General features: G+C 38.0%; 8 protein-coding genes and 2 non-coding genes across 11 annotated transcripts in view; 5 read left to right on the top strand and 5 right to left on the bottom strand.

Annotated features, from left to right (window-relative positions):
* Positions 1–23397: 23397 nt before the first annotated feature.
* On the top strand, positions 23398–23504 carry LOC144999213 (small nucleolar RNA R71). The gene has a single exon (XR_013660733.1). It is a non-coding gene; the product is annotated as a small nucleolar RNA R71 (small nucleolar RNA).
* A 6618-nt stretch (positions 23505–30122) lies between these two features.
* On the top strand, positions 30123–32529 carry PTAC16 (plastid transcriptionally active 16). Its single transcript, XM_078996661.1, has 5 exons — positions 30123–30676; positions 30915–31367; positions 31523–31591; positions 31670–31728; positions 31813–32529. The coding sequence occupies exons 1-5, from the start codon at positions 30278–30280 to the stop codon at positions 32321–32323; spliced, it is 1491 nt and encodes a 496-aa protein (XP_078852787.1). The 5' UTR covers positions 30123–30277; the 3' UTR covers positions 32324–32529.
* A 3312-nt stretch (positions 32530–35841) lies between these two features.
* On the top strand, positions 35842–37548 carry LOC145048222 (uncharacterized). The gene is made up of 3 exons (XM_078996658.1): positions 35842–36605; positions 36725–37273; positions 37380–37548. The coding sequence occupies exons 1-3, from the start codon at positions 35847–35849 to the stop codon at positions 37479–37481; spliced, it is 1410 nt and encodes a 469-aa protein (XP_078852784.1). The 5' UTR covers positions 35842–35846; the 3' UTR covers positions 37482–37548.
* Positions 37549–37716: 168 nt separating this feature from the next.
* LOC145048223 (methylsterol monooxygenase 2-2-like) lies at positions 37717–40816 on the bottom strand. Its single transcript, XM_078996659.1, has 7 exons — positions 40650–40816; positions 39161–39298; positions 38869–39014; positions 38579–38698; positions 38213–38425; positions 38060–38140; positions 37717–37971 (listed from the first exon to the last, which is right to left on the bottom strand). Exons 1-7 carry the CDS (start codon positions 40677–40679, stop codon positions 37890–37892), a joined length of 810 nt encoding a protein of 269 aa, XP_078852785.1. The 5' UTR covers positions 40680–40816; the 3' UTR covers positions 37717–37889.
* A 1204-nt stretch (positions 40817–42020) lies between these two features.
* On the bottom strand, positions 42021–42094 carry TRNAV-CAC (transfer RNA valine (anticodon CAC)). Its single transcript has one exon. It is a non-coding gene; the product is annotated as a tRNA-Val (tRNA).
* A 20-nt stretch (positions 42095–42114) lies between these two features.
* Positions 42115–45549, top strand: LOC145048219 (myosin heavy chain-like protein). Its single transcript, XM_078996655.1, has 15 exons — positions 42115–42246; positions 42327–42414; positions 42522–42568; positions 42763–42852; positions 42949–43002; positions 43322–43399; positions 43477–43545; positions 43862–44008; positions 44095–44242; positions 44342–44373; positions 44515–44604; positions 44670–44774; positions 44856–45017; positions 45132–45241; positions 45355–45549. Exons 1-15 carry the CDS (start codon positions 42211–42213, stop codon positions 45428–45430), a joined length of 1332 nt encoding a protein of 443 aa, XP_078852781.1. The 5' UTR covers positions 42115–42210; the 3' UTR covers positions 45431–45549.
* CRR2 (Tetratricopeptide repeat (TPR)-like superfamily protein) lies at positions 45500–47655 on the bottom strand. Its single transcript, XM_078996654.1, has one exon. The coding sequence runs from the start codon at positions 47519–47521 to the stop codon at positions 45572–45574; it is 1950 nt and encodes a 649-aa protein (XP_078852780.1). The 5' UTR covers positions 47522–47655; the 3' UTR covers positions 45500–45571.
* A 1626-nt stretch (positions 47656–49281) lies between these two features.
* Positions 49282–51825, bottom strand: LOC145048220 (serine/threonine-protein phosphatase PP1 isozyme 2). 2 transcript variants are annotated; one of them, XM_078996657.1, is made up of 4 exons: positions 51176–51825; positions 50373–50932; positions 50080–50282; positions 49282–49522 (listed from the first exon to the last, which is right to left on the bottom strand). In XM_078996657.1, the coding sequence occupies exons 1-3, from the start codon at positions 51372–51374 to the stop codon at positions 50109–50111; spliced, it is 933 nt and encodes a 310-aa protein (XP_078852783.1). In that variant the 5' UTR covers positions 51375–51825; the 3' UTR covers positions 49282–49522; positions 50080–50108. The 2 variants fall into 2 exon arrangements, with proteins under 2 accessions (XP_078852783.1, XP_078852782.1); XM_078996656.1 differs by having other exon boundaries at positions 49282–49590; positions 51176–51824.
* A 2506-nt stretch (positions 51826–54331) lies between these two features.
* Positions 54332–56678, top strand: LOC145048217 (uncharacterized). The gene is made up of 4 exons (XM_078996653.1): positions 54332–55251; positions 55332–55581; positions 55675–56222; positions 56310–56678. Exons 1-4 carry the CDS (start codon positions 54397–54399, stop codon positions 56478–56480), a joined length of 1824 nt encoding a protein of 607 aa, XP_078852779.1. The 5' UTR covers positions 54332–54396; the 3' UTR covers positions 56481–56678.
* A 13306-nt stretch (positions 56679–69984) lies between these two features.
* LOC145046874 (uncharacterized) overlaps positions 69985–70645 on the bottom strand; it is a 2078-nt gene continuing 1417 nt past the window's right edge. The window contains exons 5-7 of the mRNA XM_078995132.1: positions 70576–70645; positions 70075–70145; positions 69985–69993 (exon numbers count right to left, since the gene is read on the bottom strand). The exon at positions 70576–70645 is cut by the window's right edge and continues 143 nt beyond it. Of these exons, the coding sequence (XP_078851258.1) occupies positions 69985–69993; positions 70075–70145; positions 70576–70645 (150 nt within the window). The remainder of the gene's footprint in view (positions 69994–70074; positions 70146–70575) is intronic.

The raw sequence follows: 70645 nt of genomic DNA, 5'->3' as shown, positions 1-70645 counted from the left end.
AATGCGTTTTCATGCAATTAATGTATAACCAACTCATAGTCAACAACTCATATCTCTAGGTTTGAAGAATGTAAGATATTATCGTCTCATGATCACTCGTGATAAAATCCATGAAATTATTCAAATGAGCGTAGGTTGAATCCAATACTCAAAACTTATGAGCACTCATGAATGTTGTAGCAACTCTCGCTATGTCCAACATCTTAGACATCTACAAACCAACTTCATGACAGTCTTGCCTTAATACTTACTTCCAACGTATTATTGGTTGTGGATGGTTTCAATAACTTAGTCATTCGAAATAATGACCTAGTTATTCTGGAAGTCAAAACATGCAAAGTGAAACACAAGAATAATCTAATCTAATATGGTCTCAGAGCTTATGAATATAAATAGAACATCTTTTATTTATCGCCATATTGATTACACACTATTCATCGTATAATGTTTCAATTAATCAACTTTATACTTGAATTAAAACAATAGTTGACCCATGCTCCAAGCATGTACACTATGTTTTCTAAACACTAGTCATGCCATACACCAAGTATGCACACTATGTTTGTCTATGATCTTTACTTTGTGAAATAGATCCATTGAACATAATTCCAATGATTCTCATTTCACAATCCCAAATCCTTATCGTAAATATAAGAATTCCAAATTCCTACCATTTACGGAAATCTGTTATATTTTAAACTTATATGCATTGATCCTCTTGTAATGATTATGCACAAAGTCACAAAAACTTGTCAACAGTCATTACAAAGTATTCCATTGGAGATCAAATCTATGGAAACGAAGTCTCATATTCAAATTACATTGCTTTGAACATTCTTCTTGCATTAAGTTTTTTAATCTTACACAGATTGAATAACTTCCATCTATTGAGACATTTCTATATTTCCTATTTTGACTATCACTTCTGAACAAGAGTTGCATCTTTTCAGAATATGTCAATATGTTTCTTCCAAAATTAACAATATACTTCCAACTGTCCCTGAGAAACCAATCTTTGGTAAACCTTAGATTGTCCTTGATAATTACTTAATCATTTTAGTCATATCCAATTCTAGACCTTTTCCCTTCTTAATGCCCTCATGCATTTGGAAAATTTAGAAAGGATAAATATTATAACACGTGCAACCGATCCTATACCCGAGGCAAATGGGACACAATTCATGATGTCTCACATAAAGACATGATTCTAGACCAGTCTTTTGCTACAATATTTTTATTTGCCATGTTTTCATAATTTGACTATGAAGATGGATGTCCGTAATCATAATCAAATTTTGAGAATGCAATATATATAGAATTTCCTTAAGTTGAGCCATTCCAACATAAAATTCATATATATATATATATATATATATATATATATATATCACTGACTAAAGATGATTAAAATCTCAATCTAAGCTTTTCATAATTAAAATGAAGTACAATTCCTCTCCCTTAATTATAGAAAAACAACTTTTCCTAATTGAAACTTTTGTTTTCTATAATTAACATTGCTAAATTGCATCACTTATCATAATTATCATGCTCCCACTAACATGATGATTATTAGCATAACAGTTATCCTCCCACTAGCTTTGACATGTATCCAGAAATTAGATGGACTTCTAGAAATCAATACTTTATTGACTTCGTTACCAAAGTTCAGATTTCGGATACGAGATGTTTTGATAAAAAAAACTTTATCCAAATCATACACCTTTCCTTAGATAGCACACATGTGTGTCTAAAAAGTTTTAGAACTATGAAAAGGGATGTCGTAATCATAGTCTCAATTTTTTAGATTTTTGCCATTCCTCACAAGCCCATGTTAGTGTGCCGGTTAACCACACACGCTCCATTAATGACTTTGAGAATGCAAATATCACAATTACTATCTACTTAAAATCTACGTAGTGAAAGCATTTCCTCACCATCATTTTCATGAATCGGAGAGAAACCTTATGACACTTGGTTTTTATGGTGTATATGTTCTTATCCATGTGAATTTGACAAACCCAAACTCATATGAACCAAACTTGTGCAACCTTAACTTATTGCCACCTGGCAATACAAGGGTCTGCCATTGCTTCCAAGTAGTTATGCAAACAACTGAGAACTTTCAGAACTAATATGCAAAGACAACTTTAACTGGAATGGGCACAAAAATAGGAATATGTCAACACGATAGGTTATAAACCTCAAGTCGTGCGCTAGTGATAAGCTACAAGTTTTTTTTTTTTTTTTTTATTCTTGATAGGTTCTGGAAACTCTTTCAAGATCTTTTAGAATCCCACTATCCTATTGACATATATGACTCTCTTGCCAAGACCCATTCCTTGACAAAAAAAAATATTCAAGAGATAGTGCGGATTCTTATCAAGACAAACACTTCACACAATTGGCCTTAGTTGGTCTTTATTTTATCCAAAACATCACAGCTCACCAATTTCAAATGTACAAGAGTAGAAAGAATTTTACTCTTACATTTTACAAGTGTTATAAACCTTCTTTAAGATGTGTCACTCAAGTTACAATATATGAGTATTACTCCAAGACTTGTTTTGGAACGAAGTATGAATCATCTTCTTGATTTAACCATTTCAACACATCACGACTCCTCTTATTAGCCATAAGAATGCACTAATGTGTCCCTTGAGGATTAATTGTGATATGGTTTCATAAACATTACTCTGATCATAAAACATGATACTAAAGTACTCTCCCATCTTTTCATATTTGAGAAACTTGTATCTTTCTACCTAATCTGATTCTTCTTATTCGTTCTGCCATTAATTGAAACTTTTTCAATGTTTCAGAATTATACTAATCCTGAAATTATAACCATATTTACTAAACTTTAGTAAATCATGATGAATAGTCTTATCGATCTTTTTTTGGTGGACTTGACCAGTACACAAGAATGTGTACTCGATCCATTAGTCCTTCACTTAACTCACATATACATGTGAACAAGGAATTAGTCTTAATTTTCCAAAAATGAAAATTCTCATTCATCATACTATACAACTTGCATGAGCCCAAGTTTTGGTCCAATTGAAACTTGGGTGATGAGAATCTTTCATTATTTGGAAAATTTAGACACTACCACAAATGAAAGAATCAAATCCATATTTCCATCGTTGCTAGAAACATGCAAACATCAATTTTCCATAAATTCCATTGCAAGGAAATATAAAATAAAGTAATACAAAAATTTTATTTATTTATAAAATGCAAAAAAACTTTTCCTTACAATGCAACTTTAAATGAAAACTATGTTATTACATATTTCCTAGCAATCTATCATAACTCTTAATTAGTATCCTAAGAATCCGATCTTCAAACCATGCGATTAAAATTCATCTTTGCGATCAAATTCAACATACTCTTCTTTTAATCTTCCTTCCCTTTGCTTGATCCTGTCACATCATGTACCAAGAATCAACAATTAGGAACTTAACAGAGTTAGATAGTGGGTTTTACCCGAAGTAGAGTCAAACTTTTTAACTTTGCCATCCTTATGATCGTTTAGGTAAATTTGGCAGCTTCGCAACCAATGCCCTTTCTTTTTGCAATAGAAACATACGGACCATTCGGGAATGGTACACAAGACAATCTCAGACTAAGCCTTTCTCTTTACCATTTGGTCAACCGAGTTGACTATGGCCGATCCCTTTCCATTGGGAAGAGAAAGCTTTTCTGGATTTCCAGTGTTACCAATGTCAATGTCCATGGAAGTTTGAGAAGTCGATCTTCTAACCAAATTTGCTTTACCAGTGCTCTAAATCATTTCTGTTTCAGAAGCATCAATAAAATAGGTAAGATCATTAAGAGTCATGTCATAGTCTGTTACATAGTAGTCCTTAAAGAACTCACTATGTGACTTAGAAAGTGATTGATGAACCTGGTCAACAACCAACTTCCTCAAGACTATGACACCCAACTCTCATGGCTTGTCAATATGTGACTTCATCTTCAAGATGTGAGTATACATAGACTTTGCTTGCCAATAGGGCTTGAGTGACCGTGAACTATTCAAGAACTTGTGGGTTAGGAGAATAATTGGAAGAGGTGGAGGAAGAGAAGTAAATTTCCATGAACCAATCGCGGGAAGTCATCTTCATTAGGAAAGCTTGTTCCAAGAGATTTGGGAAGATCATAGTTGTCTGAACCAGACATCTACAATGTGAACTATTCAAATTAGTGGGGGCTTATTTAAAGTCGATTTGAAAGGAGTGGTTATTTAAAGTTAACGTGCACCCTATAAAAGGAGTGGTTATTTAAAGGCGAACGGCCTTCTCGTAGCACATAATATCAACACGGTGGGGGTTTAACCAGTCTATGCAGATAATCACATCAAAACTCCTTATGGTAACCGACATTAAGTCGATTTGAAAGGAGTGGTTATTTAAAGTTAACGTGCACCCTATAAATACGTCGTTTGTTGTTTCTGTTTTCCCGTTAGCCATTTCCATAGTAAATATTCTGTTTAATGTTTGAGGACTATGGTTGAGCAAGGGTTTAAACTTATAACTCACAAAGCTTCTTTCTGCCCCACTATCAAATAAAATGCATGCTTAAGTGTTGTTGAGGAGAAATGTACCAGTGACTACTGCGGGATCCTTCACTGCCTCCTTATGTCCTATTGCTAGGACTCTTCTTGTTCCCCTTGTGTTCTTGTTGTTGGCTTTGGGTAGTTTCTTTTGTAGTGACCCGTTTATCCACACCCGTAACATGCTTGACTCACCCCAACATTTTAGGTTGGTTGGTCTGTTGCGTTGGGGTTCTGCAGTATTGGGCAGTGTGCCCTTTCTTGTTGTAGTTTGTGCACTGCATCTCTTTGCAGGCTCCATGCTAGTGGAAGGGGCATTTGTTGCACTTTGACAGATTATCAACGTAATTCTTTGTGGGTGTGGATGTGGCATGACTAGTAGCAGCGTGAACCACCAATATCTGTTGCTTTTTGGAGGGTTCTTGGGTTGGTTGTCATTTCTTATTGTTTCCAAACTTCCTCTTGTTCTTATTTCCCTTTTTTCGTTATGTTTCAAGAGTCATTGTGCCCTTTTGTACCCATGGTCAATAAGTTTTTGAGCAAGGCGCTTGGCACTGTCGAGATTTATGGGGTTTGCTGCAATCACATTCCCTTGAATCAAGGGATATAGTCGCCAAATGAAACGTTCAACTTTCTTGCTTTCCAATGTGATCATTCTGGGGCACAAGATCGACACGTCGCTAAATCTGGCGGTGTATGCTTCAATGTTGGAGCCCTTCATTGTGGGATTCCAAAGCTTCTGCTCTAATTTCTGGACCTCACCCCTGGGGCGGTACTCGTCGAACATCAAAATCTTGAGGTCCTCCCAACTCATTGAATTTGCCATTGGGAGAGTCAAGCCTTTGACATGGCCATTCCACCATATAAGAGCCATATCCGTAAAACTGTAAGCTGCAAATTTTACCTTTCTCTCATCGGGGAAAGTGCATATTTCAAACACCGATTCAATTTTCTCAAACCACCACGTTCTGCTTCCATTGAAGGGCTTGGGCTTGCAGTTGGCAAAATCTTTGTAAGTGCATTCCTTTGGGTGACCATGGTTATCCCCCTGATTGGAGATGACTATACCATTCTCGCTCTCGTTTCCATTGGCATCATTTTTGATTAATTACGCCATAGAAGCAGTCACTGCGGCGGTTACTGCCACTTGAAACATAGCCGAATCCACTTGTGGCGGAGGTGGTGGTGGTGGTGTTGCTTTGGTGTTCTTGCGCTTATTGTACTTTCGGGGCGACATTTTACTCACACGGATGGAAATGACGATAAGTCTTTTGTAACGCCCATTTCCCTGATACATATTTAATTTAATTATTTATTTATTTTGAGAGAAGGACTCGATGAGTTGGTAGCCCTAACTCATCAAGTACAAGGCAAACTATGTATGGGGTTTAAGTTATCTACTCGGCGAGTAAAGTACCTGACTCAGCGAGTAGCTCAGTCAGGGTGAAACCCTAATTTCGGGGTTTTGCACCCTATTAAACACCTTAATCCCCACCCCGTAGTCTCATTTGCAGCCTCCTTGTCCCAAACCCTCAACTACGAAACCTTAGAGTGATTTTTGAGTGTGTGAGCCACTTTTAAGTGTTATTTGTGCCTTTTGAAGCTTGTGGAAGAAGAATAAGTTAGAGGACTCAAGAGAGAAATAGTAGATCTAGAAGTTTCATCCCTTTAGCTGCATTTTCTGGTAATAAAGCCTCAAACTTAATCATTCTATTCTTAGATCTATTTATGACCTCTTTGTGGGTTTTTGGTCCAAGATTTGCTAACTTGTGGGTAAGGATCGACCCAAGAGTTGCTCTTCCAAATCTAGTGCCTTAAGAGGCTGTGAGGACATAAATGTGCAAACTTTATGCCCTTAGAGCCCCCATGCAAGTGATAAAGACGTATTTATGGCCTTTTGAGCTCAAAAAGTCCATGATCTAGGGAGACATATTTATGGACTTTTCGTGGTTATCTGATAGCTAGACCCTAGATCTAGGTTTGTATGCGTGTATTTGAGACTACAAGGCTTTTTGGACAAGATCCATGTCCTAAAGGAATTAGGGTTTTGTCTAAACCCTTTAAGACAGACGAGTTATGAATTGGTAAATTGGAAACTTTACCATTAGAAAGGTCATTCCAGTGAGAAAACGAACTAAGGACCTTGGATCTAGAAGATAGGGGCTTAATCTATTAAGATGGCCAAGTAGACAGAGGGACTCGTCGAGTCCATAAGGGAACTCGACGATTCAAGTCATGTTGTGTTGATTCCTATTTATAGTAGAACTCGACGATTATGGAGAGGGACTCGATGAGTTGATTCGCCAAGTCGCGACTGAGCAGCTCGATAGGACTTGACGAGTCCGAGGAACGACTCGGCGAGTTGAGTCGCAATTCCAGAATTTCTGAGTTATAGAACTCAACGAGTCGAAGAGTTGACTCTGCGAATCATTCAATCCAGAATGTTAACCTTGACCAGAGCGTTGACTTTGAACTCGGGTAAAATGGTCAATTTACCCTTAGATGGATTTTCAGTCTTCTGACCAAGTATTATTGTATAGAGTTAGCCGGGAGTCGTGGGAGAAGCTAGCAGAGATTCCTCATGCACGATATCAACATCCAATTTGAGAAGTGAGTTTTCCTATAATAGAAAAGGTCGAAGGCATCAAAGCCGTCCCGTATATGTTATGTGTGTGACAAGTAGCTGAGTGTGGGCGGGGCCCGTATCTCCTAGTTAGTAGAGTGTGGACAGGGCCCGTATCTCATAACATTATTTGAGTATGGATATATGATTGTTTGTTAGCTATAGACGTACTTGTTTGTTGGGTGATACTTGTATGCATGTTAGTAGCTGAGTGTGGGCTGGGCCCGCATCTCATAGTAGCTGAGTGTGGGCGGGGGCCATATCTCATAGTCAACAGAGTGTGGGTGGGGCCCGTATCTCCTAGTTAGTGGAGTGTGGGTGGGGCCCGTATCTTTTATTTGCATGCATATGTGTATGGTATGTGGTAGTTTGGGGGCGCTCTGTAAGCTTCGTGCTTACACTTTTTCAGTTTTGGTTCCAGGTACTTCTTCTAGCAAAGGGGATGGCTCGGGATGATCGCATGGCAGACAGTCACACACCACCATTTTCCAGCCTAGGAGATTATTCTGATATTTGATATGAGATTTTGATTTGATTGGTAGATATTATGATATTTGGAGATGCATGTTTTTGTTGGATAAGGTGTCTAAGTCCATAACTATTTCTGGTATGTACTTGACCCGACCCGGCATGGTCCATTTGGGTTGCATGGCACCATGCAATTGGATAGACTAAATGAGAGAAATAACACTTGGAGATTATTAATATATTATAAGTTCTAATATATTAATAATATTATTTGATTAGTTTGATCAAGAATTAATTTAGAATTAATTAAGTGATCAAAAGATAACTAATTAAATATATGGGTTGATTAAGTAAATCATCCATATCTTGTATAGTGGGCTAAAAGGCTCCATGGATCATCAAGTTGGGTTCCACCCATAGGATGCTCCATGGATGCTCCATGGGAGTTACAAACCCATGGGTCATGGAAATGAAGAGTCATGACACATTAGGGTTTAACCCTAGATGTGTCAACACTATATAAGTAACATGATCTCCTCCCAAATCGGACACACTAAGAATATAGAGGGCTTGGCCGATTTTGTGAAGTGAGTATACTCTCATAAGTTCTTCCAAGAGCATTTGGTGTTGTGTGAAGCATTTGAGGCATCACACTTGGGGTGCTAGGCTCACAAGGTTTCAAGGAACACAAACAACAACAAGGTAAGTTATTCTATCTATACTTTATGTTAAAATTGTTCCCCATGTATGCTAGATAGGAATATAACCTTGGAAATCAACTTTGCATGACAATTAGACAAACATAGATCCAAGGTTATTAGGGTTGCATGTACACTTAGGAAGTGTTAGAATGCTCAAAACCCATCAGTTTTATGATTTTATACTATGATGATGATAATTATGGTTTTAATAATGATTTAAAAACCAATTTTTTGGACCGTATTTTGGGATGTTTCATATTTGATAAGAGTTATGTTTTGGACACTATTTTAATGAAGCATTGCATTTATATATGTCAAAGTTAGTGGTTATGATGTGTTACTTTGTACATATAATTTAAATCTCATTATACCAAATAAAGATGAACATATAAGACATAGCAGATAACAACATCCATATGTTTATTTCATTAAGGATAAAGTAGTGGTACATAACCTTTGGAAAATTGAATTTTATACGCCCGCAGTACATCAAGATAACAACCTAACGACCCTCCGAATAGTGTAATCACTTAGACGTAGGGTTGGTCCTACATAGAATGGAAAAAGAAATGTAGCACCAACACTTACCCATGAACCTAGTATATGACAAGTGGTGAGTAGGGTGAATCCTACTCTCGACGAGTAGTCCACTGTGGTCCCTGAGATGAATTTGAGGCACCCTATAGCTCAGCCAATGACGAGCACTCTCTCCTCAAGTGTTGCATGCCTCTGCTGATATTCCCTTACCCCCGCTCGCACGGTAATAAGGTCCTTGATGAGTTGCTCTATAGGGTAGTAATCCCTCTTGAGGTCTCGTGTGTGTGCGCCAGTGACCTCCACGACAACTCTCATCTCCCCGACTAGGTTCGCCGTCATCTGAACCTGATCACCAATGTTTGAGATTCGTTGGATCAAAACGGGATAGGCTCGATCAGCGGGTCCTCCATGATGAAGGTCGTAAAATCCTCGCTCCATCCTAAAAGGTGGGCATTGCCTCTGGTGCCGGCTCCATCTCTCAAGATCATATGCCCAGGGGGCGTAAGTCCATGATAGCCCCAACGGTGTGCAGATGCTCTAGCCATGTAGGGAGGGTCGATGACTTTGGACTCCACGTCCGACTCATCCTCCTCATCTTCTCCCCTTACTTCCTCTTCAACTTCTTCCTCTGACTCATCCTCTAGGATATCCTTGGGATCCTCCTCTATCCATCCTCCGTTCCCCTTGTTAGGGAAGTAAGGATCTACTGGATGGTGAAAACCCGCCATGGCGTCTTTACGAGAATATAAGCATATGATGATAAATAAAATGGCAAAATACCCTTATAGTATTTTATTTCTTTATGTTTTGTTCCTAGATCGATTTCAATTTAAAGTTGGTGAGTTCTAGATTTGTTTTCCACCTCGACCACTCCTAAACACATGTTGGTCATATCTCGAATAAATATAGTTGATCAGACAATATTTACCCTAGATATGATTACATAATTGTTTAAGTTTAGTTGCAATGTCCAACTCTTTTAAAGATTTTTTATTTGTTTCTTATTAGGACTCTACTTTTAATATGCACACATGTAGGTACACTTTTTATAAAAATACTATATTTTATTAATATACTTTTATTCAGAAAGTTTCAGTCCCAGTGTATTTATAGTTGTATATCTTGTATGGTTAGATATACTAGTTCACTATAAACAATGCTCTGATACCAATATGTCACACCCTCGAACCAGGACGGCGGAAACGTACATGGGCCTATAACGTCATTGTATAGTATCATAACGATTGAATATAAATGAAACATAACAATCAAGAAGCATACATTGAGATTACAAACTTACATAGTCTACATAATATATTTGTTCATAAGTTACACAAAAATGATAGAAAAGTAATTTCCATAATGTTGCATCACTTAATCTCAAAAGAGTTGAGTTACCTTTACTGGTTCCCTGAGAATACAAGTAATTTTGAAAAACGTCAACATTGAATGTTGGTGAGTTCATAAGCATATTTGTATGAAAAGGTTTGTATCTGTTTTGAAAAAAAATGGTTTGTATATCTCCAGAAAATCCGATATTTTCTATGAAAACGAGTTGTAAGTCTTACACCAAAAACTAAGAATATATGCAGTACGTCCTTTGTTTCTTTTACTTGTAATTGTAAAATGTACGTTCCCAGAAAATCCAATATTTTCTGATGTATGAAAACTGTAGTCTTAAACCTAAGATCCAAAAATCTATACAATCGTGTATTGAAGAGTAGTATGGAGTTTTATATTTTAATAAAACTGGTGAAGTGTAAGCTTCCCGTAACCAATATAGTATTATTAATCCCTAAGTGAGTTATTATAACCATGCTTGATGTGACTGTTATGCCTGTACGATGTTCTTCAATCGTTGGAATAGGTAAGATAATTGTCATCCTAGACTGGCCCTGTCTAGCTGTAGTGAACATCTCAGGTGTGGGGTCGTCAATCCCCGTATAGATCTATACACAACTATCTCGCTCTTCCTCTAGGAGACTCTGGTTATAATACATGACTTAAAATATATATAAAAATGTACTTAAATATTGCCTAAAAATATGTATAAATATGGCAATATCAAAATACCCCACACTTAGGCTTTGCTTGCCCTCAAGCAAATATACTTATTTAAACTCCAACTTTCATCACTAGCATTTCATAGAACAATCCAATTCCAGCTCAGTCATTATGCCAAGACCTCAACGCATGCATTTGTGTCTAAATTTTTCCTAAAGTACCCCCATACTTTAAATACTCACAATCTTCATAAACACTCGCCTACTTCTTCCGAACAATGCTCATTTTATGCATCCCTCCGCAGAAAACCTCCTAACCTCAAGGTATTTTTGGTTGAGCAACCCAAGCATACATCATCTAGACAATTACAATTTATGATACCACTATGGAGCTCTTTTGGAATTCTTCACTTCTTTGATATTTGATCCCTTATTTTTCGGGTATCTTCAACTTTTGAATTTCTTGGAATTTTGGTTTTTGTTCTTCATACTTTGACTTTGATGCTCCAAAAATTCTTCAAACTTTTCTTGTAATTCTCTTTTTTTTTCTTTCTAACATGTAACTCACTTTTTCACTCAAAACCCTACACGCTTAAGCAGGGGCGCTCAACTTCAACCTTTATTGGTTAAAGATAATAATTTTCCTGGATACATTTCTGGTACACAATGCTAAACATATTGCATCCTTCAAACTAAGTGAGGTCGTGTTTTTGTTCCATGATTTCACTAAAATAAGGGAGGCCACAAATGCACTATAACGTGTATTGGCTCAACTAAACATTTGAGCTCTTATCAGATCATCCCATATAACACTGGCAACTACAGTTCAAATTATTATTACTAGATTTAATTATTAAAATTTTCAAAATTTCAAATTTTTACCATTATCTAGCAATTTACTTTTTCTACCCCTACCTCACACTTATTTCATACAATGCCCTCATTGTATGCTCAAATTAATATAAAAATAAATAGAAAGGAGAAAAAGGAACAGACTCCCCTGGGATAGTGGTGTGATCATCTCTAAAAGTGCGGATGGAATGTGCATCTTGAATACGGAATTTGAGAAATAGAAACTTGGATCTTGAATATGCGGGATAGTTCTAGTGGGGGAGAGTTGTAACAGCCCGGAATTTCAGGTATTTCTTTAAATTATTTTTGGGGCACATTTAGGAGGGGACTCGGCGAGTTGGTGCCTGACTCGCCGAGTAGGACCGCAGTCTTGGTCACAGATACGCGACTGGACTCGACGAGTCCAATAGGGACTCGGCGAGTCGACGCTGTTCAGCTGAAACCCTAGCCGTTTTGATTCTGAATCGTATATAATGTCTTTAGGGCCGTCATGTCGCGTCTTTTGGCCGATTGAAGATACCTTAGGAGTTTGTGGGCATCTGGAGCAAGGGTGAGGGCTAGAGGAAGCTTGAAGAAGTTGTTAGACAAGGAGAAGCAAGGTGGTGATCAAAGGAGGTTCAAGGGGTCGAGTTCTGAAGGTTGGGGACACAGGGAACACGTTTCCAGGTAATCTTCGGATCATAATCTGTAGCTTTTACGTTGTATGCGAATTTAGGGTTAGGAAACCCATTTAAGGAATTGGTAGATTATAGTGTTGTTACAAGTGTTTAAACCACTGTAATAGTATATGTGAAAGTCCAGGAATCCCCATATCTATATACTACGGAATCATGCGAGATACAGGAGGCAGCGGATTGGCTGCATGGCGAGGACTCGCCGAGTCCAATGATCAGACTCGGCGAGTAGCTTGAAGATTCACTAGGACTCGCCGAGTTGTTCTTCAGACTCGGCGAGTAGCTTGAAGATCTACTGGAACTCGTCGAGTCGTTCTTTAGACTCGGCGAGTGGAGTCGGGGTGTCTAGACTCGCCGAGTTGCCCTTTGCACTCGACGAGTCCGGTCAAGTTAACCGTTGACCTGTATGTAATTTAGTAGGGTCAGTTGTCTTGTTTGGTAAGATCATTAATAAAGGTATGTGGTATTATAGGGAACCTGCAGATTAGCGGATCGAGTGCGAGTAGCTCGAAGGGTTTATAGCTTGCATACTACGAGGTGAGTCTTCTCACTATACTTCACCCGGAAGGGTTTGACTGCGTGACCGGAAGGTCGTATGTGTTATATTAATGCTATGTCTAGAGAGGTAGATGCTTTATATGTGATGTATGCTTATATGTGATGTATGCTTATACGGGCCGGAAGGCGAGACTTTATGTGATAGAAAGAACGGTATGATGTATGACTTATGTGTTATGTGTGTTATGTTACATGTGTTATGTTTTATACTATTATGGGCCGGAAGGCAAAATACTATGGGCCGGAAGGCAAGTTATTATGGGCCGGAAGGCGACTATGTTACGGGCCGGAAGGCAATGTTATGTGGACCGAAAGGTCCGGGCCGGAAGGCGTATGTGGGTAAGTCGTATACTGGGGAACTCACTAAGCATTTATGCTTACTAGTTGTGTTTATGTTTTTCAGGTACTAGTGATGACCGTGGGAAGGCGCCGGCGTGACACGTACACACTGCCATTGTTGAAGATCTTGAAGATTTATTATTTATACTTTTGCAATAAGCATGGAATAAACTCTTTTGTCGAATAATGATGTTTTATTTTAAATGAAAAATTTATTTGAAAATTTGAGCTGTTACAATTGGTATCAGAGCCTTGGTTTGAGGGATTCGGGTGTACTTTCGGGTGCAACTGAACTCAGACCGGGGATTTGAGGAAAAAACTTTTTAAATAATAAGGACACAACATTTCATAAATGGTAAGGCGGTAAAACAAGGATGGAGCAGTGTGTACGATCAGCCAGCGCCCGAACGGTAAAGATCCCCAGAATACCTTACAATGTTATATTATGCACTGAATTATGAATTGTTATGCATGCTAGAAGACTAGGTATACATGATAGGACTAGAATGGCCTATTTTGTGATGCCTTGTCTAGGGAGATTGCTTATATGGGATGTTTGGCAGCATACAAGTAGATAGTGCATACTAGAGGTAGAGTACTCATTATTCGGGATTTGGGGAGGAAGACTTGGGACGAATACTGATATGGTGTGGTCGGTAGTATTGGGCCCGTACTACCGAAGACACCGGATCAGTGGAAGACCCAAGTAAGAATCCCTGGAAATCGGAGACTGAGTAGGGCGCGTATCGAGTACCATTGTACTTGGTGGAGTCTCTGATGATTTTATGTTGTATTTCAGAGACATCATGGTCATCACACGCAATGGGGCGAGTTCGAGCGGTGCGAGTGACGAGGAGATTCGTCAGATTATTCAGGAAGAGGTAGCTGCGGCGGTCCGGGCTGAGATCCCGGAGATGTTTGGGTCTATTAAGACCACGCTGATGGAGGAGTTTGAGGAGCGGTACGCCGCACTTACTGAAGCTGCAGTTGTTGCTGCTACCGCAGCTGTGGCTGCTGCTAGGCCGCAAGGGGGTGATTCATTACTATTCAGGGAATTCAGCAACACGAAACCCCCTGAATTTGATGGGATGCAGGATCCGATTGCGGCTATGAGGTGGATCGCCGACATCAAGGGGTGCTTCTATACTTGCTCATGCCTGGAGCACTTGAGGGTACGGTTCGCCTTGAACCAGCTCCGTCTGGGAGCGAAGGATTGGTGGAAGTTCGTGACGGCGAACTTCACTCAGGCGGAGATTTCAGCGGTGACATGGGAGAGGTTTACGGAGATGTTCAGGGACGAGTACGTTCCCCCGGTGGAGAGGGAGCGATTGATTCAGGAGTTCTTGACCCTTAAGCAGGGTACTGATTCCGTGGCAGTGATCACACGGAAGTTTCATGATAGGGCAATGTTCTGCCCCGAGCTGGTATCTACGGAGCAGTCGCGGATGAGCCGGTATTTGGGTGTTTTGAAGAGGGAGATCCGGGAGTTTGTGTCAAACTCCACCTATCGTACTTTCACTGAGCTTCAGGCGAACGCAAGGAAGTGCGAGATCGAGTTGGAGACTCAAGCGAGGGAGGAGGCTGAGTCTCGGCAGGTGGATCGACGGCCGGCTCAGTCTCAGCCGGCAGCCAAGCGGACTAAGTTCGCTGATTCGAGGATGGGAGGTCCGAAGGGTCGCACTTGCGCGAAGTGCGGCAAGAGTCACGAGGGGGTGTGTCGAGCTGGTGGTTGCTACAAGTGTGGCAAGGAGGGACATATTGCTAGGGATTGCCCTAAGGGGTTTATGGTTTGCTTCCACTGCAACCAGACAGGCCATCGGAAGGCCGAGTGTCCGCAGCTTCGTCAGGGAGCTACACCTACTACCCGGACTACTGAGACCCGACCGGCGAAGGTCGAGGCCCCGAGGGCTCGCGGGAGAGCCTTTCAGCTGACTGCGGAGGAGGTCCACGTTGCACCCGATGTTGTGGCAGGTATGTTATCATTCACGTATTTACTTAAAGGTCGAAATGCTATGCTTATGTTAATGTATGTGTAGGTACTTTCCTTGTGAACTCTATGCCTGCTCTAGTGTTATTTGATTCGGGTGCGAGTAGATCGTTTGTATCGTTAGCTTTTAGTCAGCACATTGGCATTAGTCGTGAGCCGTTAAGTCGGCCTTTGAGCGTTTCTATTGCAGCTGAGAGGGTGATTTGTGCTACGGAGGTTCTTCGGGGATGTGTGCTAGAGATCTTCGGGGTCGCGTTTCCGATTGACCTCATTCCTATTGCGATGGGGGATGTCTGTGTCATTGTAGGCATGGACTGGTTGAGCCGATTCAGCGCTGTTATCGACTGCGAGCGTCAGCTGGTGACTATACGAGACCCTAGTGGGGGAGTTCTTACGGTATACGGCGAGGGTACCCGTTCGGGATCAGCTTTTTGTTCGGCCGCTAGGGCGAGGCAATGCCTACAGCGGGGATGTAACGGTTTTGTGGCGTATGTGATGGATACGCGGGAGAGTTCCGAGAGACCGAAGACACTGAAGGAGGTTCCAGTGGTGCGCGAGTTTCCAGATGTTTTTCCCGAGGATTTGCCGGGAGTACCTCCTGCGAGGCAAGTAGAGTTTGGTATTGATCTAGTTCCAGGGGCTGCGCCTATTGCGAAGGTGCCTTATCGTCTTGCACCTCCAGAGATGCAAGAATTGTCCTCGCAACTTCAAGAGTTGTTGGGGGAAGGGATTTATTCGGCCGAGTAGCTCGCCGTGGGGAGCACCGATTCTGTTCGTCAAGAAGAAGGATGGTTCACACCGGATGTGTATCGATTACCGGGAGCTGAACAAGGTGACAGTCAAGAACCGCTATCCGTTACCGAGGATCGATGATCTATTCGATCAGTTGCAAGGGGCATCTTGGTTTTCCAAGATTGATTTGAGATCAGGGTACCATCAGGTAAGAGTGCGGGATGAGGACGTCCAGAAGACATCCTTTAGGACGCGGTATGGGCATTACGAGTTCGTGGTGATGCCTTTTGGGCTCACCAATGCCCCAGCAGTGTTCATGGATCTCATGAACAGGGTATGCAGGCCGATGCTGGATCGGTCTGTGATTGTATTCATCGACGACATTCTGGTGTATTCGCGGTCTAGGGAGCAGCATGAGGGACATTTGAGGGAGGTCCTTGAGGTACTGAGGTCGGAGAAGCTATATGCAAAATTCTCCAAATGTGACTTCTGGTTACGGGAAGTTCAATTTCTGGGGCACGTTGTAAATCAGGCAGGGATATTGGTCGATCCGGCCAAGGTGGAAGCGGTGATGAGTTGGGAGGCACCGAAGTCACCTTCTGAGATCAGGAGTTTCCTTGGGTTGGTGGGGTACTATCGAAGGTTCATTAGGGACTTCTCCAAGATCGCGGTGCCGCTTACCAAATTGACCCGAAAGGGTGTTACATTTTCATGGGGACCCGAGCAGCAGACTTCCTTCGAGACACTTCGTCAGAGACTGTGCGAAGCACCAGTATTAGCTCTTCCGGAGGGGATGGAGGACTTTGTCGTATATTGCGACGCATCGATTTCAGGACTGGGTGCAGTGTTGATGCAGAGGGGCCATGTGATAGCCTATGCATCGAGGCAGCTGAAGCCTCACGAAGCGAGATATCCCACGCATGACTTAGAGTTGGGGGCAGTAGTGTTCGCCCTCAAAATTTGGCGTCACTACCTGTACGGGGTTCGTTGTACCATATACACGGACCATAAGAGTTTGAAGTATTTGATGGATCAACCCAACCTAAACATGCGTCAGAGGAGATGGTTAGACGTGGTTAAGGATTATGACTGTGAGATCCTATACCACCCAGGCAAGGCTAATGTGGTAGCCGATGCATTGAGTCGTAGGGCGGAGAGCACTCCATTGCGGGACGTATGTTTGAGATTGACGATGATGACTCCGGTATTAGATGCTATTCGTGGGGCACAAGCCGAGGTTGTGAAGTCTGGGATGCAGAAACAGGAGCGGGTCGTCGGATTGATTTCAGAGTTCGTTATGGATGGACGGAGACTTTTGACATTTTAGGGTCGGATCTGGGTACCATTCGTGGGCGGTACGCGTGTTACTTTGATGGAGGAGGCACACAGATCGAAATTCTCGATCCATCCCGGTGCTACGAAAATGTATTTGGATTTGAGAAAGGAGTACTGGTGGCCTTGCATGAAGAGAGACGTTGCCTGGTTCGTTGAGAGGTGTTTGACCTGCCGTAGGGTTAAGGCCGAGCATCAGAGACCGCACGGTAAGTTGCAACCCTTGGAGATTCCTGAGTGGAAGTGGGAACAGATCACGATGGATTTCATCACCAAATTGCCGAAAACTGCCAGGGGAGTCGATGCGATTTGGGTGATAGTGGATAGGCTAACAAAGAGTGCACACTTCCTTGCCATTAGCGAAAGTTCATCAGCAGAGAAGTTGGCAGAGTTATACGTGAGAGAGATAGTATCTCGGCATGGAGTGCCGACCTCGATTGTTTCGGACCGCGATGTACGTTTCACTTCCAGGTTCTGGAAGAAATTCCATGAGGAGTTGGGTACTAAACTGCATTTTAGTACCGCATACCATCCCCAGACCGACGGTCAGAGCGAGCGAACAATTCAGACATTGGAAGACATGCTTAGAGCGTGTGTGTTAGACTTCGGGGGTAGCTGGGATGCGCATCTACCGTTGGCTGAGTTTTCCTACAACAACAGCCATCATTCGAGCATTGGTATGCCACCTTTTGAGTTGTTGTATGGTAGGAGGTGTCGGACTCCCATTTGCTGGGGAGAAGTGGGACAGAGAGTGATGGGCAGTACAGAGATCGTACTTCAGACGACCGAACAGATTCAACGAGTGAGGCAGAGGTTATTGACCGCCCAAAGCCGACAGAAGAGTTATGCGGACAGACGCCGGTCCGAGCTCGAATTCCAGGTCGGCGACTTCGTTCTCCTAAAGGTTTCTCCTTGGAAAGGGGTGATTCGGTTCAGGAAGAGGGGCAAATTGGGGCCCCGGTTCATAGGCCCATTCCGGGTAATTGCAAGGGTAGGTCGGGTAGCTTATCGGTTGGAGTTGCCAGCGGAGCTGAGTCAGATTCACAATACCTTTCACGTATCACAGTTGAGGAAGTGTATAGCCGATGAAGCGGCAGTGGTTCCGTTAGAAGATATTCAGGTGAATGCGAGCCTGAATTACGCCGAGAGACCAGTAGCTATCAGGGATCGGAAGATCAAGGTTCTACGGAACAAGGAGATACCTCTGGTGTTGGTTCAGTGGCAACATCGGAAGGGATCGGAGATGACTTGGGAGCCGGAAAGAGAAATGCGGGAGCAACATCCGGAGTTATTCACAGAATGAGACTTCGAGGGCGAAGTCTAGTTCTAGTGGGGGAGAGTTGTAACAGCCCGGAATTTCAGGTATTTCTTTAAATTATTTTTGGGGCACATTTAGGAGGGGACTCGGCGAGTTGGTGCATGACTGCCGAGTAGGACCGCAGTCTTGGTCACAGATACGCGACTGGACTCGACGAGTCCAATAGGGACTCGGCGAGTCGACGCTGTTCAGCTGAAACCCTAGCCGTTTTGATTCTGAATCGTATATAATGTCTTTAGGGCCGTCATGTCGCGTCTTTTGGCCGATTGAAGATACCTTAGGAGTTTGTGGGCATCTGGAGCAAGGGTGAGGGCTAGAGGAAGCTTGAAGAAGTTGTTAGACAAGGAGAAGCAAGGTGGTGATCAAAGGAGGTTCAAGGGGTCGAGTTCTGAAGGTTGGGGACACAGGGAACACGTTTCCAGGTAATCTTCGGATCATAATCTGTAGCTTTTACGTTGTATGCGAATTTAGGGTTAGGAAACCCATTTAAGGAATTGGTAGATTATAGTGTTGTTACAAGTGTTTAAACCACTGTAATAGTATATGTGAAAGTCCAGGAATCCCCATATCTATATACTACGGAATCATGCGAGATACAGGAGGCAGCGGATTGGCTGCATGGCGAGGACTCGCCGAGTCCAATGATCAGACTCGGCGAGTAGCTTGAAGATTCACTAGGACTCGCCGAGTTGTTCTTCAGACTCGGCGAGTAGCTTGAAGATCTACTGGAACTCGTCGAGTCGTTCTTTAGACTCGGCGAGTGGAGTCGGGGTGTCTAGACTCGCCGAGTTGCCCTTTGCACTCGACGAGTCCGGTCAAGTTGACCGTTGACCTGTATGTAATTTAGTAGGGTCAGTTGTCTTGTTTGGTAAGATCATTAATAAAGGTATGTGGTATTATAGGGAACCTGCAGATTAGCGGATCGAGTGCGAGTAGCTCGAAGGGTTTATAGCTTGCATACTACGAGGTGAGTCTTCTCACTATACTTCACCCGGAAGGGTTTGACTGCGTGACCGGAAGGTCGTATGTGTTATATTAATGCTATGTCTAGAGAGGTAGATGCTTTATATGTGATGTATGCTTATATGTGATGTATGCTTATACGGGCCGGAAGGCGAGACTTTATGTGATAGAAAGAACGGTATGATGTATGACTTATGTGTTATGTGTGTTATGTTACATGTGTTATGTTTTATACTATTATGGGCCGGAAGGCAAAATACTATGGGCCGGAAGGCAAGTTATTATGGGCCGGAAGGCGACTATGTTACGGGCCGGAAGGCAATGTTATGTGGACCGAAAGGTCCGGGCCGGAAGGCGTATGTGGGTAAGTCGTATACTGGGGAACTCACTAAGCATTTATGCTTACTAGTTGTGTTTATGTTTTTCAGGTACTAGTGATGACCGTGGGAAGGCACCGGCGTGACACGTACACACTGCCATTGTTGAAGATCTTGAAGATTTATTATTTATACTTTTGCAATAAACATGGAATAAACTCTTTTGTCGAATAATGATGTTTTATTTCAAATGAAAAATTTATTTGAAAATTTGAGCTGTTACAGAATTCAACACACAACTCCTTGTAAACCCTTTACTGGATGGCGAACAAGTTACTCCATCCCTTTCATGTAAATGAATACCCATTTCCCATAAAAGTTTTGGTAAGAAACGGGTTTAGCCTATCAACTAGTCCAACCTCCCAAAGTCTTTGCCAATTGATTGTTGGGGCAATAGCAAAATCCATGTTGTGTAACCATCCCAATCTAGTGTTGTATCAGGCGAGCACGTCCCTAGATATATTCGTTAGGAATACGTAAAACGGGTGAAAATTAGCAATCTCGCCTTGGATGTTACTAGCCTCACGTCTAGGTGCCATATTTCTCGTGAGTTCGACAGTGACAACGAGAATTGGCCTTAAATTTTCAGAAATCGAGACTTAATCTTTGTTAGGGTTACTCATGAACCATTTTTAAGAACAATCATGCAACGGATGAATAACACATTTTGGGCAAAATTTAGACATTTAAGCATATGAAAAACCCTAACCCCTAAATCAACAAATTAGTGAAAATAAACCAAAGAAGAAAGAAATATTTACCTTGGTGATGAAGATTACGTAAGCAAAATCACTAAATTAAGTAATTCTAGGCCAAAATCAGGTGGGGGGGGGGGGGGGACCAAAGAACAAGCTTCACTTCGTGAGGATGAGAAAGTGATTTGGTCAAATGGGATTCTGCATTATGAAAGCTGTGGTCTGGTGATCTTTAACACTCACGTCGTGAGTTTATTAGAACTCACCTCGTGAGTTTGGTTGGGCTAACTTGGCCGGCCATCTATGCTAACATTTTTGGGCTAATAAATCTAATGGGCTTAATTGTCACTCCCCATATGCATTATGGACTCACAAGGTGAATTCCTTCGTGCCCACCTCGTGAGTTTTTGCCAGATTCACCATTTTTTTTGTAAATTTATTTTACCATTTAATTTAGGAACCTCATACTTAAATTTTTACCACTTAATTTGGATGATTAAATTATTGAATGTCTAAAAATGTAAAAACTAAACTAAATGCATAAACGAAAGAAAATTCAAACCGAGCTCGGGTTGCCTCCCGAGAAGCGCTACTTTTTGAAGGAGTCATAAGCCGGACTCCATGCCTCCTACGTTGAGTCGTCTGAAGATTCCACCACTATGATCCTTTGTTCCTTGAAACGCCTTTTGTAAGCTTGAACTCGTCTTTTGTCCGCCTTTTTCGAATTTTCCTTTTTAGCTTTTACCTCTTCTTTATGAAATTTTCCTTATGGTCCCTTTAGTTTCTTCCTTGCACTCCATGGCATTCTTGTCTTCTTTTACCATTGGAGTTGTTACTTTTGAAGTAACCTCATCTTCATCACTCGCCATCTCATTATCTTCCTTGCTTACCCAAGAAATAGGACTTGTGTAGGCAATAACTTCAACTAAATACGCAACAGATGCTCTTGGTTTTGTTCTTTCAACTTGATGAATTGTCTTGATTTCTTCTTCCATGAGCTTCTCTAATTCTTCAAGATCATTTTCTTCATCAATGTTGAAAACCTCTTTATGAGCATGATTCTCTTGAAAGCCATCTTCCATCCTAAAGATTTCCATTTCATCACCAACCCTCAATGTGAGCTTAGACTCGCGAATATCAACAAGAGCTCCAACAGTGTTTAACAGCGGGCGACCATGAATAATTGGTACATCGGGATCTTCTTTCATGTCCAATACCACAAAGTCTATTGGAAAAACGAATTTCCCAATTTTCACTAAAACGTCTTCCATAATGCCTAGGGGCTATGTCATTGAATGGTTCGCCATGTGAATAGTCATTCTTGTAGCCTTCAACTTCTGAATATCTAACTTCTGATACAATGAATAAGGCATCAAATTAATGCTAGCCCCATAATCAGCTAAAACATCAACCTTCATATTGCTACCAAACTCACATGGAAGAGTGAGGCATCCAGGATCCCCCATATTCTTAGGTATCTCTCCCAACAAAGCTTTTGAGCTTTGCTCACTTAGAATGACTTTAGAATTCTTCTTTAGTTGCTGCCGAGTGGTTATCGAGTCTTGTAATAATTGTTGATACTCAGGAATTTTGGACAAGGACTCGACAAAGGGAGTATTAATCGGGATACCCTTCACGTGCTTAATAAACTCGACATGCTCTCTTTCCAGTGGACTAAGGGCAGCTCGGGAAGGAAATGGCAAAGGCGACTGATAGGCTGAAACAAAGACGAAATTTTCCGATTCAGACATAGCCCACGACGTGAGTTTTGCATGCTCACGTCGTGAGTTCATTATTTCAGCATCTTTATGATCTTCGAACTTGGGTTTCTTTGGCTTTGGGTCGGGTTGTTGTGGCTCTTCTTCCAAGGCTTCCAAGAACTCAGAGATGGCCTCCTCCTCAGTATCTATAGCCATTACGTGAGGCTGGGTCTTGTTTTCAGGATTTTTTGGGGACTGTCTTCTCATGAACCAAAGTGGTTAGTTGACCAAGTTGCACTTCAAGATTATTAATGGACGCTTGTTGATTTTTTATTAAAGCCTGCTATTCTACCATCAATGCATGATGATTCTGTACCAAAGTTCTTTGTTCATTAATAGCAGAATCAGTAGCCTCGTGTCTTTTTTCAAAAGCTTCCATAAACTTAATTAACATGGTCTCTAGATCGGGTTTCTTCTCGATTGGCGGTTGTTCTTTTTGGTAGAAGCCTCTGCCAGATTGTCTATATATTTCTTCCTTTTGCTTCTTGTATTCATCATAGGGCAACCATTCTTTCTTTGGTTTCCTCCAATCTTCATCATACTTGTCCCCACTCGAATAGCAAACTTGGGATTTCTTGTTTCCATATTCATCCAAGTTGCAAACTTTTGTCAAATGTGGACCACTACATCTCTCACAACCAACTCTAATTGCATGAATTGATTAGTCCATTTGTGTTGATCTTCTCTCCCTAGTGTTAAGCATTGCCATCACCGCAACCATCTCTTCAGGTTGTGCACCCCCAACTCCTTTAATGCCTTCATTCCTTGGATTATGATATTCACGAGAGTGTTTTGCGAATTCTTCAATTAATTCCTTGACTTCGCCCATATTTTTCTTTGTAAGTGGTCCTTGAGAATCAAGGAGCTGTCTTGTCATCAAATTTACCCCGTCATAAAATATTGACACCTCTTGTTGAATGTTAAGGTCATGTTGAGGATAATTCCTTAACAACCCTTTGTAACGGTCCCAATCTTCGTAAAGTGACTCTCTCGGGTTTTGCTCAAAATTGGCTATTGCCTTTTTAAGTTTAGCAATCTTGGATGGCGGACATAATTGGTCTAGAAACTGCTCACGCATTTGAGCCCAAGTAGTTACTGTACCGGGTGGGAGTGCTTTTAACCAATCCTTTGCAGCTCCTTTAAAGGTAACGGGAAGCATTCGTAGCAAAACGGTGTCCCTGTTAATATTTGGGACATTGAAGTAATCAGCAATGCCATTCACTTCATCTAAGTGTTTGAACGCATCCTCATGATCCTTTCCATAGAATGGGATATCCTTTAGTGCGGAAAGGATATGTCCCTTCAGCTCGAATGTGGCAGTGGCAGGGATTGCAGGTTGTACTAAGCCTGAATCAACATCATCCCGAATTCTCTTTCTGTAAGCTCCCATGGACATTTCTTCAATATTTGCCATCTCGTTCCTAGGCTCGTTATCGGGTTCGCTCGTATGTTCTTCAAATTCAGGCTCGGTATCATATTCGGATTCGGCTTGGATGGGTATTTGATCCAAGTGTTCAAGCTTGCTCTTGTTCTTTGAGGATGAACATGACTCCCCTGATTTCTTTGAAAACATTGATTTGAATTCTTGTAAGGGCGTCTTCTTCTTATGAATTGTAGACTCGGGATCTTCAAGCAGTATTACCAAAGGGGTGTTAGAGCCTCTGGTCATGAACTCCTGCAAACTAAACAACAAGGATAAAAACGTAAAACCGTACTAAGAAAATAAACTAAAAACTAAAAAAAAAAAAAAAAAAAAAAAACTAAAAATCACAGTTCTCACGTCGTGAATCTATAGACTCACGTCGTGAGTTCTGTAATAGTAAAAAAATTTAATCAAACCTTCCTAGAAATGAAAAACTAAGTGAATTAAAAACCGAAAACAGAGAATAAAAACTAATGCTAAAAAAAAACTGTTGCTGGAAAATTAACTTTTTGCAGGTTTTACCCCACAAAAAGGATCGATTAACCTCAAGCAAATAAATAATAAACTAAACCATTACTTGGCAACGACGCCAAAAACTTGATGCGCATGGAAGTACCAACTAATTTTAATATTTATAACCTAACAAACTTAGACTAACTATGCACTTATAGGCAGTGTACCTAGTCAGATTACAATATAACTTAGGTAAGTCGGGTGTCGATCACAGGGAACGATGTTACTTTATTTACTACTAAATTAATCTAATTATTAACAAGCTAAAAGTGTTTTTTTATTATCTAATTTTGCAAGTTTAGATGAACTTAATTCTTTAACAATAACTTAATCAATAAACAAAACACTTATGTTAGTTCGAATCCACTTTCACTCAATGGTTATACATTAGCTATAACTATTACTGTTGGTGACCAATTAAGATAATATTAGTAATCTAATTCTAAATTTACTAATTATTAATCAATTCATGTAATTCTATTTATGTTCATACAATAGTTAACACAAAATCAATTATTAAATAAGATTGGAGCTATGAAGATTGATTAATCAAAACACAATTACAGTTATAATATGAGTTCTCTAACATAGCTTAATTTAATTATTCAATTACTAATCTAAGATTGGTTTGATCTTAGCTCCAATAACTAGTGTTCACTATATTATTAGGTATTCAGGTTCATGCAGAATTGTGTTCACTAACAACACAGAACAAGAATTCAAAGCAATTAAATAATTAATTCAAGCATGCTAGATAAAATCAATAAGCACAAGCATATCACCAACAATTAAAGTTAAATCTAATGCATTAAAACCATGAGTTCCAGCTTCATCTAGCTAACAGAAGCAACTAGATTTAGCTGGACATATTAACAGGTAAACAAACGAATATTATAATCCAAAACATGTTAAAGTGTACCAAACTATGAATCAATTTATGCACTTCTACTTCCTTGGTGTTGAAACCAGCTTCCAGGTCTTCTTCCCCTCTGAATTTTCTTCTTCAGGAACCCCTCTCAGCCACCAAAAGTCTTCCAAGTCGTAGGGTACAAGGATATATATAGTTTTGAATTTCTCCTGATTCACCTCGTGAATTCTCAGAATTCACCTCGTGAATTCTCAGAATTCACCTCATGAATTCGTAATATCCGTATTCAACACGGATTCTTGATCCACAATGCTTATCTCCAAAAAGCCATACTCACCTCGTGAGTTTTATAAGATTCACCTCGTGAACACGTTTTTTCCTGATTTTCTTGTCCTTCAAGTCTTCAACCTCCAAAGTTCCATTCTTTAACGCTTTTAGTCCCTTTTCTTCAAAATGACTTCTCTTTGGCTGCAAAATATAATTTAACCTTATAAGTACCAATATTCTATGCAAATAACCAAAATATATATAAAAATGTACTTAAATATTTCCTAAAAATATGTATAAATATGGCAATATTAGTGGTAAGGAGGATAGTGAAGAAGATTTCAAGCCTAGCTTTGAGCTTGAAGGGATTCTTGAAGATGTTGGTGTTCTATAATGCTAGAACATGAAAAATGTGTGTGAACATGAGAGAATCATCATAAAATTTACATAGAAAAGCTAGAAGTTCAAGAAATAGCTTACCAAGAGTCCTAAATTTCGACTTGATGGTGTCTAACTTGGAGAGATTGAATGAACTTTTGAGAGAGAACAAGAGTTTGTGTGGAGAAGAAGTGACAAGAGTTGAGGGACTCCACTCTCGGCCGTGTATAAGAGGGGGAGAGGGGTGATCCCCTTTAACTTTATACATTTGTTACATAAGAGCCATGCATGGAAGTATGATGGTTTGTAGGATGTATTGCATGGTTGTTTGATAGACAAGGGAGTGTAAAGGAATGAGGTGTCACTCCATTGTAAATTCAAACCTTTCCCCCTCCCCCCCCCTTTTTTTTGTCTAAGCCTATCCGAAACCTTATGGGGGTTTTCGGTTGGGGTAAATCCATGGGTTTTCGGTTTTAGGGTGGCCGAAAACACCCTCCACTCACACAAGGTTTGCGGTGTTTAGAGATATGGATTCTCGGGTTTGACATGGCCCAAATAAAAGAGTTTTCAGCCTAGGGTTATTTGGGCCTAGAACCTCTAAGCAAAGGCCCAACAATTTGTTTTTGTTTTAGCTATTAGATCAAGCTTAGGCTTATAATAGGTTATTACAACTTGATTCTTAATTTATGCATATATGTACATATAATATGGCCATTTTTGGGATTTCAATAGTCTAACGCAACAAGGTTACATAGAGAAATTGTTTGTACATTAATGCAATCTCGACCTTAAATTTGCTAGTTGTGACACACCCCAACATATTGGGGTTTTACACTTCCTCCCATATAGCAACTCAAAAGGAGATCGATCGATGTTAGCATGATAATTGTTGTTATACGAAAATTCTGCTAACGGAAGATACATATCCCAACTGTCACCGAAATCCAGAACGCATGCCCGCATCATATCCTCCAATGTATGGATGGTCCGCTCACTCTGACCATTCGTATGCGGGTGAAAAGTCGTGCTAAAGTGCAAACGAGTACCCAACACCTCATGGAATTTCTTCAAGAATCTAGAAGTAAACTAGACATCCTTGTCTGAAACCACTGAAACTGACACTCCATGTTAAAATGCAACTATTACATAGTTATTACTAAGTATAGTTAGATAATTATGCTCATAACATTAGAATGATATTATGCCCGATAGATACTCTGCCAAAATTTTAAAGTTAATTATATGCCTATTTGTTATACTGATTCACAATGGTAGATAATTATCATACCTAGTTGTTACGTTGGCCAGTTACCAGGAAACACTGATACTCTAGTCGTTAATATAACCACCCTTTGGATAAGCTTAGTACCTAGTGGTTACTCTGACTAAATACTAGGATACACAAAACACACACATACACACTATATATATATATATATATATATATATATATATATATATATATATATATATATATGTAGAGCTAGAGTCATGTATTCTAATTATCTATTGTGTGGATGTAGGATTCAATGTATGCCAATCATTTCAAAAGGGTAATTATGTAATCTTACATTTAATTAATATTTTTAATTTACTTAGTTTGATATTAATCCCAAATCAAATCCCTTTATATTAGATAATTATTTATGACTTTATTAATTATCATTAATCCTAATATATATATATATATATATATATATATATATATATATATATATATATATATTATCATCGTTTATACATGAAGATTGCATTGCCCTATGTTTCGGAAGCCCTACATTGTCCAATTACATCCTCTTACATGCTTCATGTTCGATTTTATCTACCGATGGCGACGTTGATCCTTAATCCCCTGCGATTGTAGAAGAGATGGTGACCAGAGTTGTCCCCTACCTTGATAATGTTGGTTCGTAATCCCACCTTTTTTACGCATTTAGTTCAAGCTCATCTTTGACCACTTCTTCCTCGCTATGCACGTAAGTCTCGTCTGATCTTCACGACTCACATAGTTATCCGTATCTTATCATTTGATTCCTCACATCCTAAGGTGTTTTTGAGAACATGTGTGTCTTCTTAACCTATTTTCTACTCAAACTTATGGTTCCCCCATTCATTTTTGATTTGAAATTTAAATGGGTTTCCATAATAGTTGTTCTTTTTTTCTTAATCTATCTCATATGCAATCGTTAATAATATTTAATTCGTCTGGTTAATTCTTATTATTGGAAATTGGTAAATGCTAAGGGTGATTTCATTATGCCCTACAAATGTTTGATGTAATACCAAATAATTCATTTCAACAAAATTTGGTGTTTTTTAGAACATATATGTGTTCTTAACATATTTTATACTAAAATCTCTTACTTTCTACTCAAATCTCTTACTAAAACTGGTGATACAAATGCAAATGCCTCTTACAAGTATTTTTTTTGTTTTAGTTCCTATTTGGATGTGCATCTTACAGCGGGTTGCCATATTCCATGGGATTTTGTGGGAATTGGACCTGAATTTTATTCCAATATATCTTTGGTTGAAAATGTGTTGGGACTGAATTCACAGAACCATATGAAAATGTATTTCCATAATCTCATAATTTTTTTAACTTCATATACTTACTTTTGAACTACTAGTGTTTATAAGTGTATTGAACGACACTATGTTTCTTAGTACATGATATACATAATGATTATGGAACAAACCCACTTGGTGCTCTTGCCAACCCCCTTATTGGCTCTTCCTTTAAAAAGGTATTTCCATCATTTCATTATTCTTTAACTTCTTGTGGTTAGTTTTGAGCTACCATATGGTTTCAAAGTACTTCTAAATCCGGTTTAGATAGGTTTGACAAGTTTAACAAACTTCCTTTTTCTTTTTTCTAAATCCATTTATGTCTCGTTTTTTTGGTTCCAATACGATACACCTGTGGATTACTACATCATATCTTTACATTGGATTGTAATGTTATTGGATTATTTTTGCATCATAAGACTCTCGAGGTTCATCAAAATTTATATTTATTCTATTTCTTTTTCTGATTTTTTGCTTGTTCTATGAGTTTTATTGATCAATACAGCTCTAAAATTTTAGGCTTCTTGATTCGGGTAGTATCAAATCCTTTTTTTCTTTCTCTAGGTGTGATTCATTTCATCAACAAGTATTCCATTCTTTAAGAATATTCTACAACTAATGTATTCTTCTGTTAGAATAATTTGTAGAAAGTATTATATTTCATTATGTGCTTATTAATCCATTCTCATACATTTATTAGGATAAGTGTACATTTAAATTTTAGGATGTTATAAACTACCACCATGACATACACGCCAATTTCAACAACCGAATCTAATAAGTTCGGAACCTGTAGCCGAGCATGCTCTTCTACAAACCCCGTATTAAGGGGACCTAGTAGTGTATCTCACCGACCGATCAAGCTTTGACACAATTCAAATTATGGACCTAGGATCGGCCGCAAGAACTCAACTCTAGACTTGCAATCTTGATCATAATGCCAACTTTTACCATTAACGAATCGTGCTCCAACCATTATGACGAGAAGGGCACATCAAGCAAAACCTTCAAAAGCATCTTGTATCTTGTATGAATGGGTAGACATTGTCTTCAACAACATTATAAATACCACCCATTAGAGGTATTAGCAAGCAATCTTGTTCTCTCATTCTCAATCTTAAATCACTCTTATTACTCTCTTGAGTTTGCAACCTCTAATTTGGATGTCATAACGAAATCTTGGTCCCAACACCGGATTACAGCTAACCCTAGCTTTTTGTTGCGATCACAATACCATATGATCTTTGCCATTCACGAGAATTTCTTTCATATGGTGCTCTCTACTCCTACACCTCCCCGATACCTAGTTAGATCAAATTTCACAGCTCAAAATTCGTTGTAGTTTGGAACTTTGATGGTGCATGTTGCCTTTTCTAGTTAAGTCATATTAATTCATTATTAATAAAATTAGAAAACCAACCAAAACGTTTAAACCCTCAAAATATTTGTTCCACGAGTGACGAGTAGAGTCATCTCGAACAATGATCATGCGTTGGTGGCGTTTTTTCGCGGGAGTATTTCTAGTCACAACGGCTGGTCACCTAAAATGGATAAACCGATAATATCTGAGATGTGGCACAATACGATTGGATAACTCATTTATACCTCATCATCCAGATAACATTCAAACAAGATCATCCACCCACCCAATATGTCCACACACACACGCAGTGTCAAAGCTCTGCCTCTAATGGCGGTTTTCACACACTGAATGGATTCAATCACACCCCCAAATCCCACACAAAAGAGCCAGAGATAGAGAGTCAACCGACATTTGCTTTCAGTCATGGCTCCGGCTCTCACCTCTAACTCATTTCTCCTTGCCACTACACCTCATACAAGTCTCGCTTCACTCAAAAACCCTAGGAGATTAATCGTATGTGCGAAGAAATCCGATGTATCTTCTGCCGGAGAAGGTGAAACCGAGAATCGATTTCGGTTCAATTTCGACTTCGGGAAGGTTTCCGATATGAAATCGTTGATTCCAGTTGTGAGTAATCCGTCATCTTCGGGTTCTTTGTTTGGTAGACGTAAGGATCCGAATACGGTGTTTGTTGCTGGAGCTACTGGACAGGCCGGAATTAGCATTGCTCAGACTCTGCTCCGGGAAGGTTTTAGTGTTAGGGCTGGCGTGCCGGAGCTCAGCGCTGCCCAGGATTTGGCTCGTTTGGCCGTAAATTACAAGGTTAGCTTCATCTTCACCCCATTTTGAAGCAGAAATAGTCAGTTTTCAATGTAAACTAGTTAGATTTGAAGAAATCGATTGGGTAAATGTAAAATTACTTCTCTAAGCAACCAATTATCTGTTCTAAATTCTAATCTCTTCTAATTGCAATAACCACCTTGAAAACCAAAACCAGATTATAAGATGGTCATGAGATACGAAGTTATTGGCTTAGTGTATAACATATTTACAAACTCAGGTCATCTCCTTAGAAGAATCCAAACGTCTGAATGCAGTCGAATCCACATTCCAAGACCCTGAAGCCATAGCAAAGGCAATTGGGAACGCCAGCAAAGCTGTAGTCACAATCGGCCCATTCGAAAACGGTCCAACAACAGAGGTCACCACATCAGAAGCTCTTGAATTCATTCAAGCTGCACAATTAGCCGGTGTCAGCCATGTCGCCATAATTTACGACACTGCCCCTGAATCCACCACAACAAACAACGTATTAGACGGGATCTCATCCTTTTTCAACAATCTTTTCACAAAATCACAGCCGTTGACATTGAAAGAGTTTCTAGATGGTTTGATTGCGACCGATGTGAAGTACACCCTGATCAAGACCAAACTAACCGATGATTACAGTTTGGAGAGTTCATACAATGTTGTTGTGAATGCCGAAGGGATCACTACAGAAAACGACTACAAAGTAATGTAATGTAATGTATGCCATTGGTTCTTTGATTTGAGTAGTCTTAGATGTTTGGAAAGATTAGTTAGACAACAATTAGGAGAGTTGAAATCACATTACATTCAGGTCTGATTTGTTCGCATCTGACTGGATTTTGTTTCTGGAAACCATAGGTATCCAAGTCACGGATTGCATCGTTGATAGCAGATGTCTTTTCCAACACAGAAGTAGCAGAAAATAAGGTGAATTTTTTTTTTTTTTTTTTTCAAACTTAGTTATTAAGTCTTTATGTGAAAAGATCGAGTTATTTTTGGTGTTAGGTTGTGGAAGTGGCTACAAGTCCTAATGCAGCTGCAAAGCCAGTGAGTGAACTTTTCAGGTAATGTTGTGAATATAAATAAGTCAAGTATTATATAATTTAAAGTAGGTTGTGTATTTACATATTTGGTCCTTTTACTTTTAGTGCGATTCCGGAGGATGGTAGACGAAAAGCATACGCAGAAGCAAAAGCAAAAGCTGAAGAAGTTGAAGAAAAAGAGGTGAAAAAATTGGAAGCAAAAGAGGAGGCTGCAACTGCAACACCAAGTTTAGCAGAAGATGTTCAAGAGAAGGCAACAACAGCAGCCCGAAAATCATTCACAGAACTCATGGATCGATTCAAATCCGCGACCCAGGAACCCGAAAAAGAAGAAAAAGAAACCTCGGAGGACCAAAATGGTGCACCGGGGTTAGCCATGTCGTGGGACAAACTGAGCTCAGGGTTCGCATCAGCGGTTAAGAAGAACAACATTCAGCTACCAAAAGTGCAGGTTGCAACAGTTAGAGGACAAGCCAAGGCTCGGGCTTTGGCTCCAAAACAAGCTGTGGTTAAGAAAGCTGCGGCTAGAAAGGAGCCAAGGGTGCAGCCGAAAGCTGAAAAAAGGAAGATCTTTGGGGGCGTGTTTCAGCAGGAGACCATTTATGTTGATGACTGAGACCATTTGTTTATGTTAAATGTATATGTGAATTGTAGTTGAATCTTTGATGGTCGAATGCTGGTTTAATTAACTAGCTCAAGCATCAACTTATTCACTTGTATCCTTTTGTTTTGTTTTTGTTCCTCTCGTATGTTTTCTTTTCAGAGTACCAATATATATTTATTCAGTTTTAAGACATAAAATACCAATACATTAGTCATTCAGCTCTCAAGGTGTAAGGATCTATTATATTACACGTTCATAATTAAATAAAGGATTAATGATATAAAATGAGTAAATGACAATCAACAGTATTCATACTTTGTTTTTTAAGTCACTTATTTTATTTTTTTAATTGTACCTAATTTGCCAATAACCCTTTTTGTTCCGGTGCTAAGGTAAACAAATTATGTCATATTGGATGACACAGTAGACGCCATATAGGATGTTGTCTAATTTTACCCGGTTGAAATTCATCCTAATTGTGTAAAAAGAACCTAAAATTTTGTTTATTGATCTTTTGAGTAATTTAAAAGATGAGCGGCCAAAATGCAAATTGAGTACAAACTTAAAATATGTACAGAAAAGGACAAATATAACAATTGTGCTTAAGCTTTTTTTTTAAAAAGTAAAAATAAAATAAAAACCAAAATTTAAGAAAAATTTCCCAATTTCCACGTAAAAATCTTATATTTATTTTTAAACAGAACAATAATTACATAACCTTGTGGATAACGTGACTTGGTATCAAATGTTCACACCAACCATTCTATGATGCCTCCGTTAAACATGACTTGTATGTTTGCATATCACATTTTCATGATTTCATCTGCTGCTAAAGTATCATGATTTGATTAATCTTGTACCTTTTTGCCATAATATTATTTTCAAGAATTATTTTAAAACGTAATGGAATTAATTACAAGAGATTTACTTTAATTATTAAAAAACAACAACAACAACAACTTGAATTGTGGGTAGACAATGTAACCATATTCATTTACATCTGATATAAGGTAACATTAAGAAAACAAACAAACACACAAGAAGCATTTGCACATTCACATGATTAATCAACACCTTAAAGTGTTAATAAAAGCCTTTCAAGAAACTTATAAACACAAATTACACCAAGATCCATTTCACTTGTTCATTATTTTTCATTTAAAATGTCGACACAAATCCATAAGAAATCAAGAACAAGAAGAGTATGCAAATCCATTGTCATAATTTCATTATCCCTCTCCATAATCTTCATCTTGATCTTCTCCATTAATCCTTGTTACCAGACAACCCAAATCTTGGTACCCAATTTCAAACTTAATTATTATAAAAATTCCCAAACTACCCCTACCAACATCTCCGATATTGTATTTGGTATCGGGGGCACAATAAAAATGTGGCAAACAAGGAAGCACTATGTCGAATCATGGTGGCACCCAAATGTAACCCGTGGCTTCCTCTTCTTAGATGAAGCCCCTATCCAACACCTCCCCTGGCCTCCCACTTCTCCGCCTGTACGTGTATCTAGTAATCACAAAGGCATCCCATACACTATAAGAATGGCACGATTGATCTGTGAGACATTCAATGCAGAGAACAGTAGTGTCAGGTGGTATGTGATGGCAGATGACGATACCATTTTCTTTTTGGAGAACTTGGTGAATATGTTAAAGAAATATGATTATGAGGGTTACTATTATATTGGTATGAATTCAGAAAGTATCATATCTAATAGTTTATTTTCGTTCAATATGGGTTTTGGTGGTGCGGGATTCGCTTTGAGTTACCCTCTAGCTGAGGCTTTGTCTAAGAACTTAGATGTTTGTTTAAATAAGTACGGAAAACTTCATGGGAGCGATCATATTTTGCAATCTTGTGTGTCTGATTTTGGGGTTTCGCTTACTCAAGAAAAAGGTTTTCATCAGGTAAATTTCTTCATAAATCACTACTATTTACAAAGAAAAAAGAAGACACGAACTAAGGTGATATTTAGCACGTCACACCTATTTTATAAACTAATTTATTTTTCAGGGTTTTTTAAGTTATAATATTTGACAAGCCAAAATGTATCTTATAAATTAGTTTTTCAAAAAGCTACTCATGTTTCAACGAGTTTATGGAGACTTTTTAGAATCCTTCAAAATTTTATATTTATTAACTATAAAAAAATATTTTTCTACATGTCATTTTTATGTTCTCTTCTAGCTTTTATCAACGGACATTTATTATCAACTAGTTTCAAGTATAATGTGAGTTTTTCAAAGATAGCCTAAAAGCTTGATTATTTTTTATTTCCTCCTCTTACTGAATGCTGCCAAAAAATATTTTATACTTGGAGAAAATTTGTAAAAAGTTAAAGGGTTAATGGAAAACTCATTTCTCTAATTTTATTAAATTGGTTTTTGTGCAGATTGATATGCATGGGGACATATCAGGCCTTCTTTCAACACACCCACAAACTCCACTGGTGTCCCTCCACCACTTTGACGCCGTAGAGCCGCTTTTCCCTGCCATGGACCGCAAACAATCCCTAAGCCATTTGATGACATCAGCAAAAACCGATCAGTCGAGACTACTCCAACAAAGCATTTGCTACTACCACCAAAAAAATTGGAGCTTCTCTTTGTCGTGGGGTTACTCTGTTCATATTTATGAGAAACCCCTCCCGTCAAGTCTTTTACAGGTACCATTTCAGACGTTTGGGGAGTGGCAAAAAGGAGCTAAGCCTGCTTTCATGATGAACACTAGAGTTCTTAGCAGTGACCCGTGTGAAATCCCTCATGTTTTTTACTTTCATTCCGTGGAGGAATCCGGTGGAGGATGGCGGAGGGAGGTGGTGACAACCTATGTTCGGAGATTGCCTCGGCGGTTGCCGCCTTGCTTGGTGAATGGGAATCACTCTGCGGATTATTTGGATATGATTCACGTGATCTCGCCAGCGAAGAGACATGTTACAGTGAGTTACTACTGAGTTTAGTATTTTGGATTTAATACAAAAGTAATAATTGGCTAAAAAAAGTTTTTCATTTTCTTTTTCATTAATTGATGTTATGTTTGTTTAATTACAGGAAGGAAGCAGAAGAGAATGTTGTGATATAATACAAGTGGAGAAAGGGAATTCTACAACGATCAAGCTTAGACCTTGCATGAAATATGAACTGACTGGTTGAATTTATTGATTTTTATATATTTTGTTAAAATTCAACCAAAATTCATCTTCATGTTTATATATGTTTAGTTATCTACTTCGATTAAAGGCATTAATAACCAGAATTTTATTGCTGTCGATTGTCATGAACCAGTTTAGTATTTGATTCAAATCCTTCTAAAATAATCGTCTTTATTAGCTTTTCATGACATGAACACATAAATAACTAACCATGGGCATGGAAAATGTTGTCATAAAAACATGTTAAAAGAAAAAAGCATTGCACATTTTTCATGAAAAATCAACACCTTAAAGTGTTAATAAAAAATTCTCAACAGCCTTATACACACAATTTACTTCAAGTTCCAATCCACTTTGAAATAATTTGAAATGTTGACACAAATCCATAAGTTATCAAGAACAAGAAGAGTATGCAAATCCATGGTCATAATCTCACTATTCCTCTCCATAATCTTGATCTTGATTTTCTCCATCAATCCTTGTTCCCAAACGACCCAAATCTTGATACCCAATTTCAATCTCAATTATTTCAAAAATACCCAAACTACCCCTACCAACATCTCCCATGTCGTATTCGGTATTACGAGTACTGTAAAAACTTGGCACACGAAGAAACACTATATCGAATCATGGTGGCGCCCAAATGTAACCCGTGGCTTCCTCTTCCTAGATGAAGCCCCTATCGAACACCTCCCCTGGCCTCCCACTTCTCCGCCTGTACGTGTCTCCAGTGATCACAAAAGCGTGCCATACACTATCAGAATGGCGCGAGTGATCCAGGAGTCATTTAAGGCAGAGAACAAAAATGTAAGATGGTATGTGATGGCAGATGACGACACCATTTTCTTTTTGGAGAATTTGTTGAACGTGTTAAAGAAATATGATCACGAGGGTTACTATTATATAGGCACGAATTCGGAAAGTATCTTATCTAATACTTGGTTTTCGTTTGATATGGGTTTTGGTGGGGCCGGATTTGCTTTGAGTCACCCTCTCGCCGAGGCTTTGGCTAAGAATTTAGATGTTTGTTTAAACAAATATCAATATCTTCATACTAGTGACCATATTTTGCGATCTTGTATAGCTGATTTCGGGGTTTCACTTACTCAAGAAAAGGGTTTTCATCAGGTAAACTTCCTTATAAATTTTAATAAAATCTTAACGCAGTATTGAAGATGTTAAAAAAAATATTCAAGGAAATGACACAAGTGGATTAAAAAACAAATAAACGATTGTTGTTTTTGCAGATTGATCTACGTGGGGACATTTCAGGTCTTCTTTCGGCACACCCACAAACTCCATTGGTGTCCCTCCACCACCTTGATGCTGTAGAGCCGCTCTTCCCCACCACAGATCGCCAACAATCGCTAAACCATTTGATGACATCAGCAAAAAGCGACCAGTCAAGGCTACTCCAACAAAGCATATGCTACCACCACCCGAAAAACTGGACCTTTTCTTTGTCATGGGGATACTCGGTGCATATTTACGAAAAAACTCTCCCGTCGTGTTTTTTGCAGTTACCCCTTCAAACATTTGAGGAGTGGGAGAAAGGAGGTTGGCCTGCTTTCATGGTGAATACTAGAAGTCTTAGCCAGGACCCTTGTGAAATCCCTCATGTTTTTTACTTTTATTCCGTGGAAGAATCCGGTGGTGGAGGATGGCGGAGGGAGGTGGTGACAACCTATGTTCGGAGGTTGCCACGGCGGTTGCCGCATTGCTTGGCTAATGGAAATCACTCAGCGGATTATGTGGATAAGATTCTCGTGATATCACCAGTGAAGAGACTTGTTACGGTGAGTTTGATATTTAGATCTTATTACAAAAAGGAATGCGGTAAGAAATAATATATATGTTTTTTTAACTTTCTTGTTGATTAAATTTTTTTATGTTTTTTTACAGGAGGGAGGCAGAAGAGAATGCTGTGACATAATACAAGTGGAGAAAGAGAATTCTACAACAATCAAGCTTAGGTCTTGCATGAAATATGAAATGACTTGGTGATTTTTATTTTTATTTTTTGGATTTTATATTTTGTTTAAAATTCAACTAAAATTAACCTTCATGTTTATTTTGATTTAGTTATCTGACTTGATTAGGGACATTATCAATTTAGATTTGAAACAGTTTTTAATATTATATTAATGACCTTATGTTCATTAGTGTTTTATAATTTTATTTATTTGACCCACTACAAAACCCAATCATCCAGAATCTAATCAAATCAAATCAACCAATGTGTCACGTCTAATAGTCTAAGCAATTAAAAACAAAACCTCATATCCACATTAAGAACATTACACTCGAAATTAAAGAAACTAGTACACTCATCATAGAAAAAGTTTAAACTGATTCTACATCAGTAACGAAGAAATCACAGACAATATAAAAGGGATTACCTTTATTGAGAATTTAATTCTCTTTAAACTCAGCTACCTCTTCTTCAGTTTTCAAAGCCTTGAGTTTTCTGTACCCATGGTCTGTACCAAATATCCTGACAAAAAATTTTGAGACATAAGATTACAAAATAATTTAAACATACATAAATACTTTTAAAGTTAAAATAATTTTAATATCTTTACCAGTCCATGTAAACAAAAGTAGACGAGTAGTTGCCTGACTTGGTGTAAATCAGTCGGTGATGATAATCATGAAAATCAGAACTAAGAAAAAAAAAAAATTAGATAACTTGAGAAAGTAAATGGTGAATTTTAAGTTGAGTGGTAAGTGCTAACCCTCCGTATAAAGGGAGAAAGTTTGAAGGGCTCCATGGGAAATGGTAACCACAATGTGCTTCAACTGTCTCAAGAACTCTCACTACCATCCATAACCAAAGAGTTATCAAATGAGGTCCTGTGATGGCAGGACCAAAAATTGTAGCAAATCCAAGGAATAATATTTCAGCTGGGTGTGCATATTCAGAAGTCAATCCAAAAGGTGTTGCATACCTGTCAAATTACACAAATCTATTAATTAATTAATAAAAACACAACAAAACATAATGTACTTTGTCTGTGTCTGGCATGCATTGGACTGAGAGATGGAACAAGGACTCATTTCCATCATCAAAAATGTAAAAAACACAATCTCACGCCACGTACTCATGATGGACACTGTGGATGTGTTTGTAGAGCCATTTCGTGTGTAAAATTCTATGTCCCCAGTAAAATATGAAATCTTCCACAATGAAGTAGAATAGAATCTGAGTCGACATAACTTTCCTGCACAGTAGATGAAAAATTCAAAAAGGAAAGGTGAGAAAGAGAGACAAAAGGTTTGTATTAAAAAAGTTGGATTATTTTTTAAACATAGGGGGTGTAGTACTGTAGTTGATCTGGGGTGCATACATCTACAGATAAAGTGGTATATAATATAAAGAACCTGTAAATACCAAGACGGCAGTGGAAGGCTACTTCTCATTCCCATGAATCTGAATACAGGATAGGAAGTAAGCATCACAGGAAGGTTCACACAAAAATGATAAAACAGTAGCCGAGCAATACATTTCTCTTGAGCTTCACTGCTGTTATTCTTGGCCTTCAAACAAAAATGTCATGTCACATTGAATTGAATCATGTAGGTAACATGTACAAATAAATAGCAGAAACTTTCACTTGTAAATTACAACAAACAGAGATTAGCAATAGAGGTAACAACTTAGAGTAATCCATACTGAAATTAACCTGAATTTTGTACTTTCTGAGCCATCCTGCCCTTTCTATGTATATGAAAGGAAGTCCCGACAAGAAGAAGACAACTTCATGAAGAATAAAGCTACCAACACAAGCCAGCTGAAAGTCACTGAAATGAGTAATCAAGTACTGCAAAAAAAAAAAAAAAAAGGATAAGGCAATAAATATAACTATCTTCCATCTTGCTACACAATAATCTTAAGGTTTAGATATTTGGTAGAAGCAGTATCAAAACATCTTTACTCTTTTCCTCCTATAATTCTCATGTCCAGACTATCTGATTATCATAGAGAAAATTACATGGATGATCCCTATGGTTTGGGGTCATCTGCGCGCTTGGTCCCTAACCTTTTTTTTTAACTCGGAAGGTCCCTCAAACATCATTTTGTTGCGTCTTTGGTCCCTAATCGATTTGAATTGACTGTTTTGACCTTGATGGTATTTTATTATTATTATTTATTTCTTACTATTAAAAAGAGATAGTAATAAGATATTGGTCCCACACAAACCCCTCTTCCTTCCACCTTTCGTTGTCAAACCCACATATCTTTCTCTACTTACTTTCTTCAGTCACCAACAGCCCTCTATTTCAACCACCCTCCACCGTCGCCTCCTCTGCCCCGCCACCACCAACCACCCTTTCTCACTCTTTCTCTCTCTAACTTCATTTTCTTCATTTCATATTTGACTATATAACCAAAATCATAGTACAGTGAAGAAAATCAGATTCCAAACCATTCAATATCCAAAATCAATCTGCAAATCACACTAATGAAAAAAAGGCCTCTTACCTACTAAAATGTAGATCAAACCATTCATAATCTACTTGTACACCAAAATTTGCAAATGGAGGGACGATATCTCTTTAGTTTGATGATAATTTTAGTAAGTGTGATATAATTACTACTACTTTAACCCGTTTCTCTATAATGTAGATCCATTTCAGGTCATCTGCAACCCTATCATCCCTTCCCAAGCTCACTCATAATCCTCTCATCTTAATTCTGCCTTGCATGATTGCATCCGTTCATTGACCTGTGTGTTCTATGTTCGTGCCACACCAATTTGAATCAGTACACATAGCAACGCGTCGTGGATAAATTACAGAATCCGGAGTACGTACGTCATCGGAATAGTAAATTCACAATGCATTTGCGAAGAACAGTTCATTAAAATGAAATTGAAATTGAAATTGAAAACGATAATCCAGAATTTCTTTCTCTACAATGTATCAATCTAAATCAATGCATCGTTATATCAGTTAAGCAATATCACAAGTTCTAACTCGTTAACCTAAAATTCGATGATCCATAGAATTAAGAAATTCGTATCTCCTAGCAATAGAATGTCGTATGAAGTAATGCATCGGGAAAAAGTAATAAGAATCATCCGTCAATGAGATCAAATTAGGGCAAAAAACAAGTAAACAAAAATCAAAAGGCGGAGAATTTAAGTTGAATGTTAAGAGGAGTGAATTTACCGTCCAACCAGCTTCAATGACGGAAGCCATGGAATCCAGAAGGCGATGAGATTTAGGAGCGGTGAAGGTGAGAGAGATGACGAAATTACACGAGAGGAGGAAGATAACAGACAGTCAAAAGGAATCTGAGCTTGTGGGGTCATGACCTGATATACATCCACGTTGACGTAGACACTTTATACTAGTCATAAATAATGATGGTTATTTTAGAATCGAATCAAATCGAGTTCCAATCTAAAAATAAGTACCGAAGGGCTTTTAGGCTCTAGCTGGGTGTTGCTTTTTTTTTAGGTACATGTTATACCAATTGTACAAATATTTGACGCATAATAATAATTTTTGGGCTACGTGACTACTTTCCATTGTGAATCCATTTCAATCTTCTTATGTCATATTTTCGGGCTATGTATGCATTTTTGGTGTTGTTTGTATGTAATTTTTAGGATACTATACATAAAAGATGATGGTGTTATTTCTATGTATTGGGTTGCTCTACATAATTCATGCTCATGTTTGTAATCAATTGTAACATTAAATTTTAATGGAGCTATGGTTAAGGATGATGATATATTTCTTGGAAATACTCAACATGATGAATAAAGTACAAACGAACAAAATAAAATGTTGATTGTTGGAAGTACTTTGCGTAGCATACATAGATGACAATGATGGAGTTAAGTGGGGAAAAAAAATGCGAACTTTTTTTCTGTGGTTTATAAATATAATCTTGTAGAAAAACGGAACTTACAAGCTTAAAAAACATTTTATTTGTGATAAAAAAACTGGAAAACAAAATAACTATGAAAAAACTAACTACATTACAATTTACGAAAGAAGCTAATAGAGAGGGGAAGTGTAAACACATGAAAGAATGATCAAATATAATTAAAAAAAATTTATTACACTTTTTGTTGTAGATGAACCACCATTTAAATTTGTTGAAAATGAAATTTTTATTTAGTATACTAGTGCTTAAAAAGTGTGGTGATGGACTTTGCAAAAATTAATTATAAAATGTTGTTGAGGAATTGATTGGCTAGGTATTGAGTTTGATATTGAAATTGTGGTGACGGATTGTGTATGATATGGATAAAACACGTGGTCAACCTTGTGAACCCGTTTTTTTAGCTTTATCCCGGCTTGAATCCATTCGGCATTATTTGTAGACCTTATCCCGGCTTGAATCCATTTGGCACTATTTGTAGAGGATTTTATGAAATTCGAATATCTGAAAAAGAATTGTAAGATTGTTGTGGAAAACATAAGGAATATTAAATTTGTATTTTACAGTTTTTTTTAAAAGTTGAAATTTAGCAAAACTTGAATCCACTCCGCCTACCCTTTGACGTGAGAAAATTGAAACAAAAAATATGTCTGAGCCCGGGTTCGAACCGGGGACCTCTAGTGTGTGAGACTAGCGTGATAACCGACTACACCACCCAGACGACTTGTTTAGTTTCTACCAGATTTCTATCTGTACGATACTTCAGTCTCCTTTCACCGCCGTAGCTGTCGACGGCAAGTCAAAACATAAAACTTCAACCAGCTTTGTTTCTCCGCAATGGCGTCGCATCATGCATCTCTCGGCCGACGGACGGTATTCAAGCGATCTATCTCAGTTTCTGTTATCACTCAACGTACAACATGTGTTTAATTGATTAATTATGGAAACTGCAGTTGGAAGAAATTCGTCAAAAGAGGGCAGCTCAGAAATTAAGCAAAACCTCATCTGGACCTGATCTCACAATACCTCCTAACCCTAGCGGTAACATTTCTGTTAAATATATGGTTTTGTATCCTATATCTTACTTACAGATCAATTTGCACATCGTACATCGTGTTTATTGGATCTGCGTTGTGTTCTGGTGTCAGAGGTCTTTGGAATCAAGAAATCATCAAGCGGAAGTGGAATCTCTGAGGTTGCTTCTTAATTCATTCTTCTCATGTGATCTAGTTTCGTTAGCAATAGTAAACAACGTTTTAAATTTTGGGTATATGCTATTGGGGAAAGATTTATGATTTGTTAGTTCAATAATATTCATAATTCAGATAAAGATGATGCAGATCTTAAGAAAATTCAAATTGTTATTCTTACTAGAAAATTTTGTTGCAGAGTGATATAAGTGGCTTGGTATCACAGTTGCAAGAGTTGCAGAAAAAGAACTTAGAACTAGATGAAGAGAACAAAAAACTAAGCTCAGAGGTTTATAACTTTTTGCTTCATACATCCTTGTTTTGAATCCTGCTCTTTACTTTGTGATCAATGATGGTAACTCAACTTTTGACTTTTGTGATTCAGCTTCATTCTACTGAAGTGGAGAATGACATGCTTCGGAAGCGTGTGAATGACATGGTATGTTCCTACTTCCTTTGAGAAAATATATGCTCTCTTGTTGGATCATGAAGTTAATTCTCTAAAGTTTTGATGTGCTTTTTATCACAATCAAAAATGTTCTTGATTGTTTGATTTTATGATTCTTCCCATGAATGCTTTTTGGGTTTTTGCGGAACTAGTGTTTAAGAATACAAGATAATCACCTCTATGGCCTTGCAGATGTTTGAAAATTGCAATCCTTTCATGGATATACAATCTTCCATCTATACCTGGTGTTGTGTAATAATTTGGATATGATATTGAATATATAGATTTATAAACATGTTATTCATTGTAGGAACAAAATACTGTACCCTCATTGAGAAGAGCTCTTAAGGATGTTGCAATGGAAAAGGATGCAGCAGTTGTTGCAAGGGTATGAACATGAACATCATATCATTTTCTGTTTGTTTCAATTAAGATTCCACAACTAACAAATATGTTTTAGAGTAGGAGGACTTCTCAGCTCAGGTACGAGCACTTAAGAAGCTTCTAAAGGAAGCAGAAGAAGAGCAATATCGAGTAATCATTCAACTGTTATTTCATATTACATACAGCTAAATGCAAGAAATACCAACATACTTTTGTTAATTTTGTGTATTATAGCATCCTACTTTCTTTCTTTCTTTTACAACATTATACTTTTTAATTTCTTTCTCATTAAGGAATTGTATTTCGAAAATCTGCCTAATTATAGCATTGTACTTTCAAAGTACAATAGAAAGTAATGAAAGTAGGATACTGTGATAAACAAATCAAGGAAAGTAAGTTGCTATTTCTTGGATTTAACTCTTTTGAAATCCAAAGCATGTGATTGTTTATAATCCTGTTGAAATAGGCTGAGGAAGATGCAGCTGCCTTAAGATCAGAACTGAATTTATTACAACAACAAGCAATCAGTGGTGCCATTACTTCCATAGGAGGCCCACCAGATGACTTGCAAGCTATGGAGAAGGAGCTTGCTGATTTGAAGACCCAACTGGAGGTTAGATTGAGAGTTTTTATCTGTCTCATTGTTGTTTTTTCTTTGAAATGCGATAATAAATAATTAATATTCATGTGAATAAATAGCAAGAGTCAATGCTGAGGCGTCAAGAGGGAATGATGAGGAGGCAAGAACAACAACAACTAGTGGAGGAGCAAAGAAGGATATCTGCCATCATTTCTGAGAAAAAAGAATTGGAAGAAAAGCTAGCAGCCATGTCCAGAGACGCCTCAGGTAACATTTTAAATACAAATAATTAATTATATATTGTTTATACAAAACTAAGCCTGAAACTTATAATGTTTATATTTCATTTTTTTGTTTGTTTTGCAGGAGTTAGTGACAGAGAAGCACAGTTCACAATGGTAAGTGAAAAGCAGAAGCTGATAAAATTACTATTAGAATTTACTCTTGAATTTTGAAGATTTTGTTGAAAACTGAATTTAAATTTCACGTGAGTTACTATTATCTTCTTTTAGTTGTTATAGAGTGTGTGATGATTGTAGGAAGAAAAAGAGAGATTTGAGACACGGCTGCATGATATGGCTGTAGCTGTTGAGAGGCTGGAAAGTAGCAGACAGAAGTTACTGATGGAGGTGAGGTTCAAACTTTTGGGTTAAAATTCATTTACACTATTATTAATGTATCATTTTGTATACAGATTGATTCCCAATCTTCCGAGATAGAAAGACTCTTTGAGGAGAATTCTAACTTGTCATCAGCTTATCAAGAGGCAACAGACATTATGTCACATTGGGAAAATCAGGTCAAATGCTCATAATAAAACGCTTTTATGTTTTCCTTTAAATTTTTTACATTTCCTTTAACTTACATGTGATGTATGCAGGTAAAAGATTGTCTCAAACAGAACGAGGAACTCCGTAGCATGTTAGATAAATTAAGAACAGAATCCATTATGAATAATGAGCGTCAGAATCACATTCCCACTGGTATATCAGAATCCAACAAAGAAGGGGAAGCTTATACTACTGAACTTGTATCCCTAAAGGTTACACATATAATCTTCTAAAGACTGTATTATAATTATACATCTTTAAATCAGTTTTTTTTTTTTTTTTTTTTTTTAATTAATTTATAGTTCCAAATGGAATTATGGATGCAGGGTCAACTTGCTAAAGAACAGAGCAAGGCGGAGACACTGTCTGCTGAGGTTTTGCAACTCTCAGCTCAGCTCCAACAAGCCATTCAAGCCTACAACGGTCTTGCTCGCCTGTATGTTTTTTTTTTTTTTTTTTTTTACTCTTGCCCCATTTGTTGAACAGGTTATATTGTATTTGACATGAATTAGACTCAGACTGATGTTAATACTTGATTGATAATTGCAGCTACAAACCTGTGTTACGCAACATCGAGACTAATTTACTGAAAATGAAGCAAGAGGGCTCTTTGATTGTGCAGTAAACTGAAGGAGGTTCAAGTTCAACAATCAACAATCAACAATCGACACAAACTTGTTCTTGTAAACCGACATTCAAAAAACCATCATATTTTCATTTATAAAAACTTTTTTACATAGTCAAGTATCAAGTTTGCTTACAAACATTACCAATAATCTCCACATGAACAAACCCCATCTTTAAAATGGTGTATGCGATTCACATCGCGAACCAAAATCTCTCTATTAGCAAACTTAGACACAAACTTTGTAACCGAGTGGCAGTCTTCGCATAACCGTAAGTTCTTGGTGATCCTAATCGTTTCTCCTCTACAGCTATTAATCAGCCCAAATGCAACCGCTAGTTTCTCACTATGACCCAATAAAATCCTCTCCTTTTCTTCCTCTTCAACATCATACAGCACAACTTTAGTCTTGGGCTTATACCCTTTCTCCTTCATCTCCGTTGATAATTTCAGGAGAAAAGCATGGAGTTGTTCAATATGTGGATTGAACTCATCAACCGAAACAAACGAGTAAACTTTCCGTTTCACTTCAATCCAACTACACCCGGATTTCTTTTCAAGTCCTCTACTTTGCAAAAGCTTCTTCACTCTTTGCACTTCATCCCATAACCCTAATTCCGCATAAATCTCAGCCAAAAGCACATAATTTCCTGCGTTTGTAGGTTCAAGCTCAAAAAGCCGCTTGCTTGCCCTCTCAGCAAGCTCAATGTTGCCATGAATCCTACACGATCCGAGAAGCGAACCCCAGACTTTAGGCCCGGGTTCGCTTCTCATTTCTTGTATAATCTTGGCTGCTTCTTCTAATCTATTGGCTCGACCAAGAAGATCCACCATACACGCGTAGTGCTCAATGATAGGTTTTCTAATAGATTCAAATAAACTCTTTCCATCTTCCACGAGCCCTGCGTGACTACAAGCTCCTAAAACACTCACAAACGTGATAGGACTAGGATCGATCTTGTTACGCAACATTTCATTGTAAACTTCAATTGCTTTTTCACCAAAACCATGCATTCCATACCCTGAAATCATTGCATTCCATGACACAACATCTCTCCTAACCATTTGGTCGAAAACCCGTTTTCCCATTTCAAGATCACCACATCTTGTGTACATGGCAATGAGGGATGCGATAACTGGTAACACCGAATCTAAACGATTTCGTAGGATATAAGCGTGCAATAGCTTACCTTGCTCTAAGGCTCCAAGTGCTGCACATGCTTGAAGAACACTAACCATTGTCACTGAATTTGGTGTTGAATCGTGAACTTCAAGCATCATTTCACTGAATAGTTGGAGTGCATCTAAGGGTCTCCCGTTTTTGGCATAACAAGCAATCATAGCACTCCAAGAAACAACGTTTTTAGAAGGGATTTCATTGAAAACTTGACTGGCTTCTGATATGCACCCGAATCTAGCATACATGTCGACTAATGTAGTTGTAACATGAACATTGGTCTCGAACCCATGTCTCAAGATGTGGGCGTGTATCTCTTTTCCATAGGGTAACAATGAAACTGAAGTGTCGGATGCAACACAGGCTTTCAGGACGTAAGTGTAGGTGAATCTATCTGGTTTAATCCCGTCTGTGCTCATCGAGCATAAGAGATCAAACACGTTTATCCCATGACCAGAAAGTGTTAGAGCCTGAAAAAAGGCGTTCCAGACGTATATAGTTCTGATGGGAATTTCATCAAACACTTGGCGTGCGTGTTCCATTGAACCCAGCTCCGAATATGTGTTGATAAGCTTAGTTGCCAAGAACGGGTCTTGGTCAAACCCATCTTCGACAAGCCGACGGTGAATCGTAATGGCATCGTGGAGAGAATTTGCAATGGCGCAGGAAAGAATTAAGAGTTCGTAAGTGCGTTGAGTTGGATTAGGCTCTTGAGTGAGAGCTTGGATGGCTTGTTTGACGAGTCCTTTCTGACAGAGAGTCTGGATTAGGTGGTTGGTGTTGCTGGTGGAAGGGGGGAGAGTGACGGATGTCTGGTGGCGCGTGTGTGAGTGAAGTCGAGATGGGTGGTGGCGCGTGCGGAGTGGAAAGTGTGATTGCTGGATGGTTTGAGGAGACTGGCAAAACAACCACATGAGAGTGAATTCGTCGGAGATGAATTGTAGAAGTTCCAATCAACGGTGGTGAAATTCGTCGTTGATAGAAGTCGCTTCTCCTAACAAAACCAAGAAGAAGATAAATGGGGAACAACCGTGGCGCTCAAATAGCACATGTCTTTTAGTTTTAGATAGTATTTAAACCAACTTACATTCTGTATTTATTTAAATACAATAAAAAAAAAGTGATAAAATATCTCAAACATAACCATCCGAACTTATTTTAAATTTTAATCACTACGAAATTGAGAGTTAATATATTTAGAAAATTAGAAATTTTACAAATATAATCTTCAAATTTTCTTTTAAATGTTCTCTTAAAAAAATGTAATTTTTCGGTTGCCCTCTTCATCTGAGTAAGATTCTATTTATAGATAAGAGTCGAACTTCAAATCCTTATGTCAACTTGTATTCATCATCGGAAATTCGGAATGTTTAGTTTTTGTCTTCTATTTGCAGAAAATACGTTGTTTTTATTTTAAAGTATGATACATAGATTCATTTGATTTGGCTTGTTTTGAAGTTTTAGTAATTGTTTCTCTTGTTGGTTGCATCTTCTTCGGTGTTGATATTTGAAGTTTTCTTCGTTCTTTTGAATTGATATCTTAGTTATCAAAATATCCTCATAAGGACATGTTATCATCATAATCTAGAGAGAAATCTATTTAAAAAAATGGTTTTGAACTAATTTGTTTAGTTTATCATGGGAAATTATTTGATTTTCTTTTTATATAACTTTTGTTTCTTATAATGGATCCCAATAGCTCACCTTCATCGTTGGACCAAGTTATTACCTCTATTTATTTATTTATTTATTTTTAAATTATCATGCTCTTCGAGAGCATCCATAACTTGCCCAAAAATTTCTTTGGGGTTGAAATTTTGCCCCCATTTAACCCAATAGATTTTTTCAAAGATATAACATTTGCATTTTTCATGCCTAATATATAGTCTCCACTCTCCATGACTATATCCATTGGATCTTATATTTATGGACTTTATTTTGATGTACTATAATCATCTATTCTTTTTCCAATCTTCTCTAATCTCTAGGTGTTTCCTACCGTGCTAATAATTCTTTACCAAAACCAGCAGATCTTCACCAATCTAATAACTTTTAACCATAGATTTTTTATACGATCACATAAATTTTAACCAAATCAAAATCTATCCAGCAATTATACTTAAATGACATGTAATTGGCGATCTTTTTATAAAATGATACATGACACGGTGGCAAATTTGCACATTTTTATTACTAGAAAGGAAATATAATTATTATACAAAATCAAGCTTTTTTCTCTTACTAGCCACCAACGTTTTCTTAGGATTGTCTAGGATGTGGTCAAGGGGCCATAGATACGAGATCCTAAGACCAACTGCCAATGTTTAAAACTATTTACGATCATCTCAAAGCTTCAATTTATGGTATTTATCCATCAAGACATTTTCAATGATTTCTGTCTCCAACAATCTAGCCTATTACATGAATCTAGTAGATCACTTGTTTTGTGACAAAAATCGAAAAGTTGCATCCAATTGGATTCTCATATTTGATTTCGTGACACAGCACATTAAAGGGTCACAATACAACTTTCAAAAAATCTCCATGAATAAATTACATTTGATAAACTTTAAATATGTTACGCCACAATTATATGATGCAAAAGGCAAATTAAAAAAGACACAAGATTTATGAGTCATGCGATTAGGATAATAAATTAATAATGGCAAGTCCACAAGCAAAATCCAAAGGGGTCAATTAGAATGGTCTATTGACAAATTTCATGAGTCAACAACAATTAACTACCGCGTTGACAAAATTTACAACGCCAAATGTATTTACAGTGTCGTAAAATTGGGCAACACACACACAAACAAAAGTGATTCGATAATCATGACAAATTGAAAAATTGGCACTTGATCATCTGAATATATCTCCATAGCACCAGCTTGGAACTCCCATTTAAAACAGCAACACTTCAATAAAAAAAAAAGTACAGAAAAATAAAAAAAACTAAAACAGCAGCCACAGCATTTGGGGGATTCTGCATGTGCAAAAATGTGAAAAAAAAAAATCACATGCAAAAACGATTAGAAACAAAATAACCAGATTTTACAGCAACCCGCAACAAAAAGAATGCGGAATGAGGTTGGAAAACGCAAAAAGAATACTAAACAGCAACTGTTCCACCACATTTTTTACTTTTATAAATTTATAATAGAGAACTACAAATTTGGTCCCTGTGGTTACAAAATTGCAAATTTTGTCCTTTTCTGTAGGTTTCATTATGGCTTTGGTCCTGGTTCTAACACCCATTTAAACTGTCTATTAAATATTATGAAATGACAATTTTACCACAAAAAACATCAAACCACAGGGATCGAATTTGCAGTTTTGTCATTATAATATAATAGTTTGATACACTGCCTAAATGGGAGGAAAAAAAAAAAAAAAAACATCTTCACAAAATAAACAGGTCTATTTAAGGCAAAGGACTAAATTTGGATGTGTAATTAGAATTGTTGATGCTAACCTTAGAAGCTTTTCTGTGACACGATTCTGTCATAAGAATCTTGGTTTCCTATCAGCCGGCTTCAAGATTTGAAAAGAACACATCAAACTTTCATCAACACTCATCATCGCACCCGCATTATCAAATTCACCACAATAATTTGGAGCAGAAAAAATCGTCACAAGCTGCCTATCCGCAAAAAACTCATACCCATCTTCCACAACCTACCCAAAAACCAATCCAATAATTATTATTATTTTTACATTACAAAAACAATCAAAACTCAAAAACAAATCAACAAACATTCAAATCACCTGATGTGCACGACAAACAAGATCCATATCATGTTGCATCAAAAACTCAGCCACTTTATCAGATCCAAAAGTATAAGAAACTCCTCTATCGCTCATCCCCCATCCTTTCACATCCCTACTAGGATCCGACCAAAGCAAATCACAAAGCAAACCCGAATCCGGGACGTCAGTCGGGCGGGTCAGATTCCTTATTTGATCCAGATTTGTTAGATCCGGAGACAGCCCGCCATGCATACATAGGATCTTGTCATCAATCAAGGCGGCTGCTGGGAGGCAGTTGAAACAATCGGTAAAAGTTTTCCAAAGTCTGACATTGAAACGGCGTTTGCATTCATCATAGAATCCGTATATTCTGTTGATAGAAGCACATTCGTGGTTGCCTCTTAAAAGGAAGAAGTTTTCAGGGTATTTGATTTTGTACGCGAGTAGAAGGCAGATTGTTTCTAGACTTTGTTTGCCACGATCCACATAGTCCCCTAGGAATAAGTAATTTGACTCTGGTGGGAATCCTCCGTATTCAAATAACCTCAAAAGATCACCATATTGCCCATGAATGTCACCTAGAAAGTGGAATCGATCCATGAACATAAAAATGTAAATGTTATTGCTCAAGATCATCATATTTGACATTATATTTGAGTGGATACACTTCTAAAAAAAACACATATTCATCCCATATTACGCATGAACAATGAAGACGGAAACAAGAGATTTCCAATGAAAAGTCAAAACAACAAACAGATTACAGACATAAAAAATGTATAGATATGTAAACAAAGAAGGATTTATTTAATTTTGTTTACCGCATAGCTTAATCGGAGCCTCGAGCTCTAAAAGATTAGGCTGTTGAAGAAATATTTCTCGAGAAGCGGTGCAAAGTTGACGGATCTCCGATTCCGACAGCTGAACCTGGCGAACCGTTCTCGCCTGCCGGAACTCCAATAGCCGATTGATTATATCATCAAGTAAAGCAGGCTCTATCCCCTGACCATTTTGAGCCATTATCTCTTTCTTATTCTCACAAAAGAATCCCCAAATACCAGGGTTTTCAAAAACGGGTAAATGAACCGAGAAAACAAAAACTTATTAGGTAATCGTTGATGGTGTTTGTTATAGAAAACATCAAGAAAACGATAGAAACAATGCTCCCAGGCGATTTATATAGGGTTGTGAGCGCATGGACAAGCGGCGATAGATCAATAAATAACAAACGAAATGATAAAATTGGTTTTTGACAGAAAGAGATAAAATGGTGAGGAGGGGGAATATAGAGACAGCGACTGCAACCCCGATGGGGGCGGAGATGCCGAATCCCACCTTCTAAAATCAAAATTCTTTGAGCAGAGGACGATGAATCCGTGGCGGTCGTGTTGTTTCAGTGTTCTGCCATGAATATTCCCCCGATTAAACTTTACCTTTCGATTTAACTAATTAGAAATGGCTCAATTTTGGAATGAAATCTAGGGTTTTGATTGTGGCAAATTTTAAATTCATATTTTAATGATTTTTTAGTGTCGACTTCAAACTAAATCTTTTAAAATAAAAATTAATCAAAATATTTATACACTTTCACAAATACTACTGTAGCATAATTTCCTTGTATTTGCAAGCAAAAATAAATAAATAAATAAAAGTAATAATGTTAGGATTTAGCCCATCGGTATTTGGCCCAAGGCCTTTGTAATTTTATTGTTTACATTTCTCTATGTATTTATTTGGCATACCTAATGAAGATTCATTATGAAAAAATATATTCAGTAGTACACAATAATCTAATAGCTTGACAATTTGCTTTCAAGTCAAAAACTTTTTCTACTTTCCATCGTAAAAATAATTTTTTTGAAAGAAATTCAATTGACTGTTATGTTTTTTTATATAAGTATTTAGTTTATAATAAAGATTTAATAATTTATATGTCAATGTTTTCATTTATTTTGATTGACTTGTTCAGCATTTGGTATTTTTGCATAGTATTAACTATAAAGGTATGAGATAATTCATAAATAAAATTTGATACCACACTCGTTATTCTAGAAAAAAAATGGAATATAATGATTTAATACACAATATGATTGTGGCTTTCGATTTGTCACAAGATCATGAATGGATGTTGCTAAAAAAATCATAATTATGAAACATATGTATGTCGGTGTATATCCCATTATTAAGGGTTCATTATTTAAGATTCCTTTTAAATTATATTGTGTTTAACTCTTTTAAACCGAATGATCCAATTGATCTAATATACCTTGATAGGATCTAGTAAATCATTTAATCTAGACAAAACTTCAAAAATGGTCCCTGTGGTTTCCAGAAATATCAAGTTTAGTCCCTAAGTTCAAAAAACCTCACAGATGGTCCCTGTGGTTTCAAAACTTTTAACAAATGGTCCCTCCGGCTCACTCCGTTAGCATTTCACCGTTAACTCATTTTTTAATAAAATATTGCAGGGGTAATTTCGTCATTTCAGTTGTAACCTCCTCTCTTTAATATGAAATGATTACTTGCTTGCACATCACTACCCGTCCCTCTCCCAAGAAGATAACCAGTTACAGGTTTAGTCATCGGGTTCATTCCCATCGAAGAAGCAAGAACAGAAATTGGGATTTAGGGTTTTAAGCTGCAGAAATTGCATTGGTGCTATCAATATGGTGTTTTCGAGAAAAATTTGTAACCGTTGAGGACTTAGGAAAAACATACGGTACAATACTACAACAAAACTTGTTTTTTCTTGGTCTATTGTGTTGACGTAAGGAAATCATTGATTTTACTCTTTCTTTTTTTTGTGTTTACAGAAGGTTATGAGAACTATTTCACATTGAAGATACACTACAGTGGTGTCTTCACCAAAGCACCTGGAAGGAAATACGTTGATGGTGTTGTAGCATATGTAGATTATGTTGACACTGATTTATTTTCAGTTCATGATCTTGACGACATGGTTCGAGAACTAGGGTACAAAACTGAGCAAACCCTTTACTACCATTTCTGTATCCCTGAATACCCTTTGGACTATGGCTTAATGCCTTTAGGTAATGATCAAGATGTACTTAAAATGGTATCATATGTCCCTAAACACAGACTTATTAGGGTGTATATTGAAACTGGTCAGACAAGGGTAGGTAGTTATTACAAGTCTCCTTCTAAAGTTGTTATTGAAGAGTTGGAGCCTGATAGTGTGTCACCTGAAATGAATAGAAAGAAACCTTGTAGGAGAGAAGCAGGCTCATGTAGTAGAAAGCTTGATCTAAACAAGTCTATGAACCCTGATTATGAGCAGTCACAAGTGTTAGATGTTGATGAAGGCCATGATTACTCAAAGAGTATTGTACCATTTATAAGGTCACAAGGTAAAGAAAGTCATGTCATTCAAAAGGAAGTGGTGAATCATGAAATTGAAACTCAAGAAGAAGTGATCACTAGTGCAGTTGAAACTGAAGAACAATTGGGAACTTACCATGTACAGGAACCAAGCTGCCAAGCTGATAATGGAGCTAATACTACAACAGTTGATGACTATGAACCATTTGTAGAGGATTACTCACTTTATGCTGATTATGATGCTGAGTTTAATGTTCAAACTTCATTTGAAAAACAACCAGAAGTGGATTATCTAGAGGGTATGGTGAGTGATGATAGTGGAGATGCTTTCTACTCTGAGAGTGGCCATGGTTCTGAGGATAGTGGAGATGATTCTGATGACAGTGAATACAATGTGGATGAGTCTAACATACAATTTGATGTAGATGTAGACATGAGTGAATTCCATAATGCTGTTGATGTAGATGAACATGGAATCTTGAACAATCATTCAAAAGATGATGGGATTGGAGTGGTTGACTTTGATAATGAGTTGGAAGTTATTGCCACTGATGATTATCAATTTGCAGGATTTCATGAAGATGATAGGAAGAGACTGCTAAAAGAGTTGAGTAAGTCAAGTACATGCTCATATGGAGAGGTTCATGTTAAACCATTTCAGATTGGTCAGGTCTTCAAAACCAAGGTTGATGTTAAAAACTACATGAACTCACATGCTGTAGCAACAAGGAGGTCTTTATACCTAGCCAAAAATGACAAAATCCGGATTAGGGTGAAATGTAAAGGTGTTGTAAGTAAGCCTTCTACAGGAGTTGATAGTGGTGGGCCCTCAACCAGAAGTAGGGCAAAGTGCAAGGGTAAAGATGTAATTGCCAATAAAGGTACATGTCCATGGGCAGTCCAAATATCGAGGGCTAATGAAAATCAGGATTGGTTGGTGAAAACGGTACAGGATGAGCATAAATGTTTGCAAACAAGGGCGGTTAAAGCTTGCACTTCCAGATACGTAGCAAACTTAATTGTTCAACAAATACAGAGTAACCCTAAAATTCCAGTGAAAGCTTTACACGAAGAGTTGTGCAAGAAACTGGAGGTAGGAATGTCATTGCAAAAGGTCGCTAGGGCAAAGTCAATGGCTGAGCGTATCATTAGTGGGGACTACCAAGTACAGTATGGATTTTTGAGGGATTATGTGTTGGAGCTACTCAACACTAATCCTGGTACAACAGTTAGGATTGATGTGTATCCAGAAACCTCCCTGTCTGTTACCACAAGAACTTTTAGAAGAATATATGTCTGTTTAGGTGCATTGAAGTTAGGATTCAAATCTGGATTAAGAGATTTTCTAGGTCTGGATGGTACTTTCATGAAGGGCCCTTACCCTGGGCAAGTGTTAACTGCTGTAGGGTTGGACTCAAACAATGGCATATACCCTGTAGCATATGCAGTGGTAGAGACAGAATCAACAAGTAGCTGGATCTGGTTCTTGGAACTGTTAGTAGAAGATCTGGATCTGGGACCAAATTCAAACTTTACCTTCATTTCAGATAGACAAAAGGTGTGTACCACCTAACTTTTTTATTACCTTTACTAAATACATTTGGTTAACTAATGTTGATTACATTGACTTTTGTTTAGGGAATAATACCAGCAATGGAGAAAGTATTCCCTAGTGCAGAACACAGGTTCTGTTTGAGGCATATCCAGGAAAACATGAAGAAGCAATGGAAAGGAAAAGACTTAAGTGACCAGCTTTGGGAGTGTGGTAGAGCAACAACAGTCAATCATTTTAACAGAGCAATGGATGAGTTGAAGAAGATCAATGCAGAGGCTCATGCTTGGGTGTCTAAGATCCCAGCAAACACTTGGGCTAAATCTCACTTTAGTGGTAAGTTTCTAGAAATTTATTGAGAATTGTTAATCTTCCCTTTTGTGTGTTTACTATATGTGTAATTGTCTTCTGTTAATATATATTATTCAGGAAGGGCACATACTGATTGTTTGTTGAATAACCTTTGTGAGGTATTCAATTCAAAGCTAGATGAAGGTAGGGATAAACCTATTATCACTTGCTTAGAGTATATTAGAGAGTATCTCATGAAGAGGTTATGTGTGGTGCAAAAGGAAATAGATAAGTGTGAAGGACTTCTAACCCCTACTGCAACTACACTGTTTGAAAAGATTAAGGCTGATGCATCAAAGTATGTGGCTAAATACAATGGGGCAGGGAAGTACCAAGTGGCAAGCACATGGCAAGACCAATATGTGGTAAATTTGAATGATCACAGTTGCAGTTGTAGGTTTTGGGAGATTACAGGTTTCCCATGTAGACATGTTGTTTGTGCTATATGGGACAAAATTGAAAATGGTGAAAATGCCCCACATGTTGATGAATGGGTCCATCCTTGCTATAGGTTATCAACATGGAAAGCCATGTATTTCAACAAAATTGATCCATTGAATGGACGTACAATGTGGCCTAAAAGTGACTGCCCATTCACTTTACTTCCACCAGAACATAAGACACAGGTTTGTATTTAAAGTACACAAAATATATAGTATACATGTGAACATGGAATGAATTCAATTTTAACTATAGTATATCAACATGTGTAGGTTGGGAGGCCTAAGAAGAAGAGAAGAAGGGGTGTTGATGAGCCAAACAGCCAAGCTGGTAGATTGAGCAGGAAATATTTGGCAGTCACTTGTTCAAAGTGTCATAACAAAGGGCACAATTCCAGAACATGTAAAGGGCAGGGAGGCAGTGGTGAAGTTGGAGGAGGCTGAAAATTGACTTTTTAGTGGTTATTAGGATGTTGGTGTTGTAGGTATTTAGAAACTTATGTAATGTGTACTTGTTTGAAGATGTGTTAAGAACTTGAAAACTTTGCATGTAATGGTGTGTATGCACTTTTTGGATCATGGTTGTGTTAAGAACTTTATAACTTTGAATGTAATGGTGTGTATGCACTTTTTGGTGATGAATTAATATGTTTTGTGTACTACCCTTCACTTCACAGATCAATTAATAACAATGTACATTTCAATTGCAAATGAAAACCATCTTCAAGATGCAATTACAATACACTTAACAATTACATTTCAAAAACATTCAAGAAATTGAACAATGAACTATAACAAACTACATTCCATTACCATTACCATTACCACTGCATTACACATTAATCTAATACATAAACCAAATACAACACCACCAATTCCAAAACCACCTACATAAACTGAAAGCAAAAAAACCCCTATCCGATTAAAAAAAAAAAAAAAAAAAACCCTGCAATGGTTACAAACCAAAAACCAAAACTCCATTACCATCCAAACCTTCAGAAGATATTTAGAGATTAAAATAATACCAAAAAAAAACACCCATGAACAAAACAACATCAGCTGGTAGTTCCACAATTGTGCAGTTACAATGGCGACCCTCTCCTCAAATCGATTCTTTGATCTTATCAAACCTGGAATCACCACCAATGCCCTAGCACACATAGGGGGATCAGACCATCGAATGAAACCACATCTTTTACAGTTCCAAAATTGCCTTCCAGGGTTACGATCCGTCCATGAAGTGATCTTCGTTGCTTCATTCCCACATCTGCAAGTCACCATCTTTGAATCAGAAGCGATTGGATGTCGTGAAGGGTGCAACTGTCGAGCAACAGTGGAAAGGAGGAGAGATGATCGACTGATGAAGCTAAAGGATTTGCCCAAAAATCGGACATGCAATTTCTTTTAAAGAGAGGAGGTTACAACTGAAATGACGAAATTACCCCTGCAATATTTTATTAAAAAATGAGTTAACGGTGAAATGCTAACGGAGTGAGCCGGAGGGACCATTTGTTAAAAGTTTTGAAACCACAGGGACCATCTGTGAGGTTTTTTGAACTTAGGGACTAAACTTGATATTTCTGGAAACCACAGGGACCATTTTTGAAGTTTTGTCTTTAATCTATAAAACTAAAGATTGGTTTGATGAGTAAATTACATAAATAACCTATGTGTTTAGCATAAAGTTATATTTTCAGTTCAAGTTTTCTATTTCTAAATTTGCATCCTTTATGTTGGACTTGTTGCACAAATGGTTCATGTGGTTGATTTGCTGATTATAAATTCAATGCATTTCATCAACCACCTTGTAGATGTATTGAAAACAGGACAATACACGATAGTATAGACACACATTGAAGTCTTTTCATGAAATCATAGATTTTTCTAAACAAATATTTTGATAGATTTGATGGCATGCCTCTTCACTTCATCCTTAGGCATCATAATTGTTAGAACTACGTTTTCTATGGTTGCCTTCACTTAATCCTTCTTAGCATCCTTCCACATCCTAAACCTTTTGGTACACTGTTATGGTTAACATATTGTCATGTAACATTTTAATCTTCTTCCTCGATGTGCCTCTATATGTTTATTTATAAGACCATGTCGTCTTCTACCTCGACCTTCACTTCTTTATTAATCCCACGAAGATCATCCTCAAACACTTAAGCTTTGATTGATAACACAACTAAACATAAAATTGGTAAAAAAAAAAAAAACAACATTTTCTTCCAATAAACAATTATAATATAACAAACAAAATATAAATATATAGAATAATAAAAGTTTAAGGTACTAAATAATTCATAAATTGTCACACCCCCAAACTAAGGATGGCGGAAACGTCCGGGGGTGGAGGACTTCATGTATAGTATCATAACCACAATTTCAATAGTAATTTAAGCAAACACAACCAACATATATATAATTGAAAAAGTTACATCACTTGTATGAATTACATGTTTCAAAATCAATTACAATATGTTGACAAAATATGAAAAGTTTGACGCCTTAACGTCCCATCCTCAAAAGCACTTGATTACCTGTTTAGTGTTTTCCTGAGAATACAAGTTGTTTGAAAAGTGTCAACACAAAGGTTGGTGAGTTCATAAGCTTTTATTAATAAACTTAGTAGAAGTCTTTCACATGTAAATGTCGCGTTTGTTTCAGAAAAATCCGATATTTTCCTTGAAATCCGAAAAATGTAGCCTTATAACCAAAGACTAAAATGTATAAGAAATCATCATTTCTTAGTAGAAATGTCGTGAGTTTAAAATGATATGGAAAGTAAATTTCTTTATCAACCTAAATGTCGTGAGTTTAAAATGATATGGAAAGTAAATTTCTCAGGCGTCGCGAAAATGAAATGACATTTGTCACCCGTAGACCTGCAGGTCCCACTGTAGCTAGCAGCAAGGTGTGAGGTGTCAAACCCAATATAGATCTATATACAAGTATCACGTTCTCCCTCAAGGAGATTCTGATTATAACTACCAGGAATTATATCCCGCACTCGGACGTACGGGGAGAGAGAGAGAGAGTCTCACATCATAGGTTAACAAGTTTACGTGAAATGTGTGTGGATATAAATCTTTCTTGTATGAATGTACCCTTTTTGTACGAGTATGTTGAGTGATGTATCATAAACTATACCTATTATAGTTTATCTAAAATGTATATAATATGTATGAATTCTTTTATGGAAATGTATTAGTGTTGTGAATTTATCCAACTATACTTTTTATAGTTACATAATACGTGTTCTAAATGAATGAATAATATTTAATATGAATGACTTAGTTTCAGTTCATAATGATAAACTAACAAGGAAACACATTCAAATATTAGAACTTATGATTATACACTTTGCTCAACATATTACAAAGGGTTATGATATTTACATGCTGTTGGCTAACTTTAGCAATTCTGCCCTGTTTTGGAAAAATCATAGAAAAATCATACGAAGTCGAAAACTAGATCCGTAAATTCTGAGAGTTCAAAAAATGTGTCTAGTTTACTCATAATTTTTATCACGATTTTTAATGACCTCCAACTTGGGTGAAAATGTCCATAATCACAGACTGGTCCGGATTGTTGTTTGAAATGATAGGCAGTTTTGTAAAAATCACCATAAATTGTAGAAAAATCGTATGGAGATGTGCAAGTAGTCATTTTAAAGCTACTAACTTGAACTATTTGCACCTTGTACAGTTTTGAAAACAAAAATGTTTAAGATGCCCAAAACAGTCCGTGAATGGAGTTGAACTTTTCTGATGAAGGCTGTTAGAAAATTTAGTTATGTTCTTAGTGTTTTAACTTGTATTCCCCCCCCCCCCCTGAAAACTTGAGAAAACATGAAAATGTAGGGGTATGAACTCACCTTAAGTGATTTCAGTAGATGATTGTGATGGGTTTTAGCCATAAGAACTTTCCTATGTGCGCATGCAAAACCCTAATGCTTGGATCTAGGCTTTCTAATAAACATGCTTTTGAATCCAAGACTTCTAATGGCTAATTAGGTTAAACAACAATATTGAAACAGATCTAGAATCATACCTTTGAATTCCTTGTTGATCTTGTTTGTCTTGGAGCTTCTAGAGTCACAATTGTCACTCCTCTAATGGCTTACAAACACCAATAGCAAGCAAGATGATTTAGGAGAGAGGAGAGGGGAGGAATTTGGCCAGAGGTTCCTTGCTTAAGGTTGTGTATCGAATTCCCTCACCCATAGGGTCTATTTATACTTGTAGACTCCTTAAGGGTTTCACCCTAAACCCTAATTGGATAATCTTCTCTTAAGGCTATCCAAATCCATTCCATAGATAACCCTATGGACGATTTGAGCTATCCTAAAGCTCTTAGAATCCGTCCAAGGTATATCCTAATGGATTTACAGTCTAAAGTCTAACTATCAAACAATTGACAGTTTATACCCTCTTATTTAATTAATCTCTTTAAGTTACCAAATTAATACCAATTAATTTATGACTTATATTAATCAAATAGCCAAATATTATTCCTTATAATATTTACTCTCTCTTAATAAATCATCCTTCAAGTTGCTATGGTGAAGGCAACCCAAAAGGACCATGCACAACCGAATATAGTTATAGCCTTAGACACTATTCCAACAGTCTCCCACTGGGATAAGTCTAGTAACTATACAAGTACAATACGGTTTGCAATCGTAGCTCTCAAAGACGCTGTCAACTCTGATCTAATCAATCTTGTCCTTTAGATAAGGGATCGTACAGTCCTCTGTTAGATATCATGCTGACAATCCTATGGAATGGTTAGTCTAGCATTTAGATTTCTCGATCTCCGATTTATTTGACATAGAACTTAATCGAACACATCAATTCAGTTCTGACCGGGCCCGGCACATAAGTCAAATCAAATCATCGAGTGGCCAAGATATCTCTTCTACCCTCTTAGGATAAAATTTACAGATAAACTTCGACTTATATGCATTTACTTATTCATTAACCAACAATACACAACAATGCGTTTTATAACATCAAGTTACTGATGCGTTTTCGCATTATCAATGCACAATCAATTAACAAATAATAAACCATATATCTAGGTTTTAAGACTATATGATATTATCGTCTTGCGATCACCTTTTATATCGTATTCCATAAGGTGATTCCAGCAAGCGCGGGTTTATTCCAATGCTCAAAACCAGTTCATAAGCACTCATGAACGTTGCAGCAACCCTTACTATGTCTAACACCATTTAGACACTCTACACACCAATTCATGACAATCTTCATTCATATCTACTCCCAACATATGAACGATTGTGGACCATTTGGATAATTCGATTATTCCTAATAAACTCAATTATTCTGGAAGTCAAAACATGCAAAGTGAAACAATAGTTAAACAACTAACATGTGACAGTAACTTTACTCATAAATAACACTCCTTTATTTAATCATTAAATGTTAATTACATTTATGTATTATGCATTTCTAATACTATCTAATCTATGCTAATATCATCCTTGAGCCCAATACTCCTAGCATGCTGCAAGTGCTTAACCCTACTCAGTCCCTTCGTAAGCGGATCTGCTGGGTTATCTTCTGATGATATCCTCTTCACTACGAGTTGTCCTTCTTCTACACGATGTCTAATGAAGTGATATTTTCTGTCGATATGTCGAGATCTACCATGATCCCTCGGTTCCTTGGTCAAGGCAACCGCACCTTCGTTATCACAGAAAATCTCCATGGGCTCCTTTATGGCCGGCACAACTCCAAGATCACCGATGAAGTTCTTCAGCCATATTGCCTACTTCGACGCTTCGCTCGCTGCGATGTACTCTGATTCGCACGTTGAATCAGCTACGGTTTCCTGCTTGGAACTTTTCCATGTCACTGCTCCTCCATTTAGGGTAAAGACCCAGCCCGACTGTGAACGGTAGTTGTCCCTGTCGGTCTGAAAGCTGGCGTCACTATACCCTCGCACCTTCAAGTCATCACTCCCTCCAAGGACTAAGAACCATTCTTTCGTCCTCCGAAGGTACTTAAGGATGTTCTTCACCGCAATCCAATGTGCTTTGCCAGGGTTCCCTTGATATCTGCTAACCATGCTCAAAGCGAAGGCTACATCAGGGCGAGTACAAGTCATAGCGTACATGATTGAGCCAACTGCGGAAGCGTATGGTACTCGGCTCATTTCTGCTATCTCAGCTTCGGTACTCGGACTTTGAGTCTTACTCAACTTGGCATTTCCTTGTATCGGTAGTTCTCCCTTCTTTGAGTTTTCCATACTAAAACGTTTTAGTACCTTCTCCAAGTAAGTATTCTGACTAAGTCCAATTAGTCTCTTACTTCTTTCTCTTACTATCCTTATTCCCAAAATGTAAGAAGCCTCTCCGAGGTCCTTCATAGCGAAGCACTTCCCGAGCCAGGACTTAACCTCCTGCAGAGTCGGGATGTCGTTTCCTATGAGTAATATGTCATCGACATATAGAACGAGGAAGCTTACTATACTCCCACTGGCTTTGACATATACACAAGATTCGTCTTCGCTTCGTACAAATCCAAACTCTTTGACTTTCTCATCGAAGCAAAGATTCCATCTGCGAGACGCTTGCTTAAGTCCATAAATGGACTTCTCAAGCTTACACACTCTATTCGGATGCTTCGGATCCACAAACCCCTCTGGTTGAGCCATGTAAACATCCTCAGCTAACTTTCCATTAAGGAAAGCGGTCTTGACATCCATTTGCCAAATCTCATAATCATGAAATGCGGCAATTGCTAGCATCACTCTAATAGATTTAATCTTCGCAACTGGTGAGAAGGTCTCATCATAGTCAACTCCGGGAGTTTGAGTAAAGCCCTTCGCAACCAATCGCGCTTTATATGTGTGTACGTTCCCATCCACGTCGGTCTTCTTCTTGAAGATCCACTTGCACCCTACGGTCTTACGTTCGGGCACGTAATCAACCAAATTCCAAACTTGGTTATCGTACATGGATTGGATCTCGCTATCCATCGCCTCTTTCCATTTCGCAGACTCCGGGCCTGCCATGGCTTCCTTATAGCTATTAGGTTCATCAAGATTTACTAGTGTACCATCACTAATATACGTGTCCCCTTCGGTGGTAATATGAAAACCATAAAACTGGGGTTGAACTCTAACTCTATCGGAACGTCTAAGAGGTAAGGATTCGTCAATCGGTTCAACCGGAGTTTCCTCCTCGGATTGAATGCCAGCGGTAGAGGTTCCTTCATCTATCGATTCTTGAATCTCTTCAAGTTCGATTTGCCTCCCACTGTCTCCTTGGCTTATGAGTTCTCGCTCTCGGAAAACTCCTCTCCTCGCAACAAAGATAACATTATCTTTCGGTCTATATAAGAGATATCCAAAGGAAGTTTGCGGGTAGCCGATGAAAATACATCGCTCACTTCGAGGTTCAAGCTTGTCGTGAGTATCTCGTCTTACGAAAGCCTCGCAACCCCAAACCTTGATATGTGCCAACGAGGGAGCTTTCCCCGTCCACATCTCGTGAGGTGTTTTGGCAACCTTCTTAGTAGGGACTCGGTTAAGGATATGGACGGCAGTCTCTAAGGCATACCCCCAAAAGAAGATATGTAGTGAAGCACGACTCATCATAGAGCGAACCATATCCAATAAGGTTCGATTACGCCTTTCTGCCACACCATTCAACTGCGGTGTCCTAGGAGGCGTCAATTGCGAAACTATTCCACACTCCTTGAGATAATCGTGGAATTCAAGACTTAGGTACTCTCCTCCTCGATCGGATCGAAGCATCTTGATTTTCCTGCCCAATTGATTCTCCACTTCATTCTTGAACTCTTTGAACTTTTCAAAGGTTTCTGACTTTTGCTTGATTAAATAGATATACCCATATCTACTATAATCATCGGTAAAAGTCACATAGAAGCGGTTTCCATCCTTCGTGGTTGATCTAAAGGGTCCACATACATCGGTATGTATTAGGTCCAATAGCCCCTCACCCCTTTCACAAGTACTCGTGAAGGGTGACTTAGTCATCTTTCCAAGTAAACAAGACTCGCATGTGTCATCTTCCCTAAGGTCGAATGACTCCAACACTCCATCCTTTGGAGTTGGGCTATGCGTTTCTTGTTGACATGTCCAAGACGACAATGCCACAAGGATGCTTTATCCATACTAGTGGAAGAATCAATATTCAAAACATCATTTCCTAAGTTATCAACAATCATAACAGTTTCATATATTCCATTACATGGTATAGCTTCAAAGTAAAAGACACCATTTAGATAAGCCAAAATAGAACCATTCTCATTATTAAAAGAAAATCTAAATCCTTGTCTATATAAACCATGAAATGAAATGATGTTTCTAGCCATTTCTGGCGAATAGCAACAATTGTTCAAATCCAAAACTAAACTATTCTTAAGCACTAAAGAATACACTCCAATCTTGGTCACAGGCGACGATCTTCTGTTCCCCATGATTAGATTGATCCTTCCTTGCTCCACATCCCTACTTCTTCTTAGTCCCTTCACATTAGAACAAATGTGATAACCACAACCGGTGTCAAGAACCCAAGAAATAGCATGATTAGAATTGTTAGATTTGATTGCATATATACCTGCGAAAGATGGCTTGATCTTTCCTTCCTTGATGGCTTGCAGGTAATCCGGGCAGCTTCTCTTCCAATGTCCTATCTTGTGACAGTGGTGGCACTCTGCCTCCTTCGGGTTAGAGCAGGGCTTAGAGGGATCAACTTTGGTCCCACTAGAAGAGGAACCATCTCGGGCTTTCACCTTGCGATAGTTGTTCGAAGAAGCCTTCCTTTTCTTTCCCTTCCCTTGACCAATAGCCAAGACAGGAGCATCGGATGGATTGGGAGTTGGTGCAACAGACTTGTCCTTGAAATTGCTCTCAGCAACCCTCAAGAGACCTTGGAGTTTACTTAGAGTGACCTCCTCTTTGTTCATGTGGTAGGTCATCCTAAATTGATTGTACATCGGAGGCAAAGAGTGAAGCACCATGTCGATCGCCAAGTCTTCGCCGAAGTCAACATTTAACTTGCGAAGGCGGTCGACATACCTTTGCATCTTTTGCAAGTGCACGGTAAGAGATTCTCCATGACCCATCTTAGCGGAAATCATGTTAGTGAAAATCTCGTAACGCTCTTGTCTCGCGTTTTGGTGGTACCTCTCCAACAAGTCTTGATGCATCTCGTATGGATACATGTCCTCGTAGGACTTTTGGAATTCGGAGTTCATGGTGGCGATCATGATGCAATGTACCTTCGTTGCATCTCGCTCATGAGTTTCAAAGGCGGTGATTTCTTCGGGAGTAGCAACTTCGGGGTTGATTTTCTCGAGCTTCTCATCGAGGACATACTCTTTATCCTCATAGCGAGCAATGGTGCGAATGTATCTTATCCATTCGCTAAAGTTCGTTCCATCGAAGGTGACCTTTTGGCAAAGGCTCATCAACGTGAAAGAACTAGCAGCAGCGTTGTTTGCGTTTGACATCTATAGAAAGGACAAAGATAGATTAGAATAAGAATCCCTAATTATCACCCAATAAGAAAAATTAGGGCTAGGATCCAACAATAACATTTACATACTAGAAAAGGGATGCCGTAATCTAACATGCAAATAAATTGAAGGTAAGTGAATGACGATTCACTAATTCTCCATCACAAAACTTAAACTATTAGTCCTAAGTGTTTTTTTAGAATTCCTAGGTTCGGATGAGATTCATTGAACTATTCAATGGCATGTTTAAATCTCGATATGCCCCTCTTGTTTGTGACTGGGATGCCGAGGATCACAAAGCGGGTGTGAATTACCATGCAAATTCACATGGTGCCTTCATTGTAACGATCACCTATTCGATGTGCCGGTAAACCACACACGCTCCATCGAACTATGATGAACAATGAATCACCCTTTGCCACCTTCGCTTAGAACCAATTAGTGTGCCGGTAAACCACATACGCTCCACTAACATCTTAGCAAGGTGCAAAGTGTAATTTCATGGGATTGCATCAATTCACTTTTCCTAAAGTAACTAAGATTGGGAAATTTAAAAAAAAATTTAGTTACTTCGTATTTCTTATTATACTTTTAATGAGAGGATGAGGTTGCCCTATCCTACCCGTTCGGCTAACGACCCTCCACCAATCAAGCAAGCGGTGGGTGTGAGTGTACACCCATTAAGCGCCATTTTATAGGCCGCAACCTTATACCCACCTTATAGATCGGCTTCGTGAATGAGGCCTACTAGCGGTAAGACTAGCATTTAGTTATACATATATATATATATTATTCTAGTAATATCATATAAGTATAGGGTTGCATTTTAAACTTTTCAAAATCTAGGGTTTGAAATTTAAGTTGTCTAAATTAAAACTTTTAATCACAAATATAAATTTCAAAACTTTAGGGTAGGTTTTAAACATTTAAAAACATAGAGGATCAAATAACAAATAATTCCAATTAACAATTAATATTCTAATTATCTTTATTTGATTTATCTTGATTTCTTTGAAGATAATTACCAAAATAATTAATCATTATCATATAAGGAAATTAAATATTTTATTAGATGATAAATATCTTTAATTAGATCAAGATAATAGTCATATTTATCAAAAAATCGGATTTATATTGATCTAATATGATTAAGGTAAGTTTCCATAAGATAATTATGAAAAAATCCCGAATCTGGCCCTTCCTGATGCCTGGACTCGCCGAGTGCACAAGGGGACTCGCCGAGTCAGGCCTACTCGACGAGTCCACCTTGGAACTCGACGAGTCAGTGACTCAAAACCCAAAAAATCGAATTTTGCAGGTTTGTTTCAGTTAATCAAGCAACAATTTAAAGAAAACCAAGCTAGGCTCTGATACCACTGATGGGTTTTAGCCATAAGAACTTTCCTATGTGCGCATGCAAAACCCTAATGCTTGGATCTAGGCTTTCTAATAAACATGCTTTTGAATCCAAGACTTCTAATGGCTAATTAGGTTAAACAACAATATTGAAACAGATCTAGAATCATACCTTTGAATTCCTTGTTGATCTTGTTTGTCTTGGAGCTTATAGAGTCACAATTGTCACTCCTCTAATGGCTTACAAACACCAATAGCAAGCAAGATGATTTAGGAGAGAGGAGAGGGGAGGAATTCGGCCAGAGGTTCCTTGCTTAAGGTTGTGTATCGAATTCCCTCACCCATAGGGTCTATTTATACTTGTAGACTCCTTAAGGGTTTCACCCTAAACCCTAATTGGATAATCTTCTCTTAAGGCTATCCAAATCCATTCCATAGATAACCCTATGGACGATTTGAGCTATCCTAAAGCTCTTAGAATCCATCCAAGGTATATCCTAATGGATTTACAGTCTAAAGTCTAACTATCAAACAATGACAGTTTATACCCTCTTATTTAATTAATCTCTTTAAGTCACCAAATTAATACCAATTAATTTATGACTTATATTAATCAAATAGCCAAATATTATTCCTTATAATATTTACTCTCTCTTAATAAATCATCCTTCAAGTTGCTATGGTGAAGGCAACCCAAAAGGACCATGCACAACCGAATATAGTTATAGCCTTAGACACTATTCCAACAGATTGTTGAAGAATGGAAGTGTTTAATTCAAGAACACTTGGAGATGCCTTGAAGGTTTTCGATAATCTAACATTATAGTTATGGAGTTTGTGTAAGCAATCAAAGATTTGAGTAGAAGGAAGTGAAATAATAATAGGGAGGATGAATTTTTACTTACCAAGAGTGGAAGAACACTTGAAATCAGCCTTGAATCTCGAAAATTTGTGTAGAAAAAGTTTGAGAGAAAAGTGGTGTTTGTTACTTAGTGGAATGAGAGAAATGAGAGAAAATGAAGAGTGTGGTTGTTTGTTCCAGCTCAAAAAAACGTGGGAGTGAGTGAAATTTGAGTGTAAGGGGACATTAAAGTGACATAGGTAAGGTAGGGAGGTATGGCTGGTCATAGAGTGGGTGTGGGGTGGTTGCTTGTGTCATAAGTTAAGGCAAAGTCAACACTCCACCTTAAATAAATCCTCCATTAGATCTTTATTATTTAAATAATGATTTTCATCAAAATATGTTTAAATTATGAATATTTAGAGTTTATTATGTTAAAATATAATTTCTGGAGAAAATCCCACTTTAAAATCACGAAAAACGGGCTTAAAATGTTAAAAATATCAAAAATGGGCTAAAAGTGACAATTTCCCGAAGTCTGGCCGAGGTTCGGCCTTCTGGTGCTGAACCGAGAGAGAGGGAGGCAGAAACCGAGAGGGAAGAAGAAAGAGGGGAGGAACCGAGAGGGGGGAGGAGAGAACAGAGGGGCGCGAAGAGGCAGAGAGGAGAGAAGGCAGAGACCGAGAGGGGCAGAGCGTGAGAAGGCAGAGGCCGAGAGGAGCAGAGCGTGAGAAGGCAGAGACCGAGAGGGGCAGAGCGTGAGAAGACAGAGACCGAGAGGAGCAGAGCGTGAGAAGATAGAGACCGAGAGGAGCAGAGCGTGAGAAGACAGAGACCGAGAGGAGCAGAGCGTGAGAAGGCAGAGACCGAGCGACCAGAAGAGAGACCGAGAGAGGTAGAGACCGAGGCTCGGTCTCGCATGCCTCAGCCACCAGAGGCTCGGTTCTGGTCCTAAGAGGCCTCTCATTCCGGTTTCGGTTCCTAAAGCCTATTTTTCTCGTTTTCGCCCCGTTTTAAGCCGTTTTTGACCCGGTTAAGGTCCAGAATGACCCGAATGATTCTAAAAAGTTACGGGAACTATTTGAAGGAGATTTGGGAGAGATTTCTCATACTTGGAGAGATTTGGGAGAGATTTGATATTCTTGGAGAGATTTCTCATACAAAGAGATATATGAGAGAGGTTTCACATACTTGGAGAGATTTGGGAGAGATTTGACATTCTTGGAGAGATTTCTCATACAGAGAGATATTTGAGAGAGATTTAGGAGAGATTTCTCATACTTGGAGAGGTTTGGGAGAGATTTGACATTCTTAAAGAGATTTCTCATACACAGAGATATTTGAGAGAGGTTTCACATACCTGGAGAGATTTGGGAGAGATTTGACATTCTTGGAGAGATTTCTCATACAGAGAGATATTTGAGAGAGATTTGGGAGAGATTTCTCATACTTGGAGAGATTTGGGAGAGATTTGACATTCTTAGAGAGATTTCTCATACACAGAGATATTTGAGAGAGGTTTCACATACTTGGAGAGATTTGGGAGAGATTTGACATTCTTGGAGAGATTTCTCATACAGAGAGATATTCGAGAGAGATTTCAAGTGTGGCATTTGTGAGTGTTTGGCTCCGCAATGCAAGTTTCTTGAGCCCCGTTAAGTCATGATTAAGGATCCCACACACTCCCAATGAGTATGCAACATGGTTTTTATCAGTTTAGATCATTGATTAGCACTAGGGCTTAGGAAATTTTTAATACAAGAATTTTCTCAAGTGATGTTTTCCCATTAATATAGCAAGTTATACAGTATGAACATAACACAAACCCTCATACACAAGGTTTAACCGAGTTGACCGGCTTAACTTGATGACTTGACTTGACTCAAGATTGACGATTGTCACATAAATGTATAATGATACGACTCTCTACCTAGATATTAATCCATTTTGATTGGGATAATTCATAGTTTGTCAATCTATAACGGCTACTCGCTAATGGTTGATCCATTAATAATAACTTAAGACTATTAGTTAGTCTTGAAAAAGCTTGCACATTATTTGTTTATATAGTACTCTCAAAGTCTTTGCAATAGTATATGAATCACTCACAAATACTCTCAAACACTTAAACAATAATCCTCTTATTAAGTTCACATGATGATCTTAAGATACGACGAAGATGTAAAATCTTAATTTGAATATAAATGTTAGACATAAACGTAAGAACTTTTGTCTCTTAAAAAAGCTAAAAAACATGAACACACAAGAAATCACAACATCAACGATTCTGATTCAAGTAAGAACCAGTTGGTTTTCAATTACTTACACAAGAAAGCTCACTACAATCACACTCCCTCTCATATATAAGTTCTAATCGATACTCTAAACACATAGAAACTGAAATAGAACAAGAACACTCAATCGAACAATGAGTGATTACAGATTCTATCGAAGAACTTAGAAAGGAAACTAGAGAAGAGAGAAACCCCTCACAGAAGAAGATTGTTCAGTGAATAATGACCAAACACACACACACACACGTATCTACTTATACACCGGGTCAACCCGACTACAACAAATACAACCCGCGTGTTCTTGATATGATCCAACTTTACTCCTCAGCCCAAATCTTTCTTCAACTATGCACAAATAATCCCTCCTGCAAATATCTAACAATACAAATACACAAACTATTCTAAATAAATAATAAACATAAATTAAGAACATAAAAGGATACAATATTGAATTATAAGTTTGAAGAATAAGATATCAATTATCTCAACATCCCTCCTCAAACTTAAAATTCAAGATAATCACTAGCAACAACCTTGGAAAGGATCAACAAGACCCAACCTTTTACAAATCAATTCATGCTGAGAAACACTCAACCCTTTAGT

Source organism: Lactuca saligna, chromosome 5 (genome assembly GCF_052625555.1).
Source record: "Lactuca saligna cultivar CGN05327 chromosome 5, ASM5262555v1, whole genome shotgun sequence".
NCBI classification, from domain to species: Eukaryota; Viridiplantae; Streptophyta; class Magnoliopsida; order Asterales; family Asteraceae; genus Lactuca; species Lactuca saligna.
The sequence above is the reverse complement of the archived record's forward strand: the minus strand, read 5'-3'. Positions and strand labels throughout refer to the sequence as shown.

Bases quoted from the DNA above. Each gene is read 5' to 3' on its own strand.
- PTAC16 (XM_078996661.1), top strand. From the start codon at position 30,278: ATGGCTCCGGCTCTCACCTCTAACTCATTTCTCCTTGCCACTACACCT. The intron at 31,368-31,522 runs GTAATGTAATGT...TGGAAACCATAG, and splicing joins CTACAGAAAACGACTACAAA to GTATCCAAGTCACGGATTGC. The intron at 31,592-31,669 runs GTGAATTTTTTT...TTTTGGTGTTAG, and splicing joins CAGAAGTAGCAGAAAATAAG to GTTGTGGAAGTGGCTACAAG.
- LOC145048222 (XM_078996658.1), top strand. From the start codon at position 35,847: ATGTTGACACAAATCCATAAGTTATCAAGAACAAGAAGAGTATGCAAA. The intron at 36,606-36,724 runs GTAAACTTCCTT...TTGTTTTTGCAG, and splicing joins AAGAAAAGGGTTTTCATCAG to ATTGATCTACGTGGGGACAT. The intron at 37,274-37,379 runs GTGAGTTTGATA...GTTTTTTTACAG, and splicing joins CAGTGAAGAGACTTGTTACG to GAGGGAGGCAGAAGAGAATG.
- LOC145048223 (XM_078996659.1), bottom strand. From the start codon at position 40,679: ATGGCTTCCGTCATTGAAGCTGGTTGGACG. The intron at 39,299-40,649 runs GTAAATTCACTC...TTTTTTTTGCAG, and splicing joins TCATTGAAGCTGGTTGGACG to TACTTGATTACTCATTTCAG. The intron at 38,426-38,578 runs GTACGTGGCGTG...GTAATTTGACAG, and splicing joins ATCCACAGTGTCCATCATGA to GTATGCAACACCTTTTGGAT.
- LOC145048219 (XM_078996655.1), top strand. From the start codon at position 42,211: ATGGCGTCGCATCATGCATCTCTCGGCCGACGGACG. The intron at 43,003-43,321 runs GTATGTTCCTAC...TATTCATTGTAG, and splicing joins GGAAGCGTGTGAATGACATG to GAACAAAATACTGTACCCTC. The intron at 44,374-44,514 runs GTAAGTGAAAAG...TGATGATTGTAG, and splicing joins GAGAAGCACAGTTCACAATG to GAAGAAAAAGAGAGATTTGA.
- CRR2 (XM_078996654.1), bottom strand. From the start codon at position 47,521: ATGTGGTTGTTTTGCCAGTCTCCTCAAACCATCCAGCAATCACACTTT.
- LOC145048220 (XM_078996657.1), bottom strand. From the start codon at position 51,374: ATGGCTCAAAATGGTCAGGGGATAGAGCCTGCTTTACTTGATGATATA. The intron at 50,933-51,175 runs GTAAACAAAATT...TCCACTTTCTAG, and splicing joins GGCTCCGATTAAGCTATGCG to GTGACATTCATGGGCAATAT. The intron at 50,283-50,372 runs GTGATTTGAATG...GTTTTTGGGTAG, and splicing joins TTGTTTGTCGTGCACATCAG to GTTGTGGAAGATGGGTATGA.
- LOC145048217 (XM_078996653.1), top strand. From the start codon at position 54,397: ATGAACTCACATGCTGTAGCAACAAGGAGGTCTTTATACCTAGCCAAA. The intron at 55,252-55,331 runs GTGTGTACCACC...ACTTTTGTTTAG, and splicing joins TCATTTCAGATAGACAAAAG to GGAATAATACCAGCAATGGA. The intron at 56,223-56,309 runs GTTTGTATTTAA...CAACATGTGTAG, and splicing joins CACCAGAACATAAGACACAG to GTTGGGAGGCCTAAGAAGAA.